The 71,391-nt window shown below is 48.3% G+C and overlaps 2 protein-coding genes and 1 long non-coding RNA gene across 4 annotated transcripts; 2 read left to right on the top strand and 1 right to left on the bottom strand.

The window, feature by feature from the left end:
* Nucleotides 1-26,230: 26,230 nt before the first annotated feature.
* On the top strand, nt 26,231-59,162 carry LOC136625774 (uncharacterized). Its single transcript, XR_010792579.1, has 7 exons — nt 26,231-26,263; nt 29,057-29,191; nt 30,284-30,344; nt 56,112-56,252; nt 56,387-56,481; nt 56,570-56,716; nt 58,057-59,162. It is a non-coding gene; the product is annotated as an uncharacterized lncRNA (long non-coding RNA).
* Nucleotides 42,095-49,539, top strand: LOC136625772 (uncharacterized). The gene is made up of 5 exons (XM_066600253.1): nt 42,095-42,216; nt 47,135-47,226; nt 47,378-47,481; nt 47,574-47,720; nt 48,424-49,539. Exons 1-5 carry the CDS (start codon nt 42,126-42,128, stop codon nt 49,316-49,318), a joined length of 1,329 nt encoding a protein of 442 aa, XP_066456350.1. The 5' UTR covers nt 42,095-42,125; the 3' UTR covers nt 49,319-49,539.
* LOC136625773 (uncharacterized) lies at nt 49,396-52,388 on the bottom strand. Of its 2 annotated transcripts, XM_066600255.1 has the most exons (5): nt 52,325-52,388; nt 51,653-51,746; nt 51,425-51,566; nt 51,132-51,282; nt 49,396-51,042 (listed from the first exon to the last, which is right to left on the bottom strand). In XM_066600255.1, exons 2-5 carry the CDS (start codon nt 51,701-51,703, stop codon nt 50,238-50,240), a joined length of 1,149 nt encoding a protein of 382 aa, XP_066456352.1. In that variant the 5' UTR covers nt 51,704-51,746; nt 52,325-52,388; the 3' UTR covers nt 49,396-50,237. The 2 variants fall into 2 exon arrangements, with proteins under 2 accessions (XP_066456352.1, XP_066456351.1); XM_066600254.1 differs by lacking the exon at nt 52,325-52,388 and having other exon boundaries at nt 51,653-51,933.
* Nucleotides 59,163-71,391: the final 12,229 nt, after the last annotated feature.

Below are 71,391 nucleotides of genomic sequence, written 5' to 3'. Positions count from 1 at the left end.
CTATCCAAAGGCAAAGAAGTTGTCAGCAGCACAATATGAGTACCATATGGTTTGAACAGGTATCCTGCACGCCCACTGGGTTTGGGATCCAAGCCAAGCCGCTCTTTAGTACAAATGTTGATGAAGTAGTGGAAACAGCAGATCAAGGTGCAAAGCAATGAAGTTTCTTTATTTCTTTCCTCCCAGACAGAAAAACACGACGTTTCGACTACAAGAGTCTTTGTCAAGTGACAATATTTCTTTCCTCCCAGACAGAAAAACACGACGTTTCGACTACAAGAGTCTTTGTCAAGTGACAAAGACTCTTGTAGTCGAAACGTCGTGTTTTTCTGTCTGGGAGGAAAGAAATAAAGAAACTTCATTGCTTTGCACCAAAGACTCTTGTAGTCGAAACGTCGTGTTTTTCTGTCTGGGAGGAAAGAAATAAAGAAACTTCATTGCTTTGCACCTTGATCTGCTGTTTCCACTACTTCATCAACATATGTATGGGAACTAAACATATATTGTACACTTTGGTATTAGTGTATCTTGACGCCACCTGAAGTAGAGGTGGTGTCCAGATACAGGAGGTTTGGCAGTGTGGTCACATCCCCTATTTTGTGATTGGCTGCATGGCATTCATGGTTTCCTCGTTCAGACAGGTCCTGCTTCTTGTGCCTGTGTGAGTGTAGGTGCTGAACTTCAGCGCTGCTGAGACGGCGCCGGTGCCAACTCTTACAGCAGGGCCAGCAGCAGGAGGTGTCAGCAGCACGCCTACTCTTACAGCAGGGCCAAGAGTAGAAGGTCTCAGCAGCACGGCCACCAGCGCGCCTACTGTTACACTGGGACCAGGAGCAGGAGGTCTCAGCAGCACGCCCAGCAACTGCAGCTGTAAGCAGGAGGAAGGGCCGGCAGGGAGACTGACAGCAGGGGCCCCCCTACTGCCAAACAAGCTGACATTGGCGGCACGAGCTGTAATGAGGAGAAAGCAGTGAAAGGCGGCCCTACAAGCAATTCGAGCAGACAGCAGCTGTAAGCATTAGCAAGGGACGCCAGGGAGAGTGACAGCGGCCTCAAGGCAGCGGAGGGCATCAGCTTCAGGCCACCTTCAGCGCTGCTGGCACGCCGGCTATAGTCATCGTGGGGCCAGAAGCAGGACCTGTGAGACCGAACAAATCCAGAATGGCGTGCAGCCAATCAGAATAAAGGGGGCGTCTCCACACTGTCAAAGCTCCTGCATCTTGACTCCACCACTATTTTCCGGTGGCGTCAAGATACACTAATACCATACACTTCTTCCAAAAAGCAATGTATGTAAGAGCAAGGAAATTTTTTTCTTTTTCTTGGATTTGTATCGCACCCATTTCCTTGGGATTTTGGTGTCTTCTTTTTCTTTGTTTCAAGCAAGGAAAACTGGGGAGATGCACCCACATTTTGTAGCACTAGTTCTTGTGTGTTCAGCAATATCCGCATTGTAGTCCCAGTCTGCTTACAGGGGTCATGGCTAGGCCTGTCATGGAGGGAACACCTGTTGGATTTCAGGGGACAACTGAATAAATTCCAGGCCCCATTGCAAACTTCCACAGAATAATAATTGACTCCCTAAAAAGATTGCACTTCCTTTTTGGCATTCCCTAAATCTCAGATAAAATCTAACAGTTTTATTGCTGAGGGCTTATTTAGACGACCGTATATCGGCTGCGTTTTCACGCCGAGCCGATAAACGGTGTCCTTGTCTGCAGGGGGTGGGGGAGAATGGAAGAGCCAGGAGCAGGAACTGAGCTCCTGCCCCTCGCCACTATTTTTTATAGGAGGGGCGGGGACGGAGCTAAGCAACGGTACTTAGCTCCGCCCCATCTTGCCCCCTCCTATTGCAAATAGTGGCAAGGGTCGGAGAGGGGGCAGGAGCTCAGTTCCTGCTCCTGGCTCTTCCATTCTCCCCCTGCAGACAAGGACACCGTATATCGGCCTGGCGTGAAAACCCAGCCGATATACGGTCGTCTGAATAAGCCCTTAGGTGGTATTTATCCAAGGAGGGCCATAAACCTCTAGTCCTGTCAATGGCATCTTGCTGAATTCATCTAATTAGCTAGGCACTCCCATCTGAAGGCTGTTGACTGGTTTTAAATGTAGTATTGCTTTCTCTGGCACGCATGTCTTCCCTGGATCAAGTGCTTTATGCAGTTATACAGTGCAGTTCAACAGGACAGGAGACTGGTAAGCCACGTAAAATGCCTAACCAGCGTACACTTCACCACCATCACTACTACTGTAGCCTCTATCCTCATCTTTGCTGTTTTCTTTCAAACCCACTTACAAAGCCCACCTCTGGTGCATTCTAGTCATAGCAGCCCCTCACTACTTTTTTTGCCCATGCACAGTTCACATGCACTCTTCAATTTCTTAAGGCACATCAATCTTCCTAAAACCACCAAGAAACAAAACACCTGCCCTCAATCTTTTTACCAACTGCTCACCCTCGCTATCCTGCTGCTTGTAGCAGCGGGGAATATTTCTCCCAACCCTGGTCCACCCTTTAGTGCTCCTAACTATCACCCCCCAACTGCCTCACTGAGTCACCCTTCAGGCCCACCTACTAGCCCATGGATACCCTCCTTTGTCTCCTTTCAATGTGCACTCTGTAATTGCCAGTCAGCATGCAATAAACTCTCCACCATCCACAGCTTTTTTACTGTTAAATCTCTAAATCTGCTAGCTCTCACAGAAATGTGGATACAGCAGTCTGACACTGCCTTCCCTGCTGCATTGTCTTATAATGGCCTGCAGTTCTTGCATCACCCAAGACCGGAAAACAGGCATGGCATAGGAGTAAGTGCTCTCCTCTCTCTGAAATGCACCCTCCAGGTCGTCTCCCCAGGACCCTTACTCATTTTTCCATCGTTCGAGGTACATATCCTATGACTTTTCCGTCCGCTGTCCATGTGAGTAGCAGTTATCTATTGCCCACAGGTCCTCTCTGCCTGTTTATGGATCACTTGGCCACCTGGCTCCCCCACTTCCTATTCTGCAAAATCCCAACCCTCATCTTAGGTGACTTTAACATCCCCATCAATGACCCCATCTCTCCATCTGCCTCTCAGCTTCTATCGCTCACTTCCTCCCTTGGTCTCTCACAACTCACAGCCTCTCCCACTCACAAGGATAGCAACGTTTAAAACGCTCACTATTGCCCTCATATACCCTTGTCTCGATTATTGCAACTCGCTGCTGATCAGTCTCCCCTGCACCTGACTCTCGTCTCTCCAATCAAGGCTCATCTTCCTGTCCAGCCGCTACTCGGATGCCTCTGCCCTGTGCCGGTCACTCCACTGGCTGCCCGTCAAATACAGAATTCAATTTAAACTCACTACCTTCATTCACAAAGCTCTCCACAGCACCACGCTGCCCTACATTGCCTCCCTCATCCCAATCCACCACCGAGCCCACGTCCTTCAGTCTTCTAGCAAAATCAGACTAAGCACCCCTTTAATTCAAACCTCTCATTCTCGCCTTTAAGACTTTTCCAGAGCAGCACCCGTCCTCTGGAATACACTATCCAAAACTATTGGGCAATCCCTGACTCACACAACTTCAGGCATGCTCTAAAAACACACCTCTTCACCGAGGCATACCACATCCCCTAAACCAAACCCCCTGTCCTACTGACTGCAATCCATGCCAGACGCCATCAACTGCCCCCTGCAGTCATATCGATTCGGCCACTATACGGCTCAATTCGACCATTGTCTATGTGTATAGCATCCAACACTCTCGACCTCGCCATACTGTGCACATCTCCAGCCCCTTTACCTTCTGTATCACCCCATTATTTGTAGTATGTAAGCTCGTTGGAGCAGGACCCTCACCCCTATTGTTTCCATCAATTAATTACTAAATGGTTTTGTTTCTGTTCCCCCTGATTTGTAAACGCTGTGGAAGATCTTGGCGCTATATAAAGATTATTATTAATAATGTAAACTGTGTTGTATGTCTCAGAACAGGGGTAATTATGGGAACATGAGGCAATTAAATCGGGTATCCGTCCTCCTCCAATGCTTACTGCAAACCAAACACTTTTAGGGGGGTATTTCATCCATTTCAGTGGCAGGGATGGGGTGTGAAAAGTGGCGTTCTGTGAGCCTTACTACCTCCTTAGACTCGTAAGCTTGCTGAGGTGCGGTGGTCTCACACAAAAGGCGTTCAACAAGCTGCTCCTGAAACTGCAGGAAGGGGAGCGTTCCTGGGGACTTCTTGTAAATTACGTAGGCATTATAGGTAGCAATCTGAATAAGGTAGAGCTCTACCTTTTTATACCAGGCTCTGGTCTTTCGCTTCACCAGGTATGGCTGCAGCATCTGGTCAGAGAGGTCTACATCCCCCATACATTTATTGTGGCAGCCCCTCTCTCCCTTACTGATACTGAGGTGTTTGCATGCAGTCCTGAATGTGCCACTTGATAGCAAGCAGTGGGTTACTTACAAACGTGTATGGTGCCTCCCTTTCCACGTGCCTAGACAATAGGGATTGTGGGAATCCCACTCTGTTTTTCCTTATTGTCCCACAGGCCCCTGTTTTTGCATCATGGATAGATTTGTATAGTGGGACACTGCTGTAGTAATTGTCTGTGTATACATGGTACCCCTTGTGTAAAAACAGCCTCATGAACTCCCAAACTATTTTCCCGTTTATGCCAATGTTGTCTGGGCAATGTTGGCGGTCCCTGCATTCCTATATGAAAAGAATCAGACGTAGCCTGTTGTACTCTTGCACATCTTTAATAACGGGACGTCATAACTGGCGCGTTTGGATGGGATAAACGGCTAGAAGCAAAGCTGGCCCTTAAAGCTCATCAGGGAGTCATCAACTGACAGGTATTTCTCAGGGGTATATTTTTTTTTTTAAGGATTTTTTCAGCAGGGAGTTTAGGTGCCTCAATTTATATAATCTGTCACAGGCAGGGACTTGGACATTTTTGGAGAAATGGAGGAAACTTTAGCATTAGCTTTTCAAAGCGGCATCGGGGCATAATTCATACAAATAAAGGAGTTGCATGCATAATGCTGGTAGACCAGTACGAGCAGATGGAGGATTTTTTTACTAAACTCATTAATAATATAATTCCCAACATTTGTTTTATTTCTGAAACACTTATGGGGGTCCCTAGTCTGGAATAGACATAGGTGGAATGGTCGTCTCCCACATAATGCTCCCACATGGTGCACCTACATAGTGCCCCTACATGGTTTACGCATAGTACCCACACACAGCATAGAGCTCCCACAGTGCCCCCGCATAACATAGTGCCCACACATAGCATAGTGCCCCCACATAGTGCTCCCACAGTGCCCCCACATAATATTGTGCCCCACATGGCACCTCCACATAAGATAGTGCTCCCACGTAGTTCCCCCAGATAACATGGTGTCCCCCCACACTGCCCCCACATTGTACTCCCACGGTGCCCCCACATAACATAGTGCTCCAACATAACATAGTGCTCCCACATAGCACAGTCCCCAACACAGTGCCCCCACATAACATAGTGCCCCATATGGTGCTCCCACATAGTAAACCAACACTGCCTCCCCCAGTGACCCCACATAACATAGTACTTCCACATAACACAGTGCCCCTACAAAACATAGTGCCCCCACACAATGCCGCCACAGTCCCCCACATGGTGTTCCCACATAGTGCCCCCTCAATAGTAGCCACAGCAGCATCACTGCCCTGTCCATTGTAGCCACCGCAGCATAAGTGCCCCCACACTTATAGCCGCAGCAGTAATAGTGCCCCCACAATAGTAGCCTCAGCAGCATCAGTGCCCCCACAATTATAGCCACAGCAATAATAGTGCCCCCACAATAGTAGGCCCCAGCAAAATCAGTGCCCCCACAATTATTGTCACGGTAGTAATAGTGCCCCCACAATAGCAGCTCCAGCAGCAACAGTGCCCCCACAATAGTAGCCTCAGCAGCATCAGTGCCCCACAATAGTAGCAGCAACAGCATCAGTGCCCTAACAATAGTAGCCCCAACTGTGATAGTGACCCCCAATAATTGCCCCAGCAGTAACAGTGACCCCCAATAATTGCCCCAGCAGTAACAGTGACCCCCAATAATTGCCCCAGAACTAATGGTGACCCCCAATAATTGCCCCAGCACTAATAGTGACCCCCAATAATTGCCCCAACGGTAATAGTCACCCCCAATAATTACCCCTGCAGTAATAGTGACCACCAATAATTGCCCCAGCAGTAATAGGGACCCCCTAAATAGCTGCCCCAGTAGTAATAGTAACCCCCAACAGTTGCCCCAGTAGTAATGGTGACAGCCCCCACACACACTGGCCCCAGTAATAATGGTAACACTCCCTGCACGCCCAAATTACTATGACAGACCCACCCACGAGGGGGGATTTTGATGTGACAAAACCCCCCCTTGGCACGTCAAGTTACAGTGACAGACACCACCCACCCCGACAAGTTATAGTGACAGCCCCACCCCCCTGGCATGACAAGTTATAATGACAGCCCCAGCCCCGCAAGACAAATTACTGTGAACCCCCTCCCTCCCCCCCACCCGACGGCGATGAGTCCTCAGCACCCGCGTTCCCTCCGGCAAGTTGGCAGCACCCCCCTTCCTCCGCGGAGAGTTGGCAGCACCCTTCTCCCCTTGTATCCATACTTAGCCTCCATCACTGGATAGTTATGGTTGACAGCTGGATCCTCACCACAGACAGGCAGTCCAGTTGATGAATCTCCTGCACAGGTACGGTATGAGGATCGCGATTGTGCATGCGCGAAGATACAGAAGCTCGGCCTCAGCCTGACTGGAGCTACTGTGCATGCGCGAGGTATTAAAAGGCTCATTCATGCAGCATAGACCTCTTCTGCGCATGCCCGAGAAGTTGAGAAGCCAGCAGCCAGGATTTGTCGTATCCAGGGACAACGGGATTGTCCACACGGGGGGGCACCCCTGTGGGTAAGTATATAACTTCTGTATGGCTCATATACAATGCAAGTATATTACAAAGTGCCTTGTAATGGCCGTACAGAAGTGCTGACATTCCACTGTTGTTGTGGTGAATGAGGATCCATGATGGGTACTCCGCTTAAAGGAGATGTCCCGCGCCGAAACGGGTTTTTTTTTTTTTAAACCCCCCCCCCGTTCGGCGCGAGACAACCCCGATGCAGGGGTTAAAAAAACCACCCGCACAGCGCTTACCTGAATCCCGGCGGTCCGGTGACTTCAATACTTACCGCTGAAGATGGCCGCCGGGATCCTCTATCTTCGTGGACCGCAGCTCTTCTGTGCGGTCCACTGCCGATTCCAGCCTCCTGATTGGCTGGAATCGGCACGTGACGGGGCGGAGCTACACGGAGCTACACGGAGCCCCATAGAGAACAGCAGAAGACCCGGACTGCGCAAGCGCGGCTAATTTGGCCATCGGAGGCCAAAAATTAGTCGGCACCATGGAGACCAGGACGCTAGCAACGGAGCAGGTAAGTAAAAAACTTTTTATAACTTCTGTATGGCTCATAATTAATGCACAATGTATATTACAAAGTGCATTATTATGGCCATACAGAAGTGTATAGACCCACTTGCTGCCGCGGGACATCTCCTTTAAGGAATGGTTTCTGCTGCCCTGAAAGTGTACATAGGGTGGGCAGGCCCTGCAGCTGTGTCGGCTTCTGCTTCTCCTGTTGATCCTTCAGGTGGCAGAGAAGTAGGTGAGTCCCACAGAAGCAAGGGCAGCAGCAGTGGGTTTTCTTCCCAGTAGTACTGCGGTCGTTTTGAAGGAGCTCCAGCTGGCACATCTCAGAGTAGGCGTAGTCTCAGCTCTCTGCATGGAGGAAACATCCTGGCAGTTGGCTGGCTGCAGGTATTCTGCTGAGAGAGGTGCAAAGGCTTCTCTTCTGTAGTTGACTCCACCCCTTGTGGGCGGGCTTAAGATGCGTGCCAAACTTCTTGAGTAGGGGTAGTCCTCCCCCCTTCTTTGCAGATAGCCACAGCAGGAACTTTTTGGTGGCAAATTTTTGGTGGCAAATTCTTCGTGGGAACACCCTGTGAGGAAGAAAGAAGACAGGGCAGCTGGCCGCCATTTTGAGTAAACATGTTGTGACTCACGTAGGGCTCTGTAACAAAGTCCATTAACTAAGTGCACATGGTCCAACAAAATTAGCACACTCTCTCTCGGCGTAGTACTTGCTTGCAAATGCCACGGGAGAGGAAACTTCTTGTATAACTGTAAACATGGCAAGAAAACTTGACACAGAGGTTTTCCTTTACTCTGGACTCCGGACATGTGCAGACCAGAGTCGGTGGCCGGGCAGAGAAATAGAACATGCTGCGGTTTGTTTGCCGCGCGAGATTTCGCGTGGACAAACCGCGGCCGTCTGCCTAGGATTGCGTTTGCTAACGCAATCCTATGGCAGCTTCCAAGAGGAGAAATTAGGCGGGAAATGCCGCCACGGAATTTCCACCCATCTGCAGGCGGCCTACCTCTGTGGTAATGCAGGTAGATAGATGTGGCACAGGAGTTGATCCTATTTGTGACAGCAAACGTAGAGGTTCTGCAGCATCCCAGCGGCCACCTAGACATAAGGCCCCCACTGAGGAGCTGGTGGGGTAGAGTTGGCCCTTGTCACGGTGGCTCTACCAGACTCCTTCCCAGAGGGACGCACGCAACCTCGGCTGAAGTACCAGTAGGCCTCTTCCAGGAAAAGGCTGGGACAGCGGTTACCTGTATACGTGTGGTAAACTTTATATTGTCACGCGTGACGCCACTGTTCCTTCTTACCGTAGCTTGTACCCGGCATTTAAATGAAGAGAGTCCACACACAGAGTTGAAACTTGATAACTCAGTCACTGGGAATGGGCAATGACCGGTGAACTTTATTTGAGGCTTTGCAAAGTACAGCTTTACACACAAGTACAAGAAAGGCAGAGACTGTGAGGTCAGGGAGGAGACACAGGAGGACACTGGTCCTACAGGCCAAGTTATATGTAAGGTACTGCTCCTGGAAAGGGAACACTCCGGAGGAGGATGGGGGTAGGAACACTCCACAGAAACTCACTCAGTACTTGAAGACAGCTCTGCACAGCAGACTCCTCACTTCACTCTCTCTTCAGAGGCAGTTCCTAGCATAGAGGACTTAAAGATACCTCTCCTTCTCTTCTATCACGTCACCACGAGGGTTGAAGGTACCCCCATGTGGCCGGCACTCCACTCCACTCTCAACTGTTGAAGAACAGGAACTCAGACTCTCTACCACACCCCAATCACTCACATTTATAGGGTACAGACTTCACGTGACTAGACAGATATTGATACTTTCCCAGACATATCCCAGCCACTTTCAGACATTAACCTCTCCACTGACACTTATGAAGGGGCCAGAAATAGGTGTTTCGGGCCGCTATACTTCAACCAGCATAGGGCTAGTGGGAGAAGTAGTCATCACTGCTGGAATTTATTTCTGCCTCCGATGCAGTTTTGGTGTCACTACCAGAACTGCTGGAACAAAGCACTGTGTAGGTTGCTCTGCACTTTACCTCCTGCACACTATTTTTGATTTTATTTTTTTTTGAACAAGAAGAAAAAAATGAACACTATAGTCTTTAATAATCCCTGGGATGATCTGACAGATAGGCTGACCGCAGAGAATGGCAGTTAATTCTCAGCATGCTGCGAATTGCCGCCCGCTGGCAGAGAATCGCGACGATTCTCCGCTCGTGGACAGGGGTAAAGCACTCTCAACGCTGTGGAGAGCTTTCGGTGCGTTCCCCGTGGCCAGATTATCGCCAGAGGGAATGAAAACCCGTCCGTGGACAGGAAGCCTAATGCACTGAGGGGAGAGAAATAAACAGTACTAATTCTGTGCTGTATTTACAAAACAACATGGATGGCTGTCATAGGTGTATAATAGCCATCCATGTTAGCAGGGAACAATCCCTACGGTCCCAGCTAGTTACTATGTACCAAGCTGCCCTTGGCAGTTTGGCATATGGACCTACTGTGCATGCACCTGCCATTTTTCTGGCACATGTGCAGATCAGCGGTGGGGCCTGGGACTGAAGATTGCATTGGGAACATCGCCGGAGGCCTCGGGTAGGTGAGGGAAGATGAAACTTTCACTTTTTAAACTTTTTGGAAAACTTTAATGTGATCGCCATTATCCATTTGATAACGGCGATCACATGACCAGGTAACACTCACCAGGGCCTCCGGTCACTGCTCCAGGCTCTTGGCTAACTTTGGTAGCCAGAAGCAAGGAGATTTTAAATTTACTTGGCCCTCCCCAGCTTATGTGTATGTGCCCATCACTTTGCCGACAAGCGCATGCGCAGAAGTCAGTGAAGGTCGGTGGATGAAAAGATAGTCAGGGGACATCTCCATAGGCCTCAGGTAAGAAGTTTCATCTCCCCTCAATGATCAGATTGGTAAGGGGAGATGAAAGTATAACGTTTTAAAGTTGCTAACACACTTTCACGTGATCACTGTTATCTGTTAAATAATGGCAATCATGTGACTAGGGACCGCACACAGCGGCCGCCGATGATAGTTCCAAGCGATAGCAGGGGGCTTTCACACTCCCCGACCTCGCAGCTTTATTTTACAGGGTCGACGTGTTATCACAGCCCTGTAGAATAAAGCCCAGACACTCAGGACGTGAAAACACACCCTAAACGGGATTAGGGTGTTTCATTTTGGGGCAAAAAATCAGTTAGGCCAGTATATGTATTTTATTTTCTGTATGAGTTGATGGAAGAAGTGATGGAAGGACTTGGCATTACCTCGTTCCTTAGACCTTCCCCTGTGGTGTCCTCAGTGTTGTAGTAACATTACAAGTATAATGTGCCCTCCTATACAATGAATGGTGTATGATAATGTACAGTATAAAGTTATGTACTGCGCAAACTGTCTCCCTACTGCTGCACTATTATAACATCCCAATCCATGGGCGTAACTATAGGGGATGCGGTTGCACCCGGGCCCAGGAGTCTTAGGGGGCCCATGAGGCCTATCTTCTCCATATAGGGAGCCCAGTACTATGAATAAAGCATTATAGTTGGGGGCCATGTTACAGGTTTTGCATTGGGGCCCAGGAGCTTCAAGTTACACCTCTGCCCCAATCCCTACTCTACAAGGAGATAACTAACTGAACTATCTAGTTTAAGCGCTCAGAAATCTCCCATTGAAATGAATGGACTGGTGGCCAAGCATGCATGCTGCTAATCCATTCATTGCCTGTCACACAAGGGGACATAGGACCCTCATTCTGGCATTAGTGAGGGTCCCAGTGGATGGATCCCCACCGATCACATAGTAATCCAATATCTTGTGGATATTTGATATTATTAGAATACCCCTTTAATGCAGGAATTCAAGACAGAGACATAATAGACAGGAAGTTCTCACATCACCCAGAAGCATTGAGCGCATGACATGCCACTACATCAGACTCACAACCTATAAACCCATTGAATGTCTTTCCCAAAGGCAGACAAGTCTCAACAGTTACATGGTGGTTTTGTATTTGTTTAGTTATTCCTTTCATCTGATTTGAGGTTGCACAGTATACAAGTGATTACTGTTTAAATGCCAGATGAATCTAATTTACAAACCCACAGAAAATGCAGATTTTCTGTAGCTCATATGTACTTGTCAAATTTCTCTATCCAGACTAAAACTACAGGTTTTGATATCAATTTACTTTCATGTTATAATTCCCTAACACAAATGGGAAGCAGTCACCAGGATCCTGTTGCCGAAACACGGACAGTATAAACCTGATCCACGGCCATATGTGTTATTCTGAAGCGCAGTATTTCTGCAATACCAACCTGAGCCACTGCGCTGCAGACGGCGCTTTGGGATTTTCAGCCCTCACTAGAAGCATGTCATCAGCTGTGGAAATGTCCAGTAGCAAACCTCTTCCAATCTTTTATTAGTGACTTATCCTGAGGATAGGTCACCAATTGTTTTGCTCTTGGAAAACCCCTTAAACATGGGGATTTCTAAAATCTGAAAACATTGAAGCACTTTGGGCTACCATGAAAAGATCATTTTTCTCATGCACAAGACTTTTTTCTTAAAGCGGTACTCTGGGCTTTTTCAACTGATGACATATCCACTGGATAGGTTATCAGTAGAGATGAGCAAGCGTACTCAGATAAGCACTACTCGCTCGAGTAATTGGCCTTATCCGAGTATCGCTGTGCTCGGGGCTAAAGATTCGGGTGCCGGCACGGAGCGGGGAGCTGCAGGGGAGAGCGGGGAGGAACGGAGGTAAGATCTTTCTCTCCTTCTCTCCCGCCCGCTCTCCCCTGCTCCCCGCTGCGACTCACCTGTCACCCGCAGCGCACCCGAATCTTTAGCCCCGAGCACAGCGATACTCGGATAAAGCCAATTACTCGAGCGAGTAGTGCTTATCCGAGTACGCTCGCTCATCTCTAGTTATCAGTAGTTGATAGAGGGTGGTCTGCTACTTGGGACCCTCGTGCGTTAGCTGATCATCTAACGTCATCATCAGCAGTCGCAGCAGGAAGTGGGAGAGCCGGCTTCACTCTTATTGAAATCACTGAGAAAGCCACGTTTCTCCTACACTTCCTGCTTCTCTTACGGTCAGGACAGGACGTGACATCTTGACCATAAGAGAAGCAGGAGATGGAAGAGAAGTGCGGTTCTCCCATTGGTTTTAAGAGGAGTAAAGCCAGTTACGCCCACTTCGTGCGGTGACCGCTGATGACAACGTCCAGCCTGCTGCAGTGACCGAGCAATAGACCCCAATCTATCAACTATTCATGACCTACCCATCAGTTCAAAAAGCCCGATTAAGTATGAGTCCTACCTTAGCCCCATTTGCAGATATTCTAATCTATAGATAAGTAGCCACATAATACTTCCATACTGGGACTAAATAATATTGTCATGAAGCATGAAGTTATCCAAATATCAGAATACAGAGACTGAATACTACATCATATAGTAATTGAAAAATCTGTGTGCAGTCATCTGGCTAATTAGATGCTCTATATGAATCCTCGGTGTGCTTTAGTGCCAGTTTTTAGGGATACGTGTGAAATCTAAGCTCTAGTTCCTGAGTTTAGTTTGTTCTCTGATTACTGCTGGCTGCTTTTGCCTGGTTTTAATCCTTCTTCTGCTCCTGACTATGGCTATTACCTTGTCCTTTTTATTTGGCTGCTGCTACCTGTTGTTGTACACCTAGATGCTCACCTTGGCTTACTCCTAACTACATACCTGCTTTGTCCTTTATCTGGAACTTCTAGTATTATACCTGGTGCTATTCCATGGACACTTTGATACCTGCCCATACTTGTAGTATCCTCTTCCAGTTGGTGACTATTCTGGGGTTGCGACCTGGGAGTCTTTAGCAGCAAAGTTTAGAGCCCTGTATAGGGGTTAGGGGGTTAATACCTGGGGATCCTATTGACTTTACACCCCAGTTTAGACAGTGCCAAGTTGACTGCTGTCACTGCCACTAACATATGAGCAAAGTCATTACAGTCATAGAGTGACTGAATAAAACTGTCATATGATCAATTGGTGTCCACAGTGCCATACAGTACTGATCAGTTGGAGTTAATAAACAATGATTAAATCCAATCATCGCTTATTCACAACTCTAATTTTAGCCATTCAATTCCTCCTTTTTTTCTTCATCTGTCCAGTCTATATTCAAGAATATAGCGAAAAAATGAGTTAAGTAGTGCCTGGAGACTCCTGCTAGTAGAAAGGAGATTCAAGGCACATGCCCAGAGAGCATGTTGCTCCACCAGGTCTAGTTCATCTAATGACCCAAATTTCACAAACTCTTTACACTGTACTTTGAGCCATATGTGGATTGAATGGATTAATCATGCTGTTGTTTTTCATATAACAAGATATTACATACATAAGGTATACTGTAACTAGGAAAAATGTAAAAAGCTCCAATGACAAATTTACTACCTACAACTACTTACCGGTACTGGTGTATCTTGTCTCCACCACAAGAATGGGTGGAGAGGTGCACAGTGACAGGTAACGCCTTGTTACTGCCCATTTAACGCCCCTTAGCTTCCAACTTCTAAGGCGCTCTTGTTCTGGCTGCGGCCGCTGCAACTGTCCATGTTGTACGCGGCCTCTCTGGGCCACTAACACCATGGCTCCTGTACTGCTTTGACCCCTCCACCACTGGCAACACTCTCCACCCTGCTAAATCACCGCTCAGGGGATGCGGCGGCTGAGGGCTACTTCACTCCCCTGTGTGTGTTTCGCTCGGGCTCTTGGCAGCAGCAGCCGTGACAGCTGGAGAAGGGAGTGCAGGGGGTTGTGGCCACTGAGGGCTATTCTGTTCCCCTGTGTGTCTCTTGGGCTCTAGGCAGCAGCGCCCATGAGAGCTGGGGAAGGGAGTGCAGGGTGTGAGCGCAGTTCAGAGCAAAGGCGCTGACACAGAGCAGGTCCGGCATCTGGGGCCTGGAGACGGCATTACATATTACAGGCACACTGGTGGTAACACTCACAGCAGGGGACAGTGCTGGGAGGCCAGCGGGAACAGTCACAGCAGGGGACGAAAGTGCCCCTGCCACCTTATGGAGCTGAACGGGGCTAGCAGCAGCCAAAGGAGCTTACATGCCAGAAGGATGACAACAGCAGAGAAAGATGTGGCCAATCATCAGCTGTGGGTGTAACCTATCCCTCCCCCAGGACAATCCTACGTCTCCACCCATACTTGTGGTGGAGACAAGATACACCAATACCCTACCTTCCTCCACTGACTCTAGCGCACTTGTCTATACAAAATGCAAAATTCTATAATGATGAGTGATAAATTAACAAGTATACTTTATGACTAGAGATGAGCGAGCGTACTCGCTAAGGCAAACTACTCGAGCGAGTAGTGCCTTATTCGAGTACCTGCCCGCTCGTCTCCAAAGATTCGGCTGCCAGCGGGGGGCGGCGGGGGAGAGCGAGGAGGAACGGAGAGGAGATCTCTCTCTCCCCCGCGCTCCTTCCTGCTCACCGCCGCAACTCACCTCTCACCCACGCTGGCAGCCGAGTCTTTAGAGACGAGCGGGCAGGTACTCGAATAAGGCACTACTCGCTCGAGTAGTTTGCCTTAGCGAGTATGCTCGCTCATCTCTATTCATGACACATTTAAACATTTCAAGATGGCATGGTTCACCTGGATCCACAAACTGCAAATATATAAGATGTGTTATGACTTTGTAGAATCTCCAAGTCGTATGGCCGCCAGAAATATCTGTGCCTCTGATTTTATATGGAGGCATTGGAAGTTTTTCTAAGGGAAATATCTCAGATAGGCCGCATGCAGACAGGCGGAAATTCCGCAGCGGGATTTCCGCCGCTGGAAGCCTACATAGGATTGCATTAACAAACGCAATCCTATGCAGACGGCCGCAGCTTGGCCGCACGAAATCTCGCGCGGCAAACAAACCGCGGCATGTTCTATTTCTGTGCGGGGCTCGCATAGCCCTGCACAGAAACGTCACTCACCCGCCGCCGGCTCCAGTCTGCACATGCGCCGGCTGCCCGGCACATGAAAGATCCGGAGCTGTGGGACGCGATTGAGTACGCACTGCTCTCTGCAGGCGCTCGGGTCGGGTCTCTCGCGAGAATTCTCGCAGCCGGATCCGACCCGGCCGTCTGCAGGTGGCCATATATGGTTACCGCACAGAGAATCCTTATGTCTCTATGATAGGGAGCCATAGGTTATTCTGTGTGTCGCCTTACAGACCCTTACTCAATGCCCTGACACGTAGATGACTTAACACCGGTATACATAATGTGTGCCGGCTCAGACTTTACAACATTGTTTTCATTATGGCTTCATAGTTTCTAAAATGAAAAATAGAGCTACTTTGAAGAGTCTTGCAGTTTTGCTCTCCACGGTAACAGACTGTAAGCAAATCCTATGTATAGGATCCTGCAGTCATGTTCTTTCCCATCCGTACCCTACTTCTTATGTTTGTCATGCACATTAGTTTAATGTTCATCTTGCCCACCAAATTTTGTAAATCCACTGATCATCCTATGTGCATGGAGTGGGGGGGGGGGGAGGGTGGCTTCACAACTCTTTCTCAACTCTTCAGATGTCAGGGAAGAGAAGGATCAGGCAGTTGGATTACGAAATTACAATTTCTTTTGTCCCCGAAGAGGTAAGTCTTTGCCAGAGGTGTCTGGTAGCAGTTTACATCCTTCTCCCCACTGTGAACAAGCACACGCTTGGCAGAGAGAGCTGTGTGCTTGTAGTTGGTTAGCATTGAAGTGCATCTTGAAGGTCTGCATAGGTGCAGTATACACCGAGGGCTTCTTGTGCATGCACCCTTTTGTATAAGCCCTAAATAATTTTTTTTAATCAACACAATTTGCAAAGCTGCTTTGTGTTGGAAATTTCCATACATGGATTTTTCCCATTGAAAGGGCTAAACCCATGAGCGGGTCCATGAAGGAATAGCAAATTGATTGCTTGTATTTTGGTCAACTACCTGTACCAGGCTATGATTAAAGGTCAACTGCCTGGACCACGCTATGATTAAGGGCTAACTGCCTGGACCACGCTATGATTAAGGGCTAACTGCCTGGACCACGCTATGATTAATGTCAACTGTCTGGACCACGCTATGATTAAGGGCCAACTGCCTGTCCTGAAGGTTTTCAGCATATGAACTTGCTGTTTTTCATGTTTTCAATAATTATTTGGGGGCTTTTAAAGTTGGAGCACCAAATTCTACCTTTTCTATAGTTCAGTGCTGTGGCCCGCTGCAAGTGTGGTGTTATGTGTTGCCGTACACTTGGTAAATAAAAGAAACCTCTGTGGATTACTGCGGTGAGCTGGTTCACCAGATTTCAATTTGCTGTCAGTAGGGAGTTACTTTCAAGTGTTAATGCAAAATTTAGTCCCAAATTTAAAGTTTTTTTTAGATTCCAAACCCCACCCACTCTTGGTGCCACTGCAGATCCAGCTGAAAATACTGCCAAAAGCCATGCAGCTGAGCAGAAACCGAGTGGATACCATTATAGTCAATGGTGTCCGTTCGGTGATTAGTTCCTTTCTGTGATATTCCCCTTTCCTGTTTCTCGAACGGAGCAAGAAAACGGAATCCTGAGCGCAGGTGTGAAACCAAACTTAAATAATGTACTAACTTTTACATTACGAATGCGGTGATACTAGATTTGTGTTTGTCTTTTTTCAACTTATATAGTAAAGGGAGAAAGGTTTGACATTTTATTTTTTTACTACTTCTTTTTATATTTTTTTTACTTTTTAGTTTTGTCCCACTAGGGCACTTGATGATCACCATATTTTATCATTCTAATACATTACTATACTTCAGTATAATAGTATTTTATAAAGTCTATCAAGCTCAGTCAGAGGCTGAGCCACAAACGCCACCATAGCTGGCTATATTCCATGCTCCAGGTGCCATAGCAACCCATTGGGACCTCATGTTCACATCAAGGGGGTCTGATGGGTGACAGAGGGAGCCCCCTTACTCTGTGAGTTTTTTACATACCACAGTCGCTCAAACAGTGAGATCGGAGGTTTCTCCTACCTCCGCTGTTTGAGCAAGTGCCAAGCCATTATCCAGCATCCGAGCACCAGCTGCCCTTGGCATGGAAAACCCATGCCAAGCTTCTGATGTAGCCGCCATAAAAAAGCGATTGCATCAGAATACTGGTGGCTTCAAATGGGTGTATTTGCTTGCATAAAATTTGTATGCTCAATACACAGAAAAGAACCCTTTGCTGTCAGTAGATCCGTTCTCATGCTCTATTTTTGCATGTGTGAAAGAAAATGGCAGCATGCTCTACTTTTGTGCGCTTTTCTGCCATAAAGGTCCTCATAGAAATCTATGGTGGGGTGGGGGAGAATGCTTGCACAATGTGCAACGAGATACACTGCACAATTCTGCGAGAAAAAGAACAAATCTGGAACTCTTCAGACTTAATAGCCATTTAAATTGGAGTATGTGAACACTAAAAGTACAGAAAAATATGCTGTACTGAGCCATACGCAAAAGTGTATATGCCCTGTGAAGCCATCCTAAGGGCTTACTTAGACTACTGTGGGCACAACTAAACTTGGTGGCACGGAACATAGTTGTGCCTGAACGAGGGTAATCCTTTCCCTTTCATTGGCTTTTCACACTCTGTGCCAGAGCGCAGGAGTTTGAAAATAACTGCGGGAAGATAGGTGCCGCCTTCAATCTTTCCCACACGTGGTATTCAATACAGTGCAGGTCCTAACTTTTCTTGCCCATACATTTAACGGGCCAGAATCCCGATAATGAAAACGAAACCACTAAAATCCTATTGAAATGAATGGTTTTGTTTTGTCCCGTAATGCAGCCGTGATTATCACGGATGCATAATGGGAGAAAGCTATGTGATAGACATGATAATTAATTAGTATAAAATGTCTATCGATTTGCACTAGACGTATTATGTGTGTTTTGTGACTTCAGCCTAATGTGAAACTCTGCTGCATAAGGAAAGAGTTAAATCACAGTGTTATATGTTATTGCTTGAGTGTTCTCCCAGTCCTCCCCATCCCCCACACAGGATCTTCTTCAACAAAGAGATATCTACTTTCACTTTCAGGTTCGAGCACATGTTTGTGAGACAAAGACTTGCTTATACATTGGACTTGAGAGAAGGTGGGCAGGAAGGAGGGGGGATTCTATATGATCCGACAAATGAGAATCCTATATGTTACTGATGTAACCTGTTGCACGCCCATTGTGTGTCTGTACAATAAAAGGCCCTGTCTGGCTGTTTCTGGGCAGAGAGCCATTTTGGATATGAGGCTGATAGCTTGTGTCTAATTTGCTCCACGATGATGTGTGCACACGACATAATTCGGAAGCGGCAAAATACCCCAAAGCCTGCTGGAGAAATCATAATCCAGATCAGTGGAGTCCGTGGGTGAGCGAGTGGATCTGTGAGGTCACAGCCTGGAACGTACAGAGATCGGCAGATGGCACGCAGAACTCAGGGGCCCGAAAATCTACAGAACACGGTAAGATTGCTTTATGTAAATCTACCGATGTGAGCTGGGTTCTGACTGCTTTTCTGCCTGTTCCTGATCCAGACTGGACCTTCACTGAAAGACAGGTAATAACTCTAGTTCTGTCCACTCGGAAAAATCACCATGTTACCTGTCTAGGGGTATTTTGTACGCTGTGTCTGCTATGTCTGAGACGGTTAAAAATTGTGTATGCAAGACCAAGAGATAAATTCTGTGAGGGTTAATGTGTCGGGAGGGCGGACTCGGCTGTTTAAGTCTGAGGGAACACGCCAGTGACACGTGCTCCTAGGTAAAACTAGTGTGAGGTTAGGAAGATTTATGATACGTATACTTACCTTTATGATTGAGCGTGTTATGTTCTCATATGTGGAAAGGTATAGCCGTGCTTTGTGACGGCTGATTTCTCCAGAATATTATTGAGGTTTTGGTCATTGAAAATAATCGTCAGTCTCTGTGTATAGCTAAATGTCCTGTCTAGATCGTGTACAAGGAGTGCTCTTGGGGATTACTAGTATACAGTGGGCTGTTATAAAGGTAGATGAGATATATATATACCCTGAGCCATTGTGGGTATTCTCCAGTAATCCCGTCTGTCTGGTACTATAGAAAGAATGTGCAGTGTTTATTGTTGGGGGGAGGGCTGCTGATAAGAGTGAACTGAAAGCTTTTTCCAATTAACCCTTTCTGTTTACTTTGTCGTTCCCTGTGTTTTGTAGAATTAATGTGCATTATAATTCTGAGTGGGAAAGAGAGGTTATATGGGAAGGATTTGAAGAAAGCAGATTTTACAAGAGAAACACTACTGTGTCTTCGAATAGAATGAATAGAAACTTCGAATAGAATAGAGTTGAGCAGAGTGAGCAAGGGCAAAGGTCATAGAGCTTGTGATCTGGTTGCTGAAGGGAGCAGAGTTTACTGAACAATGGGAAAGGACCAGGAAAAGTTACAGAAAGAAATGTTAGGTCATGGACAGGTAGGATAAGTTGTAGAAAGTTTTCAGAAGATGAGCAGGAAGCCTAGCAGAAAGAAAGGTGTTTTTAGATTGCTAGGAAGAGGTATAACGTAGTTAAGAGATTCAAGAGGGGAAAGCATGTAGTGGGGTATGTGTATTGCTAATGAACAATGTAATGTCTTTTGTGTTGACTACAGTCCCTCCCTGTAATGGCGGCCGTGCTTGCAATGTTTACAATCCAACATAGTGTGACTCTGCAGTAAATGTAGTGAGCCCTGCCCCCACCCTGAAGTTACTTCCCCCCATGTGCTCACTTTCAGGGTGTGTGATGTTACTTCCGGTCCCTCCCCATCCGGGACAGGACCTGGCCCCGCCCCTTCCTCCTCCAGTGGCCATCTTGCCTCACCTGGGAGTGCTGCTGCCCCTGGCCCCGCCCGGTCCTCCGGCAGCCATTTTGCCTCGCCTGGGACATCTGTAGCCCCACCCCTTTCTGCCTCTGGCGGCCATTTTGCTGCATTTGGGAGGCCTATATTCCCCAATGCCACTGTATCCAGTGCTAACATCATGATTGTCTGAAGTAAGGTTTTGTTTGACCAGACTTTGTTACGCTCCAAGATGTGGCCACTTTGGATGTGTGATAAGTTCAGGGAAACAAACCTTTGTGAAGATGCAGCTTAGGACATAGTAGATGACTAAGCTGGTTTATAGTGCATGGAAGATTGGAGTTGATGCATGGGGGGGCAGAGACCGGGAATACATGACAGGGGACGCTCTCTCATGTTCCCAGGGGCTCTGTTTTCCCACTGCCCGCTTCTCCAATGGATACTCAGACAGATGATGTTATGGAAGGCTCCTACAGATGGAATAATTTCCCTATAGTCACCCAGCAAACTTTTTCATGCAATTTGGTGAAGTAATTTTACTTTTTATGTGAAGAAAGAGGGACTGAATTGCCTAGAGTAGGATGTTAACTCATCCGTATTCTTTAGTTTTTCTTTAAGTCTTTTGTATATTCTAGTGTCAGTCTATACTGAAGCTATAATTATATTCCGACAGGAGAGTAAAAGCTAAACGCTGGCCATACCCTGAAATACTATTACACTGGGTGACGTAAAATTTGAATCGTGTGGCGCCCCCTTGTGTTAAAAAAATACTAACTGCGACCTGAAAGGAAAAAAAAAAAACAAAAAACATTTTTTTTGTAAGGAGATTTTCGCTCAGACTTCGCTGCATACAATGTCACCTTGACCTACAAAGTGCTTGTTTTTGTGCCTCTTGGTTTACTAGTTTGAACGCAATGACTCTTTTTCCATTGAGTATTCCGGTTCAAAAGGGGGGAGGCATAGGTGATCTGTGCCATAGATGATCTAGGTGCTGTAGATCAGCTATTGGGTTTGAAAAAAATAAATAAATGGAATAAGATAACAAGATTCCGAGCCATGTGAAATAGAACATCAGCACGATTATTTAGTACTAATACAGTAAGAAACTGCAGATATGCAAACAGTAACCAGAACCTCTGTTGATAATGCATATGTTGAGCTTTTTGCAGATGGTACCAGGGTGAGGACTGATGACTCCACATCGGATATGCAGTGGTCACACAACAAGATGTCCTAGAAGCAGGAGTTCTGCCTCCGCATGTCTCAGTACAAGAAGCGGAATTGAAGGCCCTCACTGAGGCGAGGAGAGTGGCGAGAGGTAAGATGGCAACCCTTTACACTGACTCCTGGTATGCATTTGGCATAGCTCATGATTACGGCCCAATATGGAAGGCCAGACAGTTTTTTTTACCTTAGCAGGACAACCAATTGAGAATGGTGCAGCGGTACAGAGTCGCATGGAGGCCCTGCTTCTACCTGACAAAGTTGAGAGTTCGCACCGAGTCCTACACTGGAGAGGCGAGAGACGACACCCTCGCTGACAGCGCAGCAAAGGCAGCGGCCCTCAAGCCGTGGAAGAAAGAAGAAAAGATACTGACGGCATGAGTCAGTGGTAAAAACTTTGGACATTGACAAAAATTTGGACTTTGATATGCTAAAGACTTTTACAGTTACAAGCCAGCAAGGAAGAAAAGAATAAATGGACTAATATGGGAGCAGCAGAAACAGGACAGCGTGTGGTGAACGGTCAACAGCACTTGCCCACCACAGTTCCTGTATCCCATGATGGCCCAGCTGATGGACGCAAAGACCCACCTAGTAAAGCAGCACTGACGACGACGCTTGAAAGAGGTTGGGCGACTTCTGGGTTCTCTGTAGCTGCTGCATCATTTGTCCGGTTTAGCATGATCTATGCCATAGGTGAGTCAGGGCAGAAGTAAATTTGCCACATCACACTTGCCGGGACCACTCTACCCATTTCAGGGATTGCAAATTGACTACGTTCAGCTCCCACTTGTTGGGAAGTATGAATACGTGCTTGTTGTTGTTGATGTCTTTGCAGGTTGGAGGCTGACCCTGTTACCAAGGCAAACAAGTAGGTAACCGCAAAGAAGCTCATGAACGAGGTAAACTGTGAATATGGGGTACCAGAAGTGATTCAGAGTCAGACAGAGGTATAAACTTCGCAGGTGAATGTAACATGTCATGTCTGCTCTGGGTGTATCCCAGGCCTTTTACATACTGTACCACCTTTAGTGTAGTGGAAAGGTGGAGAGACGTAGTGGCACGCTAAAAAGTAAGATACTTAAAAATGACGCCACTTTGGAAAGACTGTCATCCAATAGCCTTATACAGTGTTAGATATGAACCCAGGGGGGATTATACATTATCTCCCTACGAGATTGTTTGGGCTAGCCCCAAGGCTAGGTCTTTACTATCCTCAGTGGTTACAATTACAATCTGATGTGTTGACTGAGTATGTGATTTCCGTTGTTAAAGAACTAACCAAAGCCTATGCACAGGTGTTCTCTTCCAGACTCAGAGGCAGACACTGGGACACATATCTTGCAGCCTGGGGATTGGGTGTGCGTCAAGAAGTTCCTCAGGAAGCACCCTCTTGAGCCCCGATTTGATGGCCCCTACCAGGTGCTTCTGACTACTGCCACAGCTGTGAAACTAGCCGAAAGACTTACATGGATCCATGCTTCATACTGTAAGAAAGCTTCAGATCCGGGAGACCAGTCTTAGTTGTGCCAAAGACGTTACTCTGGTTAAGGCTAGTGAGAGAGGAGGGTGGCAACTGGAATCCTTAGTCGGAAGAATATGAGGGTATGGTTACCTTCTAGTATAACTCGTCCAATGCTCAAGTAGCCGCATATTCCTTCGACTATTGTACTGTGGTCCCGTGTCTAGGCGCAAGATCCCACCGCAGGCCAGATTTAGCTCAGTCCAGCTGGTTATATGACTCATATACCCGGGGAATACAATATGTTTGCGCCACTGATAACGTCTGGGGAGAAGACTGCCGTTATTGGGGATTAGTGGGATGTAACACAGGAATAGACTGGTCCTATAAACCGCGAAGTGCCTTAAATAAGAAAGATAAGAGCGGGAAATCCCTAATTAGTCGTATAACCCTCCTTGAGAATAATAAGGACAGCAGGTATTGGAAGGCTGAACTTAGTATGTTGCTTGGTTTTAATGCGGTTTTTACATTAACCATGGGAGATCCAAGCCCGGGGGACGGGGAGACTTATAGTCTGGGGACATACCGGTACGGGAGGACAGATCCCTTAGGGAAGTTTAAAATAAGGGATATGGTAGATGCAGCCGAATGGAAGCCTTCACTTAGTCCCGTGCCCATAATTAACCCCCTCCGCCGTAAGATAAAGACCTTGACGAACATGATGATCATAGCCGACCCTACCTTTTGAGGACACCTTGACAGTAGCGACTGGCTACTCTGACCAGAATCTCTGGTTGGAGTTGATGAGGTACAATGCTAACAGGAGCAACAAGTCTAACTGTTGCGTGTGCGGTAGTGCCCTACCACACTCGGGGATGGTCCCCCTAAATCTCCCTGTAGATGCTGAAGAGTGGTTTATTAGTCTCTTCACGAACATTTCCGCTAATTACACTGTCCGTGAGAAATGGAAGAAGGAATACTCTATAACTACTTAAGTGTTTTGCACCGGAGAGAGTATTACTGACTACCCTGGAAACTACACCTGCCAAGCAATTAGGCAGGGTAGAGGGAGATTTTTGAGGAACTCACCAATATTTCCCTTGTTTAAAAAAGATGAAGAGCCAGTTCCGATAATGCCAAACACATACGCTACCAAAGAAAAGGAGAAATGTACTAGTACTGTGCCTGCCCCGATCTCCTAAGATGGATTGTCAGTGGAATTCCCATTTGCCAAGGGATAGTGCAGAAGACCTTAGGTTCCGGCGAGGGCACACCCTGTGGGGTGTTAACTTGTACAGATAGAGGGTATGGATGCCCGGAAATGAGCCCAGGGAATCCATGGCCTCCCTCTGAGGTGAGGTAGGGATCCCCCCCCTCCTAGGAGTAGGGACTTACGGGCAGTGGGAAAACCCTGACGCAAGGGTGAGGCGACTTGGACGTGTTCACCATTAGGACTATCTCCAGGAGGGACATTGGTGTGGGTGAAGATTAGGGAGTCCCACGCCGTGCGTACCTGTGCACGCTACTAGTATTGTAACATTATGCTAGAGCGAGAAGAGAGACCCCTGGTGGTAGTTTTGATCTACACGTATACATTGACGTCATAGGATAGCCAAGGGGGGTACCTGATGTGTTTTAAAAATTAGAGACCAAGTTAAAACTAGATCCGAGTCCATTTTCCTGATCATTATGGTAAATAAACGTTGACTGGATTAATTATGTTTATTATAATTAGCAGTGGTTTATAAATTATACTAGAGACGCCTTATAGTCGACTATGACTTTTTCAAAATAGAATGACCTTAGATATGACTTTAGCTAAAAAGGGGAGTGTCTGTAAGATGATAGGGGAGACTTGTTGTACCTACATCCTAGACGACACGTGACCCGCGGGTAAAAACGCAGTTGCCATTAAGAAGCTGACCGCACTGACTAAAAAGAGCTAACTTTTGGGACCAGCACTCGCCATGGATGAGCGGGTGGTAAAGGATCCTGGCACAGACGGGCGTCGCTGTTGTATGTGAACTGATGGTTACCTTTTCTGTTCTAGTCTGCTGTGTTATCCCCTGTGTCAGAGAGACCTGTGAAACTGATGCTGGAAAAGCCGCTCCCACCATGAGTTTGCTGGATGCATCCCCAGAAGGAGTGGACAAGTCCTACAACCCCTTGAAGACTCTAAAACGAACCTTCAACGCACTCCAGTTATAGGCTCATGCGCAGAGAACTGTGAAAATTAGATAGAGAGTTAGAGGATAGACATTTTAAGGGGGGATTGTGATAGACATGATAATTAATTAGTATAAAATGTCTATCGATTTGCACTAGACGTATTATGTGTGTTTTGTGACTTCAGCCTAATGTGAAACTCTGCTGCATAAGGAAAGAGTTAAATCACAGTGTTATATGTTATTGCTTGAGTGTTCTCCCAGTCCTCCCCATCCCCCACACAGGATCTTCTTCAACAAAGAGATATCTACTTTCACTTTCAGGTTCGAGCACATGTTTGTGAGACAAAGACTTGCTTATACATTGGACTTGAGAGAAGGTGGGCAGGAAGGAGGGGGGATTCTATATGATCCGACAAATGAGAATCCTATATGTTACTGATGTAACCTGTTGCACGCCCATTGTGTGTCTGTACAATAAAAGGCCCTGTCTGGCTGTTTCTGGGCAGAGAGCCATTTTGGATATGAGGCTGATAGCTTGTGTCTAATTTGCTCCACGATGATGTGTGCACACGACATAATTCGGAAGCGGCAAAATACCCCAAAGCCTGCTGGAGAAATCATAATCCAGATCAGCTACGGTTAATTCAGCTAATTCTTACTGGGAGATGTGAGGCAGAAAATGGAAAAGTCACCATGAATCAACATCCTCCATCAGGCTTTTAGAAAAACATCCTTAGTATGTCTGTGTGCCCACACAGTCTATTAATCACTTAAGGTCGGTCCTTTTACAGGGAGTAGAAAATCATACTATGGCATGATATATAGTTAGGGTTGCCACCCGGCCGGTAATTCACCGGCCTGGTTGGTATTTTGCCTGCCAGGCTCCGACCTCCAGAGATCAGGCGCTGCTACAGTGTATGGGCAGCTAGGAGGTGTTATGAAGAAAGGGCCATCTGACCGGCCTGGAAGGGGCAGGGCTTATCATTAATGCAGCTCTATGGAAGGAAGAGGAAGCTGCTGCTATGGTGAAAGGTAATGAGCAGACTGAGAAGGAGAAGAGGGATTAGAGTGTGAGGAAGGTAATGAGGAGATGGAGGAGAGGAAAGGGAGCAGAGTGTGAGGAAGGTAATGGGAAGATGGAGGGGGAAAGGGGGCAGAGTGTGAGGAAGTTAATGAGGAGATGGAGGAGAGGAGAGGGAGCAGAGTGTGAGGATGGTAATGAGGAGAGGGAGGAGAGTGTGAGGAAGGTAATGGGAAGATGGAGGAGGAGAGGAAGCAGAGTGTGAGGAAGGTAATTAGGAGATGGAGGAGGAGAGGGATCTGAGTGTGAGGAATGTAATAAGGAGGAGAGGAGAGAAAGCAGAGTGTGAGGAATGTAATGAGGAGAGGGAGCAGAGTGTGAGGAATATAATGAGGAGATAGAGGAGAGGGAGCAGAGTGTGAGGAATGTAATGAGGAGATGGAGGAGAGGGAGCAGAGTGTGAGGACGATAATGGGGAGATACATGAAAAGAGGGAGCAGAGTGTGATGAAGGTAATGAGGAGGGGAAGGAGGAGGAGAGGGAGCACAGTGGGAGGAAGGTAATGAGGAGATGGAGGAGGAGAGGGAGCAGAGAGTGTGGAATAATAAAGGAGAAAAAAAATGCAGTGATAAGCCACGCCCCTTTTTTTTACAATGGACGGTATTTTTTCGTAACAAAGGTGGCAACCCTATATACAGTCCGCAATTATGGAAACAGCCAGTAAGCATCTCACCTATAAGAAGTAGGAAAAACAACTCTATTGGTTGTCCAAGCAAACCCTCAGAATAGCCGATAAAAGAAGAGCAGCAAAGGCAACTAAATGCCGATTTTCAACGAGCGGTAAGGAAAGACAAGGAAATGGACTGGAATGAGCATTGCAAACAACTCAAAGCAGAAGTCATGAAAGGCCATATGCGAGGCCTATTTTCACAGGTCCAGATGTCCCGAAAGCCTTTCATGGCACGCAACAGAACAATTAAAGGCAAAAATGGGAAGGAACTGAATGACCAACAGAGTATCAAGGATAGGTGGAGGGAATACTCAAAGGAACTTAATGCCTGTAATTACATACCTGGACCATTGAAAGGTGAATCCCAGAATTGCTCCAACTACCAAACTATAGACCTCATTCCGCATGCAAGCAAGATCCTTCTCAAAATCATCCAGGAAAGGCTGAGATCAGTAATTGAAGCGGCACTCCCTGATGCACAGGCATGATTCTGGCGAGGACGCGGCACCTGAGACCATATTGCAACCTGCGATGGACCGTGGAAAAAGCTTGAGAATACCACAAGAATATCTACATGTGCTTCATCAACTTCATCGAGGCCTTTGACTGCGTTGGCCATGACAAGTTATGGCAGGCCCTACAAGAGCTGGGCATATCGGCACATCTAGTCAAGCTAATAAAATCACTTTATACAAATCAAGAAGCCACTGTGAGAACACAGTATGGGGTCACAGATTAGTTTGGGATCGGCAAAGGCATCCAAGAGGGCTGCATCCTCTCACCCTTATCGTTTGACCTATACACGGAAGTGATCAAGTTGAAAATGGACCTAGACGAATTGGAAACTGGACTTGGAATAGGTGGCAGAAACATTAACAGTCTCCGTCTACATTAACAGTCTACAGAGATGTAGTAGGTGGAGGAGGATTTGTGAGTAGGTGGCTCTGCTGCTGCCTGGGCCGAGCCCCAGGGCCTTTTCCCAATTGCTACCGGAAGTATCCCCTCCAAGAACTGAAACACAGAGGCCGTATCCTGTTTAACATGGTGGATGGTATCATACACTCCCCTGCTTAACTACATGTTGGAGAGAAGCAAGTTCAGGGACGTAGCGAGTGATGTGTGGAGAGCAAGTGCTTGTTCTTCCTTCCATGTCTGGAATGTTCTCTCAAGAGTGCTACCGTCAGATAACTGAGACTGATGAGGACTGTACTACGGAGAGGAGTGACTCCTGACTACCAAAGTGTTGTACTTAAGACTGTCTGCCATATTTTGTACTTGGAAAATCAAAGTTGGAAAATTGTGAGTAAAGAAGCAGTCTGCCTCCGGTTTGAAATTACATCTTTGATTGTGGATTCATTTATTAAACTTGGGTGGTTGATCACTCAGAAGAGGCACTGGCGTCACATGAACAGATAGGTAGCAGGAGTATCCCTATCAAGGTTGCCAATTTTATCCCTTGTGTGCAGCCGGACTGGGCCGTGTTTTGGAGGTAGCAGGAGGAGATGGTAATGTCATAGTGACCTTGTACCATCTTACAGCCCCACTGTGTTTCCTGGCCAATGGCCTGACCTCGGCCGCTGCAATCGATGTGTTTGAGCTGTGGTGCTGACGAAAGCTGCTGTGTATGCCCTGGACAGCAAGAGTAACAAACAGAGAAGTCCTGAATCGTATAAGACCCGCTATATCACTGGAGGGCAAGATGTTGTGTGCGCACATGGACAGGCTCCATGTGCACAAAAAACTATATTATTCACAAACATGCACGCAAAAAAGTCTTGTTCACTGCACAAATACATTGTGCTGAAACGTTCTAGCACCCTGCTGGATCACCTGTAGCTTGGATACAAGACGTGGTATGGGTGCGCATGGAAGTTCTAGTATCCTGTCAGGCCACCTCTATCTTGGATACAAGTTATGATACGGGTGGGGAAGGAGGCTCTACTACCCTGTTGGGCCACCTCTAGCTTGGATACAAAATGTGATACTGGTGATCATGGGGCTTCTAGAACCCTCTTGGGCCACCTCCCAGCTTGGATACACGTTCCAGTTTGTCTCTCTTTCTCCTGTTCAACAGGTGCAGTTGCTGCTGGGACAACGTCAGGGACCTACTGTGGAGGAAGTTCATACCTGGCAAGCTTCTGAAAAGACCAGTGTTGAGCAGATATTGGCAAAGCTCAGGAAGGAGTTTGAGATCCAGTCGCCAACAGAGGTCAGACTACATTTCAATGAAAGGTGTCCGAGACCAGTTGAGACTATTCCGGCCTACATATTTTTGGCTGTTCGGGAAATAGACACTATTTCAGAAGTTGACAAAATATTGATGGACAGATTCATTGAGGGCATATACTCTAAGCTGACCCAGACGCAGCTGCACATGCTGGCTGTCCAGCACCCAGGCATATCCTTCTCAGCTTTTAAGTCCCTGGTGCAACAGGTGCTAAGAACTGACACACCTCTTAAGAGTGCCACTACCTGTGCATTTCCATCACGAGTCACAGGAGAGACCTTCATTGCCCCTGAAAAGACATTACAAAATGATTTTCAGATTACACAAGCTGCACAATTTTCTACCCCTGCTCTTGAAGTCCCAACCCCAAAACAGGTAGACTTAACGATGATAGAAATAACTAAAACCTTGCAAGAGCTTTCTGCGAGGTTCACATCCTCAGCTAGTGAACCACCACTTCGCAGAGCCTTTCTACCAGACCATCGCTCATGCCATCCACATCCTGACCTCCTCCCGCTAGAAACGTTCGGGGCGAGAGGCCCATCTGTTCCCACTGTAATAAGCCGGGTCACACTAAAGCTCAATGTTGGCAGTTAAACGGAGTTGCCATTGAGGCCGCGGACCGCCCCTTAGGAATAACGAAAGAAGGTGCGACCCGAAGAGCCTCCAAAGCAGGAGCCTCACACTAGGTCTCGTCCTGCCCCTATATAAATAAAATAAAATAAATAAATCTTGGTATTTGTATAGCGCCAACTTATTACGCAGCGCTATATAACTAACGATATTGATGGTGTACCACTGAAAGCACTATACGTAAGAAAACGTTCCTAAAACATTCGGACTGTAATGATTTGCGAACACCATATATTAATGATTTGACTCTATATGCAAGCAATGGTCAAGTTATACCATTAGTGGGTTACTGGGAACCTACTGTGCAAGTGGGTGATATGAGATTGCCTGATCAGGGCATAGTAGTCACAGATGTAGAGGATGAAGGCATTGCGTCATTGTTTTGTTGAAGTGTTGGATAGCTTGTGTGCCTCTCTCCATACCGCTTCTTTTTCATTTCAGAAAGTTCTACAGCATCGTATCAAAGCTCTCACTGCTCACCAGAGGTTTGTGAAACAGAAAGGTGAGACCTGCTGTGTCAGAGTTCAGGATGCTAGACCGGTGACACTACAATTACACACAAGGAGCCTCTGAGAGCCTTTTATAGGCCAAGGGGGGAACCACTTTTAGGGTCTGAGGTGACAAGACCATTCATCTCATCACACCACAACTCTCATCATTTGCATATCTTTTTGAGTTGTAATTGCATCCTAAGATTTGCAGCAAAATGACAACTCCTTCTAGGCACTGGGAAAAGGTGGGGTTTTGACTTATAAAAAAAAATGTTTTACACTTTTATATTGTCCCATCATGAGACATGAATGTCACTAAGGGCTCCTGCACACTTGCGTTTTTCTTGCGCATTTTTTTCACGCGATATCGCTGTGATTTTTCACGCGATTGTCAATGGGACTTTCTAATGTTAAAAACGCATTGCAAGTTGGTGCTTTGCAATTTTTGTGTGATGCGTTTTTAACATTAGAAAGTCCCATTGACAATCACATGAAAACAACGCAGCGATATCGCGTGAAAAAAAACGCACAAGAAAAACACAAGTGTGCAGGAGCCCTAAGTTTGATCTTTGGTATACTACACAGTATATTATATTGGTCTATGAGGCTCAGCCAGAGGCCACCATAGATGGCACACCTAGAAGCTATCGTCAAACCCACGGGTGCGATAGCAACACATCGGAACCTTATTATTACATCCAGAGGCATATCTTGAAGCTTCTGGTCCCAAATAAAAAATCTGTAGAGGGCCCCCAAATATAAAGCTTTATTCATAGTACTAGACTCCCTATCTGGAAAAGCAAGGCCTTATGGGCCCCTAAAGGTTCTTGGGCTCGGGTACAACTGCATCCTCTGCATCTCCTATAGTTTCGCCCCTGATTACATCACATTGGTCGGATAGGTGACAGGGGGAGCATTGACTGTGGCATATAAAGGGTTATACAGCAGGGATTGACAGTTTCTCCGATCCCTGCTGTTAGAACGTGTGGTTCCCTGTTTCTGCTGGCACTGGAGGTCTGTGTTGGTATTGTGATGCAGCGCCTTAGAAAGGTGTATGGGCGGTCACTACTGGGTTAAGCAAGCTTTGCCACAGAAGTCTTTTTATGTAATAAGATTAGATGCTGTACTGGTTCCTGGTTGAACAAAGTAGAATCTTGTTTAAAAGAAAAGCAAGTTTCTAGTATGTTAGGGTTCCTGCACACTTGTGTATTTCTTGCGCGTTTTTTCATACGATATCGCTGTGTTTTTTTCACGCGATTGTCAATGGGGCTTTCTAATGTTAAAAACGCACTGCAGAAAGATTGCAAAGCACCAACTTGCAATGCGGTTTTAACATTAGAAAGTCCCATTGACAATTGCGTGAAAAAAAACGCAGCGATATCAGGTGAAAAAACGCAAGTGGGTATTCACCCTTAGGGTGCCTACCCACTAGCGTTTTTTTTACTGCGAAATTCGCAGCGGTTTTTTTTTCTGCAGGGGTCTTTGGGCTATGGGACATGTAAAGCTAAAATCGCGATATTGCAGTAAATCGCGATTTTGCGTGATCGCGATTTTAACATTACAAGTCCCATAGATCCCTGCAGGAAAAAAAAACGCTGCGAATTTCACAGTGAAAAAAAACGCTAGTGGGTAGGCACCCTTAGACCGTATTATTACCAACAGCCTCAGGCCAAGCTCATACACATGCATGCAGCAAGTATGCAATGGCATGCATACTTGCTGCGTGCCACCAATCTGCATTCACTATCTTGGTGTGGATGCGTGGGTAATACATGTCAAGATAGAGTGTGCTGCAATTTTTTTCGCACGAGTTATATGTTCACAAAAACAATGCTGGTATCAATGGCCCAATATAAATCAATGGGCTATTGGCATCATGTGTCGTGCGTGGGGAGAATCGCACGCACAAAGCGCAATGACAATACACTCGTGTGAGAGTGGGCTCAAAGACACAACATTGTACAACATGGGTAGGTGCATCAATTAATCACCGCCTTCTCATATTTTGGAAGCAACTCCCATTAAGTTATAGACCAAAACACACAATGAAATCATACGCCATGCATTAAAGCGAAAGGGAGGATTTACACGGGCGTATTTGCGTGAACTCTGCATATTGCGCTTGCGAATTTAGAATAGAACCCATTGATTTCAATGTGTGTTCTCAATCCTGCACGAAAAACCACAGCATGCTCTCCTTTTATGTGTATTTGCGCACCAAAGGAACCCAAAGAAGTCTATGGGAGGGTGTACAAATACACAAACATTACGCAATACGTTGTGCAATTCCATAAGAAAAAGAACACATCTTTAACTCATAAGGCTTAGGGCTCCCACACACTTGCATTTGCGTTTTTTGTTAACGCGATTGTCAATGGGACTTTCTAATGTTAAAAACGCAACGCAATGCACCAAAAACGCAAGTTGCGTTGCGTTGTTAACATTAGAAAGTCCCATTGACAATCGCGTTACCAAAAAACGCAACCGCAAGTGTGTGGGAACCCTAAAGGCCATTTGAATCGGAGTGTGATAGTGTCCCGTGCACGAAAACCCTGCCCTGCAAGCGCAAAAAGAACAATAAAATACACACACATTATATATATATATATATATATATATATATATATATATATATATATATATATATATATATATATATATATATATATATATATATATATATATAGGTGAAAGCCCTCACTGACTGACTGATTGACTCGACACTAATTATCTAACTTCCCACTGTTGCACATACATGAAAGTATTAGCACCCCTATGTAATGTATCTAATCTAATTCTCTAACTTCACAATGTCGTACAAACATGAAATTTGGCACGACCATTCTTTAGGTCCTAAATAGGAAAAGTAAAGAGGTCACAACTCGATTATTCAATGCTAATTGCAAAAGTAAGTGCACCCCTATGTAAAGTAACTTCTCGGTGTCGTACAAGCGTGAAATTTGGCGCAAGCATTCTTTGAGTCCTAAATGAGGAGAGTGGGAGGGGTGGCGCATTCTGCAGAGGGACATTAGTACATGCAGCCTGAGGGGAATCTAACGCTCCTATATGTGCATACATATGTTATTCCTTGGCTACTGTACAGTAACCTTGACTTCATAAAATTTTCAGTGCAAACAACACATAAACACCTGTATCGATTTAACTCAGACGAGGCCGGGTATATCAGCTAGAGTATGTGTATATATATATATATATATATATATATATATATATATACACACACATACATATACACACACATAAACCTACAAATACACATACAAATACTTATATACACACATACAGATAAATATATACACACACATATACATACAAATACAGAAATGTATACATATGCACATAGATGTACATAAACACATACATATGCACGCACATATACATAGATACTAGAGATGAGCGAGCACCAAAATGCTCGGGTGCTCGTTACTCGAGACGAACTTTTCGCGATGCTCGAGGGTTCGTTTCGAATAACGAACCCCATTGAAGTCAATGGGCGACCCGAACATTTTTGTATATTGCCGATGCTCGCTAAGGTTTTCGTTTGTGAAAATCTGGGCAATTCAAGAAAGTGATGGGAACGACACAGCAACGGATAGGGCAGGCGAGGGGCTACATGTTGGGCTGCATCTCAAGTTCCCAGGTCCCACTATTAAGCCACAATAGCGCCAAGAGTGCCCCCCCCCCTCCCAACAACTTTTACTTCTGAAAAGCCCTCATTAGCAATGCATACCTTAGCTAAGCACCACACTACCTCCAACAAAGCACAATCACTGCCTGCATGACACTCCGCTGCCACTTCTCCTGGGTTACATGCTGCCCAACCTCCCCCCCCACAACCCAGTGTCCACAGCGCACACCAAACTGTCCCTGCCCAGCCTTCAGCTCCCCTCATGCCACGCCACCCTCATGTCTATTTATAAGTGCGTCTGCCAGAGGAACCGCAGGCACACAGTGCAGAGGGTTGGCACGGTTAGGCAGCGACCCTCTTTAAAAGGGGTGGGGCGATAGTCCACAATGCTGTACATAAGCAATGAGAAATCCAATCCTGTGCCACCTCCATCTGGAGCTGCACACGTGGGCATAGCAATGGGGAACCTATGTGCCACACACTATTCATTCTGTCAAGGTGTCTGCATGTCCCAGTCAGACCGCGTTTTTTTATAAATAGTCACAGGCAGGTACAACTCCGCAATGGGATTTCTGTGTGCACCCACAGCATGGGTGGCTCCCTGGAACCCACCGGCTGTACATAAATGTATCCCATTGCAGTGCCCTGGACAGCAGAGCTAACGTCAGATTAAATGCAGGTGGGCTTCGGCCCACACTGCATGCCCCAACTGGACCAGGGTTTTTAATTCATAGACACAGGCAGGTACAACTCCCTATTGTGAAGTCCCTGTGGACCGACAGCATGGGTGGGTGCCAGGAAGCCACCGGCGGTACATAAATATATCCCATTGCATTGCCCATCACAGCTGAGGTAATAATGTCATGTTTAATGCAGGTGGGCTTTGGCCCACACTGCATGCCCCAGTCAGACTGGGGTTCTTTAGAAGTGGACACATGCAGTTACAACTCCCTGTGGACCCACAGCATGGGTGGCTCCCTGGAACCCACCGGCGGTACATAAATATATCTCATTGCAGTGCCCAACACAGCTGATGTAACGTCAGCTGTAATGCAGGTGGGCTAAAAATTAATTAGATTACACTGTAGGCGAGGGCCCCCAAAAATTGGTGTACCAACAGTACTAATGTACCTGAGAAAAATTGCCCATGCCCAACCAAGAGGGCAGGTGAAACCCATTAATCGCTTTGGTTAATGTGGCTTAATTGGTAACTAGGCCTGGAGGCAGCCCAGTAAAAATAAAAATTGGTTGAGGTGAAAGTTTCAACGCTTTAATGAGCATTGAAACGTATAAAAATTGTTTAGAAAAATTATATGACTGAGCCTTGTGGGCCTAAGAAAAATTGCCCGTTCGGCGTGATTATGTGAGGTTTCAGGAGGAGGAGCAGGAGGAGAAGGAATATTATACACAGATTGATGAAGCAAAAAGGTCCCCGTTTTTGATGGGGATAGAGAACGATGCTTCCATCCGCAGGTGCAGCCTACGTATTGCTTGGGTATCGCTGATGTCCGCTGGTGGAGAAGAGAAGTCTGGGGAAATCCAGGCTTTGTTCATCTTGATGAGTGTAAGCCTGTCGGCACTGTCGGTTGACAGGCGGGTACGCTTATCTGTGATGATTCCCCCAGCCGCACTAAACACCCTCTCTGACAAGACGCTAGCCGCAGGACAAGCAAGCACCTCCAGGGCATATAGCGCGAGTTCAGGCCACGTGTCCAGCTTTGACACCCAGTAGTTGTAGGGGGCAGAGGCGTCACGGAGGACGGTCGTGCGATCGGCTACGTACTCCCTCATCATCCTTTTACAGTGCTCCCGCCGACTCAGCCTTGACTGGGGAGCGGTGACACAGTCTTGCTGGGGAGCCATAAAGCTGTCAAGGGCCTTAGAGAGTGTTCCCCTGCCTGTGCTGTACATGCTCCCTGATCTCCGCGCCTCCCCTGCTACCTGGCCCTCGGAACTGCGCCTTTGGCCACTAGCGCTGTCGGATGGGAATTTTACCATCAGTTTGTCCGTCAGGGTCCTGTGGTATAGCATCACTCTCGAACCCCTTTCCTCTTCGGCTATGAGAGTGCAAAGGTTCTCCTTATACCGTGGGTCAAGCATTGTGTACACCCAGTAATCCGTAGTGGCCAGAATGCGTGTAACGCGAGGGTCACAAGAAAGGCATCCTAACATGAAGTCAGCCATGTGTGCCAGGGTACCTGTACGCAACACATGGCTGTCCTCACTAGGAAGATCACTTTCAGGATCCTCCTCCTCCTCCTCAGGCCATACACGCTGAAAGGATGACAGGCAAGCAGCATGTGTACCCTCAGCAGTGGGCCAAGCTGTCTCTTCCCCCTTCTCCTCATCTTCCTCCTCCTCCTCACCGCGCTGAGATATAGACAGGAGGGTGCTCTGACTATCCAGCGACATACTGTCTTCCCCCGGCTCTGTTTCCGAGCGCAAAGCGTCTGCCTTTATGCTTTGCAGGGAACTTCTCAAGAGGCATAGCAGAGGAATGCTGACGCTAATGATTGCAGCATCGCCGCTCACCACCTGGGTAGACTCCTCAAACTTTCCAAGGACCTGGCAGATGTCTGCCAACCAGGCCCACTCTTCTGAAAAGAATTGAGGAGGCTGACTCCCACTGCGCCGCCCATGTTGGAGTTGGTATTCCACTATAGCTCTACGCTGCTCATAGAGCCTGGCCAACATGTGGAGCGTAGAGTTCCACCGTGTGGGCACGTCGCACAGCAGTCGGTGCACTGGCAGATGAAACCGATGTTGCAGGGTGCGCAGGGTGGCAGCGTCCGTGTGGGACTTGCGGTAATGTGCGCAGAGGCGGCGCACCTTTCCGAGCAGGTCTGACAAGCATGGGTAGCTTTTCAGAAAGCGCTGAACCACCAAATTAAAGACGTGGGCCAGGCATGGCACGTGCGTGAGGCTGCCGAGCTGCAGAGCCGCCACCAGGTTACGGCCGTTGTCACACACGACCATGCCCGGTTGGAGGCTCAGTGGCGCAAGCCAGCGGTCGGTCTGCTCTGTCAGACCCTGCAGCAGTTCGTGGGCCGTGTGCCTCTTATCTCCTAAGCTGAGTAGTTTCAGTACGGCCTGCTGACGCTTGCCCACCGCTGTGCTGCCACGCAGCGCGACACCGACTGCTGGCGACGTGCTGCTGCTGCTGACACATCTTGATTGCGAGACAGAGGTTGCGTTGGAGGAGGAGGGTGCTTTAGTGGAGGAAGCATACACCGCCGCAGATACCAGCAACGAGCTGGGGCCCGCAATTCTGGGGGTGGGTAGGACGTGAGCAGTCCCAGGCTCTGACTCTGTCCCAGCCTCCACTAAATTCACCCAATGTGCCGTCAGGGAGATATAGTGGCCCTGCCCGCCTGTGCTTGTCCACGTGTCCGTTGTTAAGTGGACCTTGGCAGTAACCGCGTTGGTGAGGGCACGTACAATGTTGCGGGAGACGTGGTCGTGCAAGGCTGGGACGGCACATCGGGAAAAGTAGTGGCGACTAGGAACTGAGTAGCGTGGGGCCGCCGCCGCCATCATACTTTTGAAGGACTCCATTTCCACAACCCTATACGGTAGCATCTCCAGGCTGATAAATTTGGCTATGTGCACATTTAACGCTTGAGCGTGCGGGTGTGTGGCGGCGTACTTGCGCTTGCGCTCAAACACTTGCACTAGCGACGGCTGGACGCTGCGCTGACAGACATTGCTGGATGGGGCCGAGGACAGCGGAGGTGAGGGTGTGGGTGCAGGCCAGGAGACGGTAGTGCCTGTGTCCTCAGGGCGGGGTTGGATCTCAGTGGCAGGTTGGGGCACATGGGGAGAGGCAGCGGTGCAAACCGGAGGCGGTGAACGGCCTTCGTCCCACCTTGGGGTGCTTGGCCATCATATGTCTGCGCATGCTGGTGGTGGTGAGGCTGGTGGTGGTGGCTCCCCGGCTGATCTTGGCGCAACAAAGTTTGCACACCACTGTTCGTCGGTCGTCTGCACTCTCAGTAAAAAACTGCCAGACCTTTGAGCACCTCGGCCTCTGCAGGGTGGCATGGCGCGAGGGGGCGCTTTGGGAAACAGTTGGTGGATTATTCGGTCTGGCCCTGCCTCTACCCCGGGACACCGCACTGCCTCTTGCAACCTGCCCTGCTGCTGCCCTTGCCTTCCCCTCTGAAGACCTGTCCTCAGTAGGCGTAGCAAACCAGGTGGGGTCAGTCACCTCATTGTCCTGCTGCTCTTCCTCCGAATCCTCTGTGCGCTCCTCCCTCGGACTTACTGCCCTTACTACTACCTCACAGATAGACAACTGTGTCTCAACGTCATCGTCCTCCTCACCCACTGAAAGGTCTTGAGACAGTTGCCGGAAGTCCCCAGCCTCATCCCCCGGACCCCGGGAACCCATTAATTGTGCGATGAATGTGGGGACGCCAGAAACGTGCCTCTCTCCTAATCCCGCAGCAGTCGGCTGCGATACACCTGGATCAGGAGCTCGGCCTGTGCCCACACCCTGACTTGGGCCTCCGCGTCCTCGCCCGCGTCCACGTCCTCTAGGCCTACCCCTACCCCTCAGCATGCTGTATTACCAGTAATGCAGAAACAGAACGCTGTAATTAAATGTGCCGCTTATTGGCCTGTGGTTGGAGGCTGACTTCGCTTACGAAACGCCAGGAAATAATTTTGCGCAAGCCTGCTGTAACACTTAGCTGGCTGCGTATGAATTTGGAGAACTACTACACCCAGCACAGACCCAGAACACTGAGGACAGTCACAGGCAGCCCAGATAGATTTTTTTCCCCAAATTCTTTTGCAAAGGCCCACTGCCTATATTCAATCAATATGTCTTCTGTCCCTGCCTAAGCGCTTCTGGCCCTGGAATATTACTGCAGGGCGCAATGCTCTGCACGGCCGATATACCAAAAAAAAAAAAGTGCAACACTGTAAAAAGCAGCCTCCACACTACTGCACACGGTTAGATGTGGCCCTAAGAAGGACCGTTGGGGTTCTTGAAGCCTAAAATACTCCTAACACTCTCCCTATAGCAGCTCCAACAAGATAGCACTTTCCCTCCTCTATGTCAGAACGCAACTGTGGCGAGCCGCGGGTGGGGCCGATTTTTATACTCGGGTGACACCTGATCTCGCCAGCCACTCACTGCAGGGGGGTGGTATAGGGCTTGAACGTCGCAGGGGGAAGTTGTAATGCCTTCCCTGTCTTTTAATTGGCCAGAAAAGCGCGCTAACGTCTCAGAGATTAAAGTGAAAGTAACCCGAACATCGCGTGGTACTCCTTACGAGTAACGAGCATCTCGAACACGCTAATACTCGAACGAGTATCAAGCTCGGACGAGTACGTTCGCTCATCTCTAATAGATACGTATGCAGTGACCCAGACCTAGGAGGCGTTTAAGCAGCAGGGCAGAAATGAGATGGTAGTCATGGTGGCTCTACTGCACCTTTTGGCAGATGGCAAAAATGATGGTCTGTTGGGCCAAGCTACAGCCAGTGGTAAAAATAATAAACTACTGAAAAGCAAAATAAAATAGGTAGTTGTTACAACCTGCTACCCGCGGAGTCGGATACGGTAAGATGTTGGTTTGTCGTGACGCCAGCCTGCATAAAGTTAGGGACCCGTTCCAGTCAAAAACTAAAAAAGGTTATCAGGCAGAGTACAGAGGGGTTTGGTTTAGGGGATATGGTATGCCTCCCTGAAGAGGTGCGTTTTTAGAGTGCACCTGAAGTTTTGTGTGTCAGGGATTGCCTGGATAGTTTGGGGTAGTGCGTTCCAGAGGACTGGTGCTGCTCTGGAAAAGTCTTAGAGGCAGGAATGAGAGGTTTGAAGTAAAGGAAAGCTTAATCTGATTTCATTAGCGGAGTGAAGGGTGCGGACTATGTGGTGGATTGAGATGAGGGAAGCAATGTAGGGCGGCACGGTGCTGTGGAGAGCTTTATGGATGAAGGTAGTGAATTTGAATTGAATTCTGTATTTGACAGGCAGCCAGTGCAGTGACCGGCACAGGGCAGAGGCATCTGAGTATCAGCTGGACAGGAAGATGAGACTTGCTGCCACATTCAGAATGGATTGGAGGGGGTAGAATCTGGAGCAGAAAAGGCCGATCAGCAGCAAGTTGCAATAATCGAGCGGTTGAGGGCAACAGTGAGCATCTTTAGCGTGTCCACAGTGAGAAAAGGGTGGATTCTTGCAATGTTCTTGAGGTGCAGGTCACATGTTCGGGCCAGAGATTGGATGTAAAGGAGAGATCAAAGTCAAATATGACCCCAAGACAGCAGGCGTGCTGGGAGTTAAGGTGCCACACACTGAGATGGAGATGTCAGGATGAGGTCAGTTAGCAGAGGGCAGAAACACTAGTAGGTCAGTTTTTAAGAGGTTTAGTTTTATGTAGAGAGGACACAGTGTTAGAGACAGCGGACAGACAGTCGGTGGCGTTTTGGAGGACAGGCGCTGTGATGTCACGGGAGGAGGTGTATAACTGGGTATTGTCAGCACAGAGATGGTACTGAAAGCCAAATCTTCTGATTGTTTGTCCAATAGCTGTGTAGATGGAGAAGAGGAGAGAGCCGAGAACTGAACCCTTGGGGGACCCCAACAGCAAGGGGAAGAGAAGAGGAGGTAGAGCCAGCGAAGGAGACACTGAAGTGTAGTAGCCCAAAACACCTATTTCTGACCCCTCCATAATTGTCATGCTTGTCATGTCTTTTGTGTAGATGCACTGTGCAAAATGTCTAGTTTCTTGTTGTGTGTATTGCACAGCTGCAGCATATGAGAGGTTAACCCTTTGCAATCCAATTTTGGGTTCAGGGTTTCCTAGGGGGCTTTCCCTTTCTGCCATTTTACAATGGCGCCATCTGCTGGCTAGAGCCAGTGCTGCAGTATGGGACATACTAGAGAGACCCCCGACAACAAAGCGGCCAGTAACATAGAGTAAGAATACCCTGCTGGACATCTTACGACATTGGAGCTGTACAGGCTTCAATCAGAATGTCTTCAGACGTCAGTGGATTGGAAAGGGTTAATATCTGAAAGTGGCTGGGATATGTCTGGAAAAGTATCAATTTATGTCCTGTCACGTGGTATGTTGGACCCTATATATGTGACTGTCTGACAGCTAACTCTACCCTCCCAGCTCTTCTGTGTGGGCTTCATGTGTAGGTGGCCACTGGGATGCTGCAGAAGGAGCGGGCAGATAAGTAGGAGGAGAACCAGGATAGCAGTGTCTTTTACCCTTACAGCAAATATGTCATCTGCCAGCAATGGTCCACCCAATAATCTACATATCAAGTAGCAGCTTTAGGCCACCTGCATACGGGTGGATTTGCATTGCTGAATCCGGAGCGGGCGTCCGCCTCCGGGTTCTGTAGCAAATACCGTCCATAGCATGCTATGGAAAAGCGCTTACTCTAGCGCACGAGCATCCCGAGGAAAAATCACAGCATGCTCTATTTTAGTGCGCTGTCCGCACGGATGGCTTCTATTGAAGTCAATAGGAGCCGGAGAGCCGTCCAGACCATCCGCAGCACAGATAAAGACAGGCGCGTGGAGTCACCGACCGGGCCCAGGGTAGGATTCGCTTGCGGGATCCTGCATCCAGAATCCGATGCAGGCAGTGTGCAGCCGGCCTTACAACACGCTACCCAGGAGGATACAATCACATCAACACACAAGGAGGTCAATTAACCCTGCAGAACAACAACACAAATGTTCTGAGGTAAAGAAGCTGGAAACTCATGATATGAACATACCTAATTAGTAAACTGAACCCCGACACCAAACACCCTATTATATCTATGTACTAATATATAATTAACATCACTTACATTTCCTCATTGTTGACCTAGGGCCTTCATATGTATGTGTGTGTACCCTGTTTCCCTGAAAATAAGACAGGGTCTTATGTTAATTTTTGCTCTAAGAGATTTTACTTTTTTACATGTACAGCTGCCTGTACATTTACATTGTCTTTTTTATTAACTGTAACTAGGGCTCAATTTTGAACTAGGGTTTATATTTCAAGCATCCTCAAAAATCCTGAAAAATCATTCTGCATCCTCAAAAACCCTAATTTGTATGCATTTTGTAATCATCAATGTATTTGCCCTTTAGTGGACGGCGTATAACTCCACTGTGTGTTTTGGTTTCTATGTTACAGGATAGTAACATTGTATATTTCTGCTCAGTGAACGCTTGTAAACAAGTCCTTCAGGTTCTGGCGGTGAAGAGCCCGGACATCTGTAAGATCCTCCCGGATATCAGTCTGACTCTGGAATTTCCAGCATTTCTTACTTTCCCTTTCTATTTTTAGTACATAGAATCAGCTTTTGGAAAGCGCGATGAGAGACAGGCATAGCTAGATACGAGGAGCCATAAGGTGAGGGGTGCAGGCACATGAAGCGGAGAAACAGAGAAACATGAAGGGGGAGAAATTTAGGGAAAAGGGTGATTTAAAAAAAAATTTTTTTCCTCCTCTCCCTGAAGCTGTCCCTCTTCCTATCCATGAAGGAATACAGTTATATGGACGGAGTTATTCTAGTTGACTCAGGAGCCCAGCAGGGAGGGCATAGGCCTGGTTATATGACCCTTTATGCAGGCTGGGAGTCGGAGAAGAGGCCGGCTGAGGGGCAAGAAAAAGGTGAAAGGTCCAAAAAGAGGCAGGTATTTTAAGAGATAGATAAGGCAGGGGCATAAGTAGGGAGGGTCTCGGTAGAGCAGAACTTGACCAATCCCTTCCACCGATAGGAGGTTTCATTAACTCTCACATAGGTATGTCACATATATAGGTGATCATTGTAAGACAGGGCAGTACTGCTGTTAGTGGCAGTACTGCCTGTGAGGGAAGCTACACCAGCATTCGGACAGATGTTAAGCTAATGGTCAAGATTATGATGTGGCCAAGTAGGCAAAGTAGAAAGCCAGCGGGCTAGGTGGCCAATGCCACTGCTGAGTGGGTGCACTGCGATGCAGGATTACTATTGAGTCAGGATAGGTCAATAATAGCTGATTGGTAGGAATCCGCCGCTTGTGACCCCTGGTGATCAGTTGATATTGTGTCTGCTGTCGGTGGGGACAAAGCCAGAAACTGCCATCTCTGTCCGTATTGCAGTGGCCTGCGTTGGTAATTGCAGTCTTTGAGAATTGTTCCTGCAATAAGCAACCTGGGCCGCTGCAATGCAGACAGATCTATCAGTTTTCTGCTCTGTCCCCATTAAACCCACCAGGAAAGTTCCAAGGGGGCCAGTCAGGCCTTGGGGCCGGTGGAGGATTGGATATTTTTTTTAATTGTCTGTTGAATTGTAATAAAATAAAAAATACGTTATGCTCCACTGTGCCGCTCCTCCCACTCCTGGCTCTGCAGTTTGTGCAGTACTCTGTCACTCACTGACTTTTGGGTAGTGAGTGATCACATGACAATCTCACGTGAATGCTGCAGGCGGGAACTGGCCATAGCGATCGCTCTAAGTGGAAGTCTGTGGGTGACTGCAAAGGTAGGGAGGATCGGCACAAGTTTTTTTTATTATTTATAAAAGGCATTATTACCGAATGGGGGCATGACAATGAGGCGTGGTATTACTACATGGGGGACTATGAGGGTTATTATTGCCATATGAGGGCCTATGAGGGGCATTATTATTGAATGGGGACATAAGGGAGCATTATTACCATCTAGGAGACATAAGAGGGGGTGCTTTTTGCCAAGTGCAGGACATAAGGGGGTTTTATTACCAAGTAGGGGCCATGTAGCGTCCATGAGGGGTATTATTACCCAGTAATTATTTGGCACATATATAGTGTTATTAATGGTAATGCTAATCTTTGTAGTGATCTAAATTCAATATTAGTCTGGAGGTATTATTCCATGACTATGTGGTGGTAATATGTGATCACGGTGTGGTGGTATTATTTGGCCCTTATATAGTGTTATTATTCGCAATGCTGGTTTTGGTATAGTGGGTTTTGTACGGTGACCGTATTGACATAATTATAGGAGTCATAATGATTGCAGTGATATTGTGCATATGGTTCTTTTTTAAAACCTTAGTGACCAGCTCATAGACTTTTTACATCCTGGCTAAGTGGGCTTTAATCCCCAGGCCGGAAAAACACTCTTACTCTGGGGATTAAAGCCATGTGGGCAGTAGATGTGACAGCTCCATGCTGTCAGGTACTAGAGATATAAAAAAAGTTAATAAAAGTTTAAGATTTGGATCCATGAAGGGAGCTGAAAGTACTCACCCCCGTCCTCTGTGATGCCCTGCAACGTTCTGACTTCGTTTTCTGCGCATGCACAGAAGGGGACGCGGTCGGGAAATTTTAAAACTCTCTGCCTGGCGCAACCATGTATAGCTGAGAGCAGAGAGATCTCAACGGGAGCTGCTGTATGCGGGTTCCAGTCACAATGGATAATGGCGATCATGGAAACTACTAAAAAAAAAGTATAAAAAAAGAAAAAAGTTTAAGCTTCATCTCCTTTCATGGATCATGTCCGTGAGGGGAGATGAAATTATGTACCAAAGGTCCCTGGATTTATCCACGGATCTTAGCACAGCTTCTGTGCACATGTCTGTTGCCAAACTGGCAGATGTATGCACAAAACCCGCAGATTGCCGGCGTAATTTAAAATATCCCTGCTCCTGGTTACTAAATGTAGCCGAAAGCCTGGATATCTTCCGGGGTGCCACGTTATGCAGTTCTTAGTCACGTGATCGCTGTTATCTAATGGATAACAGCAATCACGTAAAAGTAAAAAAAGCTAAAGTTTCATCTCCGGATCTGAACCATGAGGGTGAAATTACTTACTTAAGGCCTCTGGAGATGTTCCCCGATAGGATCCTTATCCGCAGACCATTTCCCAGCTTCGGCGCATGAGCCCGTTGCCAAAATGGCGGAAACAAGCACAGAAGCTGGAGAGGACCTGGGAAATTTAAAATCTCCCTTCTCCTGGCTACTAAAAGTAGACAAGAGCCTGGAGCTGTCACCGATGGTCGCAGTGAGCGGTCTCCGGTCACATTATCACCGTTATCCAATGGAAATAAAACTATAAAGTAATCTATTAGGGTGTGCTCAAGGTTCATCTTAATAGTTATACAGCTGGGACATGCCTGCTAGGCTTCTGGCTCCCCTGGTTACCCATCTGCATCCCATTTTGATTTTCATTATAAAATCTGCGCGTGTCTCCTGCGCGGGAGGTCCGCAGCTCTAGCTGCCCATAGGGATGCATTAGCATCCGCAAGACAAGTGCAATCCACATGCCGGGAAAAAAAAAAAAACATTTGCATGCTCTAAATTGTCTTGATGCTAGTGGATGCACCCCACAAAAAGACAGAGAACCCCCAATTACCCCATATTTTTCCCTCACCTCCTTCTTTAAGTGAGCCCTTAGCAGTCCCTCAAAGCAAACATATACCTCCCCTCTTGCCCTGTTGTCCAAATGTACTCCATTCCCATCTTTCTCCATCTGCACTGCGACCGCTACTCCCACTACACCCGCTGCCTGTTCTACCCCAGTCACCCCAGCCGAGCTTCCACTCGAAATGTTCCCTCTACTCCATGATGCTCTTGACGGTGTGGTCCATGCAGAAACAGGCGATGGAGCAGTCCCTGCCTCCTGTCTCTGTCAAAACTCCCACATGCATCCCATGAAATTACTAAAATCTCTCTCCCCCCTGCGTGCGCCTGCAATCTCTCTCACCTCGCAGCACAGGGCCTAGTAACGGACGCTACACCATGCCGCCGAGTGGGATTCCTCCCGGGCCAGCTGCCTCCCACTTGCACTGCTACAGGAGGAAGCCTGCCCGGAGGGACTGGTGATGGGCTCCTTATGTGGTGCCAGCGCGTCAGCATGTGCTCAGGGCTAAGCTTCACCGGCGCACACGCCCTCCACGGCCTTCAGTCCCTCACTGCTCCTGTCGCAGGCCTTGACTCCAGCGTTTCCAAGTCCTCTCCAGACATGTTCTCCAGCCAGTGCAGCCCTCTTCAGGCTTTTTAGGCTGTTCAAACTTCTTTTTTTTCTCTGCGTCACTCTTCTCCATTCCTGTTGCACGTCCTTCTTATGTCTTCTCCAATGGTCTTCTAAGGCACAGGCTCCTCCTCCTTCTTTCTCATACATTCCAACCTCTCTCCCCCTTACACTCCCCTTTCCATGATCCTCCCCTTATTTTAACCCTTAACTCCCTATTAACCCTGTCATGCCTGTATACCCTTAGGCTGGGTTCACACAGGGCAGATTTGCCGCGGTTTTGCTGCGGTTTTTCCGTTGCGGTTTTGCCGCAGAAGAACTGCTTCTGCGGCAAAACCGCTTCAAAGGTTAATTTGGGCTTGCAGATTTTGCTGCGGATTTTCGTGCGGAAAAATCCGCACGCGTTTTTTTCAGCAGCGCTTTTTAACTTTTTGTTGCGTATTTGTTGCGGTTTTGGCTGCGTCCATAGAGATCTATGGACAAAAAAGCGCTGCGGAAAAGACCAAAGAATGAACATGCTGCATCTTTTAAAACCGCGACGCAGTTGCATTTCCGCACTGCGGCTGTGCGGAAAAAATCCGTCCTGTGAGAACAGCTTTTTGGCAAATCTCATTTGTGCTGCATTGCACTGCAAACGCAGCGGTTTTGCCGCAGTGCGGTTATGTAACGGCAATCCGTGGCAAAACCACAGCAAATCAGCCCTGTGTGAACCCAGGCTTACAACCCCCGTGGCTTCAGCTCCGGCATTTCATTAACTCTGGGCCACTACAGTACAATGTGGTTACCGCGTTTTTGACTGCATTTTTTGAGTTCTGGCATTATCAGCTTGCTTGGCTGCATTTATAAGGCTGGATTCACACAGGGCGGATTTGTTGCTGAAAGTTCGCGGTTTTGCCGCTGCGGATTTGCCGCAACCTTTCCGTTTCTGCGGCAAATCCGCATGCAATGGCCCAATTAAGACGCGTTTTTGACCGCGTATTTATCTGCGGTTCTGCCGCCGGTAAATACGCAGGCCCTTTGTTGCGGAAAAAACCGCAGCGGTTATTTTTGGAGAGGCGCGGTTTTTCTTGCAGATTTGCCTGCGTATTTTACTAGGTGCAGATTCTTAAAAAAACTGTTTCCTGTGAGGTCATCGATCCCACCCATTTCTGCATAGGGTAGGAAGAGCTTTGTATTTGTGGCCATTTTCTCTGCAGACATGGACCGAGCAACAGTCCGTCTGAGCCGCGCATACCGACGCAGACTGATTACATTTGTGCTTATGATGGATAGAGAACAATCTGAAAAGGTGAGCGATTTGTGGTCATTGTGTGCTTAGTTTCCTTGTTGTTTGTTTATGCACTGCGGACTAGAGTGTAATTGCAGTCATGTGCTTTAAATTCATGTGCTTTAATTCATGTTAATGTGCTTTAAAAATTCATGTGCTTATTCTTCTTCAGACTGATCGTGCTTCCCGGCGTCAGAGACGTTTCTGGGTTCATCCCCTACTAACCGAGAGGGGGACGAAGGGCCATTTTGCGAGCCTCTACCACGATCTTAAAAAGTAAGTGAAGTGTTGCATGGGAATAGGTTTGATGTTGCACTCTGAATTGTTATTAATTTTAGCCCGCTCTCCCTTTCTCTTTCTCTCTGCAGCCATCCTGAGAAGTTCGTCTCATTTTGTCGCCTGCCTCTGGAGGCCTTTGACCGCCTTCTGGAGCTGGTGCGCCGGGATCTGACCTACCAGGACACGCAGATGAGGAAGGCGATCACTGCAGAAGAAAGGCTGCTCATCACCCTTCGGTAAGTTACATTTCTTATTGTGTCACTGTAGTTATTTTTTTTGTTGTTGTTTTTCCTTTTTTTTTTTTGGTTCTGTGATCTTTGCGCGGTACCTTTTTTTATGCACTGATTGCTCCGGTAGTAGGACGTAATGCTATAGCATTACGTCACACTGCTTTTTCACAGCTGGGCTATCAAGCACCCCTGTTATTAGCACCACGCCCATCATGACACCTGCACGGCTACCCCGATCTCACCGGGACGGGTGGGTCTTTATTTGCCCGTGCGTGGCATTAGAACAGCATCATCTTGTGGCTGGTTGACTTCATTGACATTGTCAGAAGCTACATTGTTGAACTTACCAGACCAGCAAACTTGGGCAACCTTTTTTGTGCACCGGCAGTGAACGGGACCAAGTTACCTTTCTGAGTGTAGCAGGAACATGTTTTCATTTTCTCATTCTCCCTCCCCTTTTGTTTGGGATGGGGAGAATGGAAATCTGAACCATGTGTGGAATGGATAGTGAGAATTTCACGCCCCCCCCCCCACATCCCATGTATACCTTTCAATTGCAAATCTTATTTCCTTCACACGAATTCTTCTGCATTCTCCGATCTATTTCGTGTTGAGAACAATATCTGAATACTGCATACATAGAAGTGTTGATGTAATGCAAGTCTTCATTGTGTACTAATTTTTTTTTCTCTTCTCTGCTTCTTTTCAGCTTCTTGGCCACAGGAGAGAGCTATGCATCCCTGCATCTCCAATTTCGTGTTGGTAAATCAACCATCACCGAAATTGTGAGGTGCACATGCAGCGCCATCTGGCAGAAGTTGCAGCCCATCGTGATGCCTTCACCTACCGAGGACACTTGGCAACGTGTTGCAGCAGGCTTTCAAGATGTTGCCAAATTTCCTAACTGCATAGGCGCCGTCGACGGCAAACATGTGCGTGTGCTTCAGCCAGCCCACTCAGGCTCCAAATTCTTCAATTACAAAAAATTTTTTTCAATTGTCCTGATGGCCGTGGCTGATGCACATAGCAAATTTGTTTGCATCGACGTCGGCGCCTATGGCAGCACTGGGGATTCTCGGGTGCTGCGAACATCACAGATTGGGATGCAAATTCTCCGAGATGGCGTCACGCTCCCAGCCCCACAACCTTTCCCGGGAACCACACATCCAGTCCCCTTTGTGATGGTATCGGATGAGGCTTTCCCGTTGATGCCAAACCTGTTGCGCCCATACCCGCGGAGAGGACTGAATGCCCGGAAAAGGATTTTTAATTATAGGCTGAGCCGGGCACGTCGTGTGGTTGAGTGTGCCTTCGGGATTATGGTGAGTCAGTGGAGAGTTCTAGGGACTACACTGTTAGTAGACCCTAACACAGTTGATGACCTTGTCAAGGCATGTTGTGTTCTTCACAACTACCTCCGGGACTATCGCCCAGAGGTAGATGTCGAAGAACTTGATCCTGCCTTTGACACGGTCATCAACTGGGGGGGAGGTAGGACGCCTGCTACTGCAGTGCAGGTACGCGAACTCTTCACTGACTATTTCCTTAGTCACGAAGGCACCGTGCCATGGCAGTTCTCCTGTGTCGGTGGTGTGCAGCCCTAACTGCAGTGTGACCCTCCCCCGGCGCCCAGCCCCAGAAGGAAGCGGAAACCAAACTGCGTAGAGAAATACGTATTTTATTGAAGGCACAAAAGGACACTCCTCCACCTTTAATTTAAAAACTTCAATAAAATTGTGTTAAACAGTTTTCATAATAAAATGTTTTAATATTTCACAAAAAAGATTGTTCTCCAAATTTTTCCGGCGCACAAAACATATAATCTGCATTGTAAAGAAACGGAATTGGTTAGACAATGATGGTTTTTTATTTTGTGCAAAATAAACATAGCATTAGTTGAGCCGTCTACTTTTTTTCAGCGCACATACCAATTACCACTACTTGAATACAACTAACTTTCTCCTTCACTGGCAATCCACAAGCAGTATAGCTCTGGCCACACTTGCCGGTCATGCCGCAAGCGAAAATGATGATGGCAACAGGCACGCAGAATGGCCCTGTTGTCATCACCATTTTTTTTTTCCATGCTCGAACTCCTGTTACAAACATAGAGTGAGCATGGAAACAGACAGACATGAAAATAAATATAGGGAAAGAAAGGACTATGAGTCAAGAGAAGTGATGTACCCCAACCTTGGAGGACAATAAGGCAGCGTTAAATTGAAAACAAAAAAAAAAAAAAAAGGCAGTCCTTCTCGTACAGTAGCACAGGCCGCAAAGAAATTTACGTGCGTTCCACTGCCGTAATGGAATTAGTGCGCCTTGCCTCTTTTGCCGCAGAGCACATCTTAGCTGGGAGTGAGCGATGTTTGCAACCCCAATCGTTCCCATGACCATCCGTTGGATTTCTGGGACACCAGCATAATCCGTGCATTGGCAGACACGGCAACAGCACCACGGAACCTATACTTTCCGATGGTTTGCTGTAGGACATTGCAGTTATCCCAAACTCAACGTTTGCGATTACTCCAATGTCGTATAAGTAAAAGAGTTTTCTCCTATAATGCATTGAGATGCATTTGGTGGCGTGCACAGTCGTGAGGTGGACTGTTGCGATGTCTGTTGCAGAGGGCTATTCATGAGTGATAGAAATAACGCTTGTGATGGGGAACCGCCTGAGGCAGTGTCGCCGTAGCCAGTGTCAGGAGAGCCATGGTGCATGGGGTATACCGGTGTCCTAGAAACCCTGGGCGGTTGATCAGGGAAAGATTGGGGTGCAGGCAGCATGCGGTTTGAGTGTTGAACAGGAAAGGCTGCATTTTTCATTGCCACAATAATGGCAGTGCTATCGGCAATGGCTCTTGGCGATCCGAAAATCTCTAGCACTGTGTACAGAACTGGCGGAATTGTCCACTGCCGCTCTGAGCTGAGTTCACGAAGGCGGGACGCAATGGCTGTACCCATTGTGTCCCACTGGTCGGCCGTCTCAGAACGGCGTAATAAAGACAGCGCCTCTTGGGTGGCATCTGCCTTGCTATTCTTCTGACGCGGGCCAGCAGCAACGCTGCGGCTGGCCCGCGCGGAAGTCACCACCCTGCTAACACATGCTCTGCTGGCAGGGGCAGTAGTATTGCCACACGACACAATTTGTTCCCCCACTTCTGGAGAAACGGAAGTGGGGTTCAAATCGGGCGTGCTACGCTGGCTGTCCTCCAAGGCTGGGGTACCTTCTCTGGACTCATCGTCACACGGCTCCTGTCCCGGCCCATCTTTGTCAGGTGAAGCGGTGGTGTCCGTGGGAGGCGCGGCCCCAATGTTCCCGCTGGATCTGTTGGCGAAACAAGAGTAACATTAGAGACCTAGAACCTCAAAATGACACCACATCGAACCCGAGCTAGGAGAGTTATTTGCACTTACGCGCGCAACACTCGACTAGTTCGGAGGAAGCGCAGTTGCTCCTGGTATGGACATTTCTTTTGTGAAGGCGACATGCCACTTTTTTCACAATCTTTTTCATGCTTCTTGTAGCGGTCCCGAACCGACCGCCAACGATTCTTGACATCTTTAACTGCAAATAATGAAAAAGGACAATTAAACAGGGTACAAGCAGTACCACCGACACCTGCAATAAAGAGTGTTGTTAGATGCAGTACAGTTCTGAGTACATCCAAGGAAGAAACAACAAAGCAGTTTCAGGAGTGTAAACTTACGTATTTCACTGTGGAGGGCAGCAGTTCCGGAGTCCCAATCGGGATACATGCCAGTGCATACCGATAGCCAGGCGTCTGCCTTTAAATCTCGGTCGCTGTAGCCCGTCTCGGCTGGGTCCCATATCTCAGGCCTACTTTCAACCTGAAGGGGGGGGGGGGAAGAAGAAAAAAAGTTGAATAGCATTCCAAGTGGGTGGATATAGTTGTGTCAGCGCACACTACACTCACCAATGTTATCATCCTGGCAACGTTTATACCCATTCGCTGGTACCACGCCATACTCCCGATATATCCTTTGCGACAACCGAAAATCTTTTTCGTCCTGTGAGTAAACAGAGAATGGTTGCATTTCATTACATACACAACATTAGTGCCCAGTGGCGCAGAATTTCAATTTGCACAAAATAACAACGAGGCTCACATCTTCGCGTCAGATGCCGAAGGGGAAAGAAGCAAGGGAGGAAAAAGGCGGGAAAAATGCATTGCAATGCAAAAGATGAAAAGGCCATAAATTGTGCAGCAAAGCAAGGGAGGAAAAAGGCGGGAAAAATGCATTGCAATGCAAAAGATGAAAAGGCCATAAATTGTGCAGCAAAGCAAGGGAGGAAAAAGGCGGGAAAAATGCATTGCAATGCAAAAGATGAAAAGGCCATAAATTGTGCAGCAAAGCAAGGGAGGAAAAAGGCGGGAAAAATGCATTGCAATGCAAAAGATGAAAAGGCCATAAATTGTGCAGCAAAGCAAGGGAGGAAAAAGGCGGGAAAAATGCATTGCAATGCAAAAGATGAAAAGGCCATAAATTGTGCAGCAAAGCAAGGGAGGAAAAAGGCGGGAAAAATGCATTGCAATGCAAAAGAGAAAGGACGCAAAAGAGCAATGATAGGCGAAGTAGTGCATTACCTTCGTTATCCGATGTGCCGCCCGCTGTGGAGGGCTCTGGGCCCGCTGTGGAGGGCTCTGGTGCCGCCCGCTGTGGAGGGCTCTGGGCCCGCTGTGGAGGGCTCTGGTGCCGCTGTGGAGGGCCCTGGTCCGGCTGTGGAGGCCTCTGGTCACGCCCGCTGTGGAGGGCTCTTGTGCCGCTGTGGGGGGCTCTGGTGCCGCTGTGGGGGGGTCTGGGCCCGCTGTGGAGGGCTGTGGTGCCGCCCGCTGTGGAGGGCTCTGGGCCCGCTGTGGAGGGCTCTGGTGCTGCCCGCTGTGGAGGGCTCTGGGCCCGCTGTGGAGGGCTCTGGTGCCGCTGTGGAGGGCCCTGGTCCGGCTGTGGAGGCCTCTGGTCACGCCCGCTGTGGAGGGCTCTTGTGCCGCTGTGGGGGGCTCTGGTGCCGCTGTGGGGGGGTCTGGGCCCGCTGTGGAAGGCTCTGGTGCCGCCCGCTGTGGAGGCCTCTGGTCACGCCCGCTGTGGAGGGCTCTGGTGCCACTGTGGAGGGCTCTTGTGGTGCCGCTGTGGGGGGCTCTGGTGCCGCTGTGGGGGGGTTCTGCCGGCAGAGCTCCTGCTCCCTGCTTCCAGTCTCCATCAAGTCCTGGCTGAAATGGCGCCAAGCAGCTAAAATGGCCGCTGAACCACTTCCTGGGAACAAACTTTATTGCCCCTCTTTTTCATGCGAACAATCTGCTGCGGAACCGCAATGAAAACCGCTGCAAAACAAGCAATAGCGGTTTTCATTGCGGTTGTAGCTGCGTTCATGGGGCCCTATGTAAAAAAAAACGCTGCGGAACCGTCAAAAGATTGGACATGCTGCATATTTCAAAACCGCGACGCAGTTGCATATCCGCACTGCGGCTCTGCGGAAAATTTTACGCCCTGTGAGAACGGGATTTTGGCCAAACACATTCGCACTGCATTGCACTGCAACCGCGACGGAATGGCCGCAATGCGGATATGCAACGGCCAACCGCGGGAAATAAGCAACAAATCCGCCCCGTGTGACCCTAGGCTAACTGTGCTGAAAATGCAATCATACACTGTAAAAAATGCAGCTGAAACTGAGTTAAAGGGGTTGTCCCGTGCCGAAACGGGTTTTTTTTTTTTTTCAATAGCCCCCCCGTTCGGCGCAAGACAAACCCGATGCAGGGGTTTAAAAAAAAAACCGCATAGTACTTACCCGAATCCCCGCGCTCCGGTGACTTCTTACTTACCTTGCGAAGATGGCCGCCGGGATCTTCACCCACGGTGGACCGCAGGTCTTCTCCCATGGTGCACCGTGGGCTCTGTGCGTTCCATTGCCGATTCCAGCCTCCTGATTGGCTGGAATCGGCACACGTGATGGGGTGGAGCTACGAGGAGCAGCTCTCCAGCACGAGCGGCCCCATTCAGAAGGGAGAAGACGCTGAAATTAGACGGCACCATGGAGACGGGGACGCCAGCAACGGAGCAGGTAAGGGAATAACTTCTGTATGGCTCATATTTAATGCACAATGTATATTACAAAGTGCATTAATATGGCCATACAGAAGTGTATACCCCCACTTGCTTTCGCGGGACAACCCCTTTAAGTGCATATGTGAGAGTGGCCTAGGATTTTATCACTGAAATATGTTGAACATGATCAGCTTTATGGCATTGAAAAGAATTAGAATTAGGGCGCCCACCCACTGGCGTTTTTTTACCGCGAATCGCGGTAAATTGCGATTTTGCGCGATCGCGATTTTAACATTACAAGTCCCATAGACCCCTGCAGAAAAAAAAAGCTGCGAATTTCGCAGGGAAAAAAAAACGCCAGTGGGTGGGCGCCCTTAAGGTGCCCATTCAAGACATCATGCATAAGTAATTGGAGAAAGGATGTGGTGTTTAAGGCCTTAGTCAGACGGGCGTTTTTTGCCGCGATTTGCGGATCGCATGACGGATGCGCATCCGCAAATCGCGTGACCGGTGCGCGCAAGTCACCCGCAAATCGCCCGAAAATCTGCTCCTAGCCGCGTTTCATTAGAAACGGGCCGGAGCTGTCCAGCGCATTGCATTCAATGGAGACGGCAATACAGCCGTCTCCATTGAAAGCAATGCGCTGCGGGCAAGCCCGGGATGAATTGTCGGTAAGGGCTTAAATATATAAGCCCTTACCTGCAATCCATCCTAAAATGTGTTAAAATAAAAAAAAATTGCATTCTCACCTTCTGCCTGCAGCTCCGGGCAGCCGTCCTGCAGTGGGTGTGAAGGGGGTGTGAGTCAGACCTGCCCCCTGATTGGCTCAGCGCTGAGCCAATCAGAGGCATGCCTCACTCACACCCATTCATGAATTCATGAATGGATGTGAGTCAGACCTGCCCCTGATTGGCTCAGCGCTGAGAGGCAGCAGTCACTCACCCATTCATGAATTCATGAATGGGTGTGTGAGTGAAACCGGCCTCTGATTGGTCAGGCTGTGACCAATCAGAGCAGATCATTCAGCAGGCGGGGATTTTAAAGCCCCGCCGGCTGAATAGTGCCGAGAAGCAGTTCAGGAGAACTGACAGCGGCCGCGGCTGGACTCCGGCTGCAGCGGAAAGGTGAGTATACAATTTTTTTTTTATTTTAACACATTTTAGCATGAATTGCAGGGAAGGGTTTATATATTTAACCCCTTCCCGACAATTAACCCCGCGCACGCCGGCAGCCCATTGCTTTCAATGGAGCGGCTGTATTGCCGCTCCATTGAATTCCATGGGCAAACATCGTTCTTCTCTGCCACAGCTGTTACAGCTGTGGCAGAGAAGAATGATTTGTCTTCTATATGTTCTCAATGGGGTCGGCGCTGCTGCCGCTGGCCCCATTGAGCGCATATACAGAAGAGAACAGGAATCGCAGATCGCAGATAGGTGCGATCTGCGATTTTTTTGTTCTATAATTTTTCGGACGAGCGCATAAAAAGCGCTCATGTGTCCGATACCATTGCGAAGCAATGGTTTTAAAAAATCGCCGGACGCATGCGCATGCGCAAATCGCGGCAAAAAACGCCCGTCTGACTAAGCCCTAACTTTGTAAGCTGGCAGTTTTCTACACGTATTAGTTTAAAAAGTGCCAAGAAAAAAAAACAGATGGAGTGACGCTTTGTTTTTCAGAACCTGAAAGTACTGTCTACTCATACCCACTTTAATTTTAGCAACAATCTTTAACCTTTCTCTTTCTTCTGGTATTTTTCCCTTCTCTTTAAAACATGCAGTTATTTTCCCATAAAAAAGCCAACTATCGCCACGTCTCCAGTCAATCCTTCAGTTCCAAACTGCTGGAATGCATGCTGTATTCTTGTCTAATCACCCACCTCTCTGCAAACTCTCTTCTTGGCCCCTTACAATCTGGTTTTCGTATATTGTTTAGAAACTGTCCTTACAAAAGTGTCAAATGACGTCCTGATGGCTAAATCTAATGGCAACTATTCTCTACTGATCCTTGCGGTTCTCTCTGCAGCATTTGACACCATAAGGTTGGGTTCACACAGGGCTTATATACCACGGATTTATAGCGTTTTTTCCGTTGCGGATTTGCCGAAACCTAGCCGCAACTGCGGCAAATCCGCACCTCATGTCTTAATTGTGATGCGTTTTTTTACGCGTATTTTCCAGCGTTTTTACCGCAGGGAAAGTGCTGCGGTAAAAACCGCTGCGGAATTAGCATGATTGTCGCGTTTTTACGTGCGTATTTTCTTGTGGATTTCTTGTTGCAGATTAGACTTTGCAAAAAAAAACCTGTGATGTCATTGTCCCTGCCCACTTACAGGGAAGGAAGAGGAAACACCCTGTGGCCATTTTCTGCTGCTCTTTCACCATGGACAGTGAACGCAGACTACGGCTCCGTAAAGCCTTTAGGAGAAAATTACTATTGCTTGTAGTTCTCATGCAGACTGAGAAATCCAAAAAGGTGAGCAATCTGACATGTGATTATGTGTGTTTCACTGGCTTAACTTGAAATAGCACTTCCGAATGTTTTTTGTCACAGTGTGCACTTATGTGCGATTGTGGGCTAATCTCTTCTTGCCAATTTTTTTCTTGCAGACAGCACGTGCATCCCGGCGCTATTGGGTCCATCCCCTGCTGAGCGAAAGGGGTACTAAGGGGCACTTTACAAGTCTTTTCTAGGATTTGAAAAAGTAAGCCTAGTATGGCACGAAAGTAAGTTCGCAGCTGCACAAACGGTATTATTATAAAATCTCTCTCTCTCTCTCTCTCTCTCTCCAGCCATCCGGAGAAGTTCGTTCAGTTTTGCCGTCTGCCGATGGAGGCCTTCGAGCATCTTCTGGAGTTGGTGTTCTGGGAGCTGACATATCAAGACACCCAGATGCGCAAAGCGATCACTGCAGAAGAAAGGCTGCTCATCACCCTTCGGTATGTAATTTTTTTTTCAATCGATTTTTGTGCTGTTGCAGACTGGTGGAAATTCCGTGTTGGAATTTTCCATAGGAATTCCGCCATTGTAAGCTGGCATACCATGTCAGCGTGACGGCCTGCGCGGATCGCTGTTCGAGAATTCTCGCAGCGGGACAGAATCTGAGCCCCTGCAGAGTGTTCCACTGACTCACCGTTGTTGGCAGTTCTGACTCGTTCATGTGCGTCCTGGTGAGTCCGTGGAGTACTCTTCCGGTGCACGAGTCCGCTCCCGCTGTGAGATTTGGTTGTCGTTGAGTAAGAAACGGTTCAGTGCGGGGATCTGCGAGCCCCGTACAGAATTGGGACCTCCCGCTGCTTGTTAGCCAATCGCGATATTGCGCTGGCAAACCACGGCCGTCTGCATAGGACTGCGTATTTTTGTCTGCAATGCTATGCAAGCGCCAATGTGTGGAAAGTCTGCGGCGAATCCCGTTGCGGAATTTGCGCGCATGCAAAGTTGCTTGTTATCCACATGTATATGGGTCCCGACATTACCATTTCCCTCCGCTGCAACGATGTTGGGACAGACCGCACACCTCAGTGCAGGAGTGCATCTGTACCCAATCATCTGACACATTGGGTGCATATGCACTCCTGCACTGATCCTAATCAAGGTCGCCCGAGGAGAAGGCAGAACAGGTAACCCTTCCTGCCTTCTCCTTTACACATTACGAAGCGCCCAAATTGTGCAATGTAATGCATGGAGGTTGCGGCTTGCAATCAGGTGGCCGCCAGTGTTACCTCTTCCCCCGCGGTCTCATGAACGTGTAGCTGGGATCCTGCACCGTGGGCGTAGCTGTTTACCGGTTCGGTGTCTTTAGCGTTCTCTCTTCTCCCTCCTGGCGCGTAGATCTTGTTGCCGTTGGTTGCCAACTGACCCCAGCGGACACACGATCGCCGAGCTGGGAGGCAGAAGGGAGAATGCCAAAGACAACAAACAGGTAAGCAGCTAGCCCCACCGGTGCGTTGAGCACCTCCACCCTCCGGAACTTTGTCAGTTCAGGAGGATGCAGTTAAAAAAAAAATTTCTCTTTCTTTCTCCCCATCTACAATTATTTTGTAGATTGGGAGAATGGATGAGGAAAAATAGAGAGATTGTAAAGTGTTAATCCAACTTCCAAAATGCTTCCTCGGGATGGAATGCAGATCGTATTTGTGAGCCACAAAATCGGCCAAATTTTCCACTGTTATAAACTGCTTGTAGTGTGCACCAATTAAATACTGTGAATATTTAACTTATGTGATAATTTTGCTCTTGTGAGTGTACTAATATATATATTTTTTCTGTTTCTTTTCAGCTTTCTGGCCACAGGAGAGAGCTACGCATCCCTGCATCTCCAATTTCGGGTTGGTAAATCAACCATCACCAAAATTGTGAAGTGCACATGCAGCGCCATCTGGCAGAAGTTGCAGCCCATTGTGATGCCTTCACCATCCGAGGAGACTTGGCACCGTGTCGCAGCAGGCTTTCAAACTGTTGCCAAATTTCCTAACTGATTAGGCGTGGTTGATGGCAAGCATGTCCGTGTGCTTCAGCCAGCGCACTCAGGCTCCAAGTTTTACAACTACGAAAAATATTTTTCGGTTGTCCTGATGGCGGTGGCTGAGGCACATAGCAAATTTGCTTGCATCGACGTCGGCGCCTATGGTAGTACTGGAGATTCTCAGGTGCTGCGAACATCACAGATTGGGATGCAAATTCTCCGAGATGGTGTTACGCTCCCAGCCCCACAACCTTTGCCGGGAACTACACATCCAGTCCCCTTTGTGATGGTATCGGATGAGGCTTTCCCTCTAATGCCAAACCTGCTGCGCCCATACCCACGAAGAGGACTGAATGCCCCGAAAAGGATTTTTAATTATAGGCTGAGCCGGGCACGTCGAGTGGTTGAGTGTGCCTTGGGGATTATGGTTAGTCAGTGGAGAGTGTTAGGGACTACCCTGATGGTAGACCCTACCACAGTTGATGACCTTGTCAAGGCATGTTGTGTTCTTCACAACTATCTCCGGGAATATCGCCCCGAGGTAGATGTCGAAGAACTCAAACCTGCCTTTGACACGGCCATCAACTGGGGTGCTGGTCGCCCAGCTGCTACTGCGTTGCAGGTACTGGAACACTTCACTGACTATTTCCTTAGTCCCGAAGGCACCGTGCCATGGCAGTACTCCTGTGTCGGTGGTGTGCAGCCCTAACTGCAGCTTGATCCCCCGGCGACAAACTCCAGAAGAACGCCGAAGACCAGATTTCCAAATAAAAATGTTTTTTGTTGCATGATGTACTATGCAGATTTTACTGCAGATAGTAATCTAGTTTTTTCATGTTACTGTATTCTTTAAATAAACAAATTTTAAAAAAATTGAAATAATATTCTAATACGTTTATCACACATACTCACCTGTTAATTTGCAATAAAACTGTTTAAAAAAAACAATCCGGACTTGTTTTTATCTCCACACTGTTTATTGGTTAATTTTTCAATTCGAGGTACGCGCATAAATATTCAAGTATGCGAACAAGAAAGTTTGGAACACAAATGAAAATAATTTGGGTACACAGACAAACCCATCAGATAACACCACTACCTCTACATTTTCCCTGCCAAAAACTTTTCATTAATGTGTTTATGTACATGATCTTAGCCCTTTTTGCCACATCTCAGTTGTAGTTTCAGTTCTTTGACCGTCCACATTGAAAAGAAAATAACAAATTTAACAAAGGGTAATGAGTGCCGAATGTGGGGTGATTTTTTTTATAGTTATTCCAAAAAAGGGAAACGAGAAATCCCCGGTTTGGCAGACAGGATGCTGTATCTAAGCTTTATTGGTGTACATGGCCAATGTTCTTTGTTTTTAAAAAAACAACCTACCTAACAAACTGAGGGGAACAGAAGTGCTAAATGCAGTTGTTCACATTGCTTTATTTTTTTATTATTCAGGTACTGCGGACTATGATGTATCAATCACAATGGTAGGGTGCACTTCTCAGAATATGTACATGAACAGCAAAACAATCAAAGAATGATGTTGGCATGGAACTAGTGAAGTAGCCAACCCCAAACACGATGGTCTCTCAGCAAGCTAAAATACAAGGCGGAACACAGGGGCATAATGCACTGGTTCCCAACATTTTTTGGGGGTCTATTTTTTGAGGTACTACAAACTCTAATGTGGAGAAGTTGTACATATGCACAAAAAGAAAAAAAAATGTTGGCAAAAACTTGACGGGAAGGCAGCAAGCGTGAATGCGGCAGTGGAACTACCTGGCATAAGGCATTTGTCGACAGCCAAATTCTCGTGTGGTTTTGTACTATGTACTGCAATCTCAAATGCAGGGTGCACAACGTTGAACATGTGAATAATAAGCTAAACAACCGACGAATGATGTTTGCATGGAACGAGCGAAGTCACAAACCCCAAACTTCACTGACAGTCAGCAAGCTAAAATACAGATGGGACCATGGGCATAAGGGCAGATGGGACCAGGGCATAATGCACTGGTTCCCAGCAGAATTTTTTTCTTTACAATTTTTCATGTACCGCAAACTCTGTTGTAGGGTACATTACAGAGAACCAGTACACATATACACAAAAAAAAGGGTGTCATGGAACTAGCGAGGTAGCAACCCCCAACCTTGGCGGGCAGGCAGCAAGGGGAAATACTGAGGGGAACAGGCGTGCAAAATGCACTTGTTCCCATTTTCTTTTTAAATTATTCATGGAATGCGAACGCAAATGTAGGGTACATTATACAGAGAAAATGTACAAAGACACAAAATCAAAAACAGAGGATGTCAGGGAACTCGAGAAGTGTCAAATCCCAACCTTGGAGGACAGCCATCCAGTTAGCAGAGAATTTGTAATAAATAAAGCACCCAGAGGGCTTAATTAAAAAAATAAAAAAAAACCTTCCTGTACAGTTTCACCACGTTTGCTGTATTTCTCAATCCGTGCTGCAATTTTGGCTTTTTTGTAATTTAAGAGTGAAGTGCGTCAAAGCGCTGTTTGAAAGCAAGCAACTGTGAGTTGTATGTTTTGAAGCAGCTTTGAGGCACATCCCGCGCATGCGGACATGCGGACATAGTTGCTGGGTGCTGCCCTCAAGTAACAAAAAAAATTTCCTGGTTCAAACACGGCTGACATATCACGGAATTTTCCACGGTAACGTTGGAGTGGATAATCTGCCCAGTTGAAATCAGCCATGTGTGAACCAACCACAGTTATGAAACCGAAGGGAAGGAATGTGTAGGATTTTACCATCTAGCAGCAGAGCAGGGAGTACCGCTGCAGGTCCCTAGTACAAATTTTTCCCCAATCTTTCTCATGACCATTCAAAAAACTTTTTGGGACACCCGGCAATCCCATGCAGTGTCCCAGGAGCTTGAAGCTTTTTCTAAGATGTAAACTGCAGTTAGTACGTACACGACATTGTAGTGATCCATCTATAATAGTGGGATCACTGTAATGTCGTATAGCTCCTGAACAACCCTTCACCGCTTCCTGATTGCAAACTGCCTGGTGGTGAATACAATACTGAGGTAGCCTGTTGTGCTGTTTGGGGCAAAGGGCTGTTCATCAATGACATGAACGATGGTTGTGAAGGGGAACTGGCCGTCATGGTGTCCGTGTAGCCACTGTCGTGAGAGACATACTGAATGGGATAGCCGGGTGTCCTAGAAACCCTTTCTGGATGGTCAGGGAAAGATTGGGGTTGAGACCACATTCGTGTGGGTGGCTGCACAGCAAAGGCCGCATTTTTCATTGCCTTAATGATGTCGCAGGAGTCGGCAATAGGCCGTCGAGCCGCAAAGACCTCCAGAGCAGCATAAATTACAGGGGCAATTGCCCACTGACGCTCAGATGATAATTCACGAATGCGTGCCGCCACTGCAGCACCCATCGTATCCCACTGATCCTCGGTGTCAGCGTGATGCAACATTGCCAACTTCTTCGGCAGCATCCGGCTGATTTTTTTTCCGCCGCGGCCGAGCAGCGACGCTCCAACCAGACCGCTCAGAACTGGCCTCCCGGTTGTTCCCTGCTCTGCTACCAGTACTGCTGCTGCGTGATGCAGTTTGATCCGCCACTTCTGGGGTTACAGAAATGGGGTCCAAATCTGGCGTGCTAAGTTGGCTGTCGTCCAAGGTTGGGGTACCTTGTCGCAGTTCTGCATCTGTGGACACTTATGTCGCCTGCTCGAGCTCTGCTTGCGACGCCTGAGGGTTCACGGCTTGCGACGGCTGCACGTTCCCGCTGGATCTGTGGAAGACAAAACAAGAAATATTTAGAAACGGTCAACTATACATTTGAGTCACAGTACCAATGAAGCAGGTGTAAGAAGAATTAACCTTACGACCGCAATTCTCTACCGCTTCTTAGGAACGCCAATTCGTCGCAGTAGGCACATTTTTTCTTCGATGGGGAAGAGCCACTTTTCTCACAGTCTTTCTCGTATTTCTTAAAACGATCGCGGACAGAACGCCATCGATTTTTCACGTCATTCACTGCAATTCAAAAATGAGTTTAAATACAAGGTCGACAACTATTTTAAACTTCTTTTGCTGCAATAAAGAATCAAGTTTAATCGGGGACATCTACGGTACATGAGCAAATAATACACAAAACATTGTACATATGAATGTCTACTTACATATCTCACTTTGAAGGGCCGCTGTGGCATTGTCCCAATCTGGATACATCCCCGAACACACTGATAGCCAGGTGTCCGCCTTCACATCCCGGTCGCTGTAGCCCTCGTCGGATGTCCCAGATTTGGGGCTTGCTTTCAACCTACAAGAAAGAGAAAAAAGAACATGTAATATAGCATTACGTAATTAGCGTAAGGTAAAAGTAGCGGCTGCTGCCAATAAACTCACCAACATTATCATTCTTGAGACGTTTATCCCCATCCGCTGGTACCACGCCATTGCACGGATTAGTAGGTGTTGTCAATTCCGATTGCCTTCTTGTCTTTAGAAAGTGTATAGGCTGCATGACAAAAAAAAAGAAATTGAGCAGATCCACAGCATGCAAAAGGCGGGAGGATTGCAAAGTAGGATATTTAAAAAAAAAAAAAAAAAAAATAGGGAACCCCGCATAAGCTTAATACCGCCATGCAACAAAGGGAGAAATGCAAAATGGGAAAGGGAATGGAAAACGGGGGCCACGCCCTTGCAAGCGAGCGACAGGCGACAGTGAGAGCAATGCAAAAAAGAGGAAAATGCTATAATGGTGGCCGCGTGCAAGCAAAACCCGCGCGTAGCAGCAGGGGGAGCGATGCATCAATGGAAAATGCCCTAAAAAGGGGTCTACACACAAGAAGACGAGCGCCATGCGACAAGGTCGGGGCAATGCAAACGTAGAAAATGCAACAAAAAGGTGGGCCGCGCCCTTGACAAGCTGCACCATGCCGCTGGGGGAGCGATACAAAATCAGTAAATGCAAAAAAAGGGAGGCCGCACTGATGCAAAAGAGCGTCATGCAAAAAAAAGTAAGACTGCAATCAGGGAAAATGCCAAAAAAAGGGGGGGCCACGCCCTTGCAAAAGTGCGCCATGCAACAGGGCGAATGCAATGCAAAATATAAAAAATACAATATAAAGGTGGCCGCGTCCGTGCAAAGCCGCGCCTAGTAGCAGGGGAAGCGATACCCAGTAGGAAAATACCAAAAAAAGGGGACCGCACACATGCAATACAGTGCCATGCAACAAGAAGGGGCAATGCAAAATTTAAAAAAAGAACCAAAAAGTGGTCCGAAAAGATGCACAATCAAACCATGCAGCATAGGGGGGTGGGGACGGGTGGGGTAATGTGGGCAAACAATGGCGTTCGAAGATTTTTACCTTAGGCCAAAGGGAAAAGATGGCATTTGTGGTGGTTGTGCCGCTGGCGCAGATGCTGGTGGTTATGCCACCGCTGATGGCGGAGATTTTGCCGCCGCTTTCGGTGGTAGTTTTGTGGTGGTGGTGGTGGTTTTACCTGCGCTGGTGGTGGTAGTGCCGCCGCTGCAGCTGGTTCTGCCCCCGCTGCCGGTGGTGGTGTTGGTGGTGGTGCTGCCGCTGCCAGTGGGTCTGCCGGCGCAGGCGATGTAGTGGGTGCTTTTGCCTCACCTGGCGGGGGGTGGTGGTGTGGTGGTGGTGCCGCCGCTGCCGCTGGTTCTGCCCCTGCCATTGGTGGTGGTGCCACCGCTGGCGGTGCTGGCGGTGGTGGTGTTGGTGCCACCGCTGGTTCTGCCCCCACTGTTGGTGGTGGTGGTGCCTCCGCTGGTGCTGCTGCCACTGCCGGTGGAGGTGTTGTTGTTGCTGCCACTGGTTCTGCCCCAGCCGTTGGTGGTGGTGGTGCCTCTGCTGGCTGTTATGCCCGCGCTGCCGGTGGTGGTGATGCCCGTGCTGCCGGTGGAGGTGCTGCTCCCTGCTTCCTAGCAGCACGAGGTCCCGCTTCAAATGGCGTCAGTCACCTAAAATGGCCACTGTAGCACTTCCCCTGGAAGCAAACTTTATTGCATCTTTTCACACGCGAACATTCTGCTGCGGAACCGCTATAAAAAATTTTTTTTAAAAATCGCAACAAAAAAACCAATTGCGAATTTCAGAGCGGTTTTAGCTGCGTTCATGGGGGCCTATGGTAAAAAAAAAAGAGCTGCGGAAAGGTCGAGCTGCGTCTTCAAAATCAGTGCCGCTGTTGCTTATCTGCATTGCAGCACAGCGAAAAAAAATAAGCCCCGTGAGAACAACATTTTGGCCAAACACATTTGCACTGCATTGCACTGGAAACGCAGCGGTTTGGCCACAATGCGGATGTGCAATGGCAAACTGCAGCAAATCCGGGGTAAATACGCCCTGTGTGAACCCAGCCTAAATCACCAACTTCTCAGCATGCTCCACTAGATAGAATTGAAGGATACTACTTAGAGATGAGCGAACACCAAAATGTTCGGGTGTTCGTTATTCGGAACGAACTTCCCGCGATGTTCGAGGGTTCGTTTCGAACAACGAACCCCATTGAAGTCAATGGGCGACCAGAGCATTTTTGTATTTCGCCGATGCTCGCTAAGGTTTTCATGTGTGAAAATCTGGGCAATTCAAGAAAGTGATGGGAATGACACAGAAACGGATAGGGCAGGCGAGGGGCTACATGTTGGGCTGCATCTCAAGTTCACAGGTCCCACTATTAAGCCACAATACCGGCAAGAGTGGGCCCCCCCCCCCCCTCCCAACAACTTTTACTTCTGAAAAGCCCTCATTAGCATGGCATACCTTTGCTAAGCACCACACTAGCTACAACAAAGCACAATCACTGCCTGGATGACACTCCGCTGCCACTTCTCCTGGGTTACATGCTGACCAACCGCCCCCCCTCCCCCCCACAGCGCACACCAAAGTGTCCCTGCGCAGCCTTCAGCTGCCCTCATGCCACGCCACACTCATGTCTATTTAGAAGTGCGTCTGCCATGAGGAGGAACCGCAGGCACACACTGCAGAGGGTTGGCATGGCTAGGCAGCGACCCTCTTTAAAAGTGGCGGGGCGATAGCCCACAATGCTGTACAGAAGCAATGAGAAATAGAATCCTGTGCCACCGCCATCAGGAGCTGCACACGTAGGCATAGCAATGGGGAACCTATGTGCCACACACTATTCATTCTGTCAAGGTGTCTGCATGCCCCAGTCAGACTGGTAATATGTACCTTAACAGTAACCGCGTTGGTGGTAATGTGGTGGTGACTGCGGACCTAGTAGCACGGTTGTATTTTGTTGGTTTTCGGAATGTGGCCAGGATTAAGTGGGCCGTGGCGGGGGGATGGTGTGGGGGCTCTCTTGTTGTGTCGGTAAAGGTAAAATTCTTGGACTGCCACCAGACGAACCAATGCAAAGGCATTTGCCAAGAATGTTTTCCCTGTTGGAGGAGGAGGGGGGTGTTTTTGAGGCACTACGTGTCCTCTCCACGTGTCCGTGGTTATATGCACCTTAACAGTAACCGCGTTGGTGGTAATGTGGTGGTGACTGCGGACCTAGTAGCACGGTTGTATTTTGTTGGTTTTCGGAATGCGGCCAGGATTAAGTGGGCCGTGGCGGGGGGATGGTGTGGGGGCTCTCTTGTTGTGTCGGTAAAGGTGAAATTCTTGGACTGCCACCAGACGAACCAATGCAAAGGCATTTGCCAAGAATGTTTTCCCTGTTGGAGGAGGAGGGGGATGTTTTTGAGGCACTACGTGTCCTCTCCACGTGTCCGTGGTTATATGCACCTTAACAGTAACCGCGTTGGTGGTAATGTGGTGGTGACTGCGGACCTAGTAGCACGGTTGTATTTTGTTGGTTTTCGGAATGCGGCCAGGATTAAGTGGGCCGTGGCGGGGGGATGGTGTGGGGGCTCTCTTGTTGTGTCGGTAAAGGTGAAATTCTTGGACTGCCACCAGACGAACCAATGCAAAGGCATTTGCCAAGAATGTTTTCCCTGTTGGAGGAGGAGGGGGATGTTTTTGAGGCACTACGTGTCCGTGGTTATATGCACCTTAACAGTAACCACGTTGGTGGGAAATGGCCTCGCCGCCATCATGTCTTTGGGAAGCCTCTGTTTCCACACCCCAGAGACATACCATTAGCAGCGGTATAGGCAGAGCCCAGAATTCGTAACATTTCAGCCGTAGCATTAGGACAGGCCCCACTAACATATCACTAGCAGCATTATAGCGGGAGCGCAGTCTTCGTTCCATGTCAGCAATAGTAGCACTCAAGACAGGCCCCAGTAACAATTCCGAAGCAGCAGTATAGCGGGAGCGCAGTCTTCGTTCCATGTCAGCAATAGTAGCACTCAAGACAGGCCCCAGTAACAATTCCGAAGCAGCAGTATAGCGGGAGCGCAGTCTTCGTTCCATGTCAGCAATAGTAGCACTCAAGACAGGCCCCAGTAACAATTCCGAAGCAGCAGTATAGCGGGAGCGTAGTCTTCGTTCCATGTCAGCAATAGTAGCACTCAAGACAGGCCCCAGTAACAATTCCGAAGCAGCAGTATAGCGGGAGCGCAGTCTTAGTTCCATTTCAGTAGCCTTAGTATAGCCAAGGCCCAAGTTACATTTATGTAGCTAAAGTGTAGGGCCAACCCCACACACCTTTCTGTACCATGAGTGCAGGCGTAGAACATACAAATTGCTATGATTACACTGTAGGTGAGGGCCCCAAAAATTTGGTGTAGCAACAGTACTAATGTACCTCAGTAAAAATTGGCCAAGCCCAACCAAGATGGCAGGTGAATCGCTTTGGTTAATGTGGCTTAAGTGGTAACTAGGCCTGGAGGCAGCCCAGTGTAACGAAAAATTGGTTCAAGTTAAAGTTCCAACGCTTTTAAGCGCATTGAAACTTATAAAAATTGTTCAGAAAAATTATTTGAGTGAGCCTTGTGGCCCTAAGAAAAATTGCCCGTTCAGCGTGATTACGTGAGGTTTCAGAAGGAGGAGCAGGAGGAGGAGGAGGAATATTAGACACAGATTGATGAAGCAGAAATGTCCCCGTTTTGGATGGTGAGAGAGAACGTAGCTTCCATCCGCGGGTGCAGCCTACGTATTGCTTACGTATCGCTGCTGTCCGCTGGTGGAGAAGAGAAGTCTGGGGAAATCCAGGCTTTGTTCATCTTGATGAGTGTAAGCCTGTCGGCACTGTCGGTTGACAGGCGGGTACGCTTATCTGTGATGATTCCCCCAGCCGCACTAAACACCCTCTCCGACAAGACGCTAGCCGCAGGACAAGCAAGCACCTCCAGGGCATACAGCGCTAGTTCAGGCCACGTGTCCAGCTTCGACACCCAGTAGTTGTAGGGAGCAGAGGCGTCACCGAGGATGGTCGTGCGATCGGCTACGTACTCCCTCACCATCCTTTTACAGTGCTCCCGCCGACTCAGCCTTGACTGGGGAGCGGTGACACAGTCTTGGTGGGGAGCCATAAAGCTGGCCAGGCCCTTAAAGACTGTTGCACTGCCTGGGATGTACATGCTGCTCGATCTACGCACATCCCCTGCTACCTTGCCCTCGGTACTGCGCCTTCTGCCACTAGCGCTGTCGGCTGGGAATTTTACCATCAGCTTGTCCGCAAGGGTCCTGTGGTATAGCAACACTCTCGAACCCCTTTCCTCTTCGGGAATCAGAGTGGGCAGGTTCTCCTTATACCGTGGATCGAGCAGTGTGTACACCCAGTAATCCGTCGTGGCCAGAATGCATGCAACGCGAGGGTCACGAGAAAGGCATCCTAACATGAAGTCAGCCATGTGTGCCAGGGTACCTGTATGCAACACATGGCTGTCTTCACTAGGAAGATCACTTTCAGGATCCTCCTCCTCCTCCTCCTCCTCCTCAGGCCATACACGCTGAAAGGATGACAGGCAATCAGCCGGTGTACCGTCAGCAGCGGGCCAAGCTGTCTCTTCCCCCTCCTCCTCATCCTCCTCATGCTCCTCCTCCTCCTCCTGTACGCGCTGAGAAATAGACAGGAGGGTGCCCTGACTATCCAGCGGCATACTGTCTTCCCCCGCCCCCGTTTCCGAGCGCAAAGCAGCTGCCTTTATGGTTTGCAGGGAATTTCTCAAGATGCATAGCAGAGGAATGGTGACGCTAATGATTGTAGCATCGCCGCTCACCACCTGGGTAGACTCCTCAAAATTACCAAGGACATGGCAGATGTCTGCCAACCAGGCCCACTCTTCTGAAAGGAATTGAGGAGGCTGAATCCCACTGCGCCGCCCATGTTGGAGTTGGTATTCGACTATAGCTCTACGCTGTTCATAGAGCCTGGCCAACATGTGGAGCGTAGAGTTCCACCGTGTGGGCACGTCGCACAGCAGTCGGTGCACTGGCAGCTTAAAGTGATGTTGCAGGGTGCGCAGGGTGGCAGCGTCCGTGTGGGACTTGCGGAAATGTGCGCAGAGCCGGCGCGCCTTTACGAGCAGGTCTGACAAGCGTGGGTAGCTTTTCAGAAAGCGCTGAACCACCAAATTAAAGACGTGGGCCAGGCATGGCACGTGCGTGAGGCTGCCGAGCTGCAGAGCCGCCACCAGGTTACGGCCGTTGTCACACACGACCATGCCCAGTTGGAGGCTCAGCGGCGCAAGCCAGCGGTCGGTCTGCTGTGTCAGACCCTGCAGCAGTTCGTGGGCCGTGTGCCTCTTATCGCCTAAGCTGAGTAGTTTCAGCACGGCCTGCTGACGCTTGCCCACCGCTGTGCTGCCACACCGCGCGACACCGACTGCTGGCGACATGCTGCTGCTAACACATCTTGATTGCGAGACAGAGGAGGAGGAGGAGGAGGGTGCTTTAGAGGAGGAAGCATACACCTCCGCAGATACCACCACCGAGCTGGGGCCCGCAATTCTGGGGGTGGGTAGGACGTGAGCGGTCCCAGGCTCTGACTCTGTCCCAGCCTCCACTAAATTCACCCAATGTGCCGTCAGGGAGATGTAGTGGCCCTGCCCGCCTGTGCTTGTCCACGTGTCCGTTGTTAAGTGGACCGTGGCAGTAACCGCGTTGGTGAGGGCGCATACAATGTTGCGGGAGATGTGGTCGTGCAGGGCTGGGACGGCACATCGGGAAAAGTAGTGGCGACTGGGAGCTGAGTAGCGCGGGGCCGCCGCCTCCATGATACTTTTGAAGGACTCCGTTTCCACAACCCTATACGGCAGCATCTCAAGGCTGATGAATTTTGCTATGCGGACGGTTAACGTTTGAGCGTGCGGGTGCGTGGCGGCGTACTTGCGCTTGCGCTCCAACAGTTGCGCAAGCGACGGTTGGACGGTGCGCTGAACTACACTGCTGGATGGGGCCAAGGACAGCGGAGGTGAGGGTGTGGGTGCAGGCCAGGAGACGGTAGTGCCTGTGTCCTGAGAGGGGGGTTGCATCTCAGTGGCAGGTTGGGGCACAGGGGGAGAGGCAGGGGTGCAAACCGGAGGCGCTGAACGGCCTTCGTCCCACCTTGTGGGGTGCTTGGCCATCATATGTCTGCGCATGGTGGTGGTGGTGAAGCTGTTGGTGTTGGCTCCCCGGCTGAGCTGTGCGCGACAAAGGTTGCACACCACTGTTCGTCGGTCGTCAGGCGTCTCTGTGAAAAACTGCCAGACCTTAGAGCACCTCGGCCTCTGCAGGGTGGCATGGCGCGACGGGGCGCTTTGGGAAACAGTTGGTGGATTATTCGGTCTGGCCCTGCCTCTACCCCTGGCCACCGCACTGCCTCTTGCAACCTGCCCTGCTGATGCCCTTGACTCCCCCTCTGAAGACCTGTCCTCCTGAGTAAGCGTTGCACACCAGGTGGGGTCAGTCACCTCATCGTCCTGCTGCTCTTCCTCCGAATCCTCTGTGCGCTGCTCCCTCGGACTTACTGCCCTTACTACTACCTCACTGCAAGACAACTGTGTCTGATCGTCATCGTCCTCCTCACCCACAGAAAGTTGTTGAGACAGTTGGCGGAAGTCCCCAGCCTCTTCCCCCGGACCCCGGGAACTTTCGAATGGTTGGGCATCAGTGACGATAAACTCCTCTGGTGGGAGAGGAACCGCTGCTGCCCAATCTAAGCAGGGGCCCGAGAACAGTTCCTGGGAGTGTTCCCGCTCCTGAGCAGGTGTCATTGTAGTGGAGTGAGGAGGCTGGGAGGAAGGAGGAGCAGCAGACAGAGGATTCGGATTTGCAGCAGTGGACGGCGCAGAACTGCGTGTTGACGATAGGTTGCTCGAAGCACTTTCTGCCATCCAGGACAGGACCTGCTCACACTGCTCATTTTCTAATAACCGTCTCCGGCGTGGACCCATTAATTGGGCGATGAATGTGGGGACGCCAGAAACGTGCCTCTCTCCTAATCGCGCAGCAGTCGGCTGCGACACACCTGGATCAGGAGCTCGGCCTGTGCCCACACCCTGACTTGGCCCTCCGCGTCCTCGGCCGCGTCCACGTCCTCTAGGCCTACCCCTACCCCTCAGCATGCTGTATTACCAGTGATTTGATTTCACAGGCAGGAAATAAATTGGCGCAAGACTGCAGGCCAAATATAATTTTTTCCCTTTTTTGAAAACGAAAGGCCCCACTGCCTCTAGTGAATGTATAATCTAAGTTTAATAACTGTGCTGTTTCCCTGCTAATGTGTCACAGAACGTGAGGGTAGCAGAGTTATTAACTGTGGCAGAGCAGGTATTTTTTTTCCCAATTAAGGAAAGCAAATGGCGAAGCCAGGAGTAAAACGTAGCTGGGTGCGTCTGATTTTTAAACGTTGCACACGCAGCCGACACGTGTCCACCGCCCTTAGGACGGACAGAGGCAGGACAAATAGAATTATTTTCAGTTTTTTTCCACCAAAAGGCAGCACTGTGTATATTCAATGAACATGAGAAGTTTAATAACTGTGCTGTGTCCCTGCTAATGTGTCACAGAACGTGAGGGTAGCAGAGTTATTAACTCTGGCAGAGCAGGTATTTTTTTTCCCAATTAAGGAAAGCAAATGGCGAAGCCAGGAGTAAAACGTAGCTGGGTGCGTCTGATTTTTAAACGTTGCACACGCAGCCGACACGTGTCCACCGCCCTTAGGACGGACAGAGGCAGGACAAATAGAATTATTTTCAGTTTTTTTCCACCAAAAGGCAGCACTGCGTATATTCAATGAATAATAACTGTG

Source organism: Eleutherodactylus coqui, chromosome 4 (assembly GCF_035609145.1).
Source record: "Eleutherodactylus coqui strain aEleCoq1 chromosome 4, aEleCoq1.hap1, whole genome shotgun sequence".
NCBI classification, from domain to species: domain Eukaryota; kingdom Metazoa; phylum Chordata; class Amphibia; order Anura; family Eleutherodactylidae; genus Eleutherodactylus; species Eleutherodactylus coqui.
The sequence above is the reverse complement of the archived record's forward strand: the minus strand, read 5'-3'. Positions and strand labels throughout refer to the sequence as shown.

Coding starts and splice junctions, on each gene's coding strand:
- LOC136625772 (XM_066600253.1), top strand. CDS start 42,126: ATGTTACAGGATAGTAACATTGTATATTTCTGCTCAGTGAACGCTTGT. Junction 47,227..47,377: donor ATAGAGAACAATCTGAAAAG/GTGAGCGATTTG, acceptor ATTCTTCTTCAG/ACTGATCGTGCTTCCCGGCG. Junction 47,721..48,423: donor AGGCTGCTCATCACCCTTCG/GTAAGTTACATT, acceptor GCTTCTTTTCAG/CTTCTTGGCCACAGGAGAGA.
- LOC136625773 (XM_066600254.1), bottom strand. CDS start 51,778: ATGAAATGCAACCATTCTCTGTTTACTCACAGGACGAAAAAGATTTTC. Junction 51,283..51,424: donor TGCCCTCCACAGTGAAATAC/GTAAGTTTACAC, acceptor CATTATTTGCAG/TTAAAGATGTCAAGAATCGT. Junction 51,043..51,131: donor ACTAGTCGAGTGTTGCGCGC/GTAAGTGCAAAT, acceptor TTTCGCCAACAG/ATCCAGCGGGAACATTGGGG.